Below are 71,829 nucleotides of genomic sequence, written 5' to 3'. Positions count from 1 at the left end.
CCGTCATTCGGATGCTTAATCAGGTATACTTTTGTTTACAGGCCTAAAACAGCATACCAAACAAGATGATAGTGAAAACGAGGACTTTTCGGACGAAACGACAAAGCTGCGAACATTCTGTTAAGAATTCTGACCTGGGCGTTTGGCACGGTCGTGCGATGAGAGGAACGACCGTGCGGTTCCGACAACATAACCAAGCCCGGCAGTGCACGCCAGTGCGATCCGGGGTGCAAGCCTTTCTCGGAGTGGAACGCTCGTGCGACTTGCGGCACTCCCGTGCAAAATCGATGACAAAGCCCAACCCGGGAAGGCACTGCCCGTTCAAGAGTCCGTGCATCCCTAGCCGGAGATGCACGCTCGTGCAACAATTGGCACGACCGTGCGAGATCGAAGACCGGTCAACTCTGCTGACGTCACAAAAGTATGGTGCAACGTAATGAAAAAGTGAACGGTTGTGCACCTTATTGGCACGACCGTGCGATCGCAAAATGTTATAAAAAACAGACATTAGCATTCTGTTCGTTATTCTGGGTTTTTGGGAGCTCATCAGGCGATTTCACAGGCTCCGGAGGCTTTGCTTTTGACCCGGATTCAAGCCACATTGTGCCGATAAGCTCCATTTCTATCCTGATTCTCATTCTTATGCTTGTTTATGGTTTGAATTCTTAGATCTTTCCATATTTTTGTTATGTTTCAACCATCGAGATTGATTATTATGTATTAATGTAAGCCTTTGGGAAAAAACACTATATCCCTTGCTTCATTATAACCATTAGTACGTTGATTATGTTTGTAATGACACCTTGAAGCATTTTCTATGTTAATCTTTGATGATTAGTATTTGGTTAGTTAAGAAAGTTGAAAGATGAAGCTTAATTAATCATGTATTAGTAGACTTTGAACATGCTTAACTTGTTTAAAATGTGTGCACCATGATACTAGAAATGGTTAGTGGTTTAATAAAAGGTAATTATTGTTAATCAAGAAAGCTTTCCTACGCGTAAGGGCCTTAACGGGTTAAATGGTGTTGTTATGAATTCATGCCATGAATTATTAGCTTAGTTAGTAGTTTAGGCCAAAATTGTTATCTTGGTGAATTTATATGCAAGATTTGTAAAATGAACTCGGTTGTGATTTAATCTAGTTTATGCTTGTCTCGGTGGTTGCATTGTGTTTATCGGTGTCACTTTCTTTGATTAAGTGAGGTTAGAAAACTCCTAACGGATGACTAACTTATTTTTAAGAGATTTTCATAGACATTTATTAATTGCACGTTAAAGAACAATTTTAGGTGGTTAAAGTGTGTTTATCGTTTTAGCTTTCCGAATGATTGTCATGTTAGGATTCCCGAAAGGGATATTAATTGTCTTGAAAATGAAGAATTGACCAAATGTTTCTAGTGACAAAACCGACATAGTTGACATGCTTTGGTTGTGTATAAAGCAAGGCTATATACTTATTTTCGTATTTGGAGTCTAATATGTTTTATCAATATTTGTTTATGCTTACTTTAGTTTTTAGAAAATCACACAACATATCTTCCTACCGGTAATTTAATGATAAAGGTCTAGTACTATTTCTCCGTCCACTTCCTTGGATCGATACTTGGTTCTTACCGATGCTTTACTACATATATCACGGGGTACACTTGCCCTTTCGTGTGTGTTTTAATGTTGAAGTATAAATCACTTTTATAAATTTAAAACCGAATCATGTGTTAGATTCATTGCAAAAACATGTATATACGCGCACACGTTAAGTTTTTGGCGTCGTTGCCGGGGAAGGTGGCGAGCTTTAGGAACGACCCGAGTCATTGTTTTATCGGTGTATATACTTGTTAGTATTTGTGCATATTTTCGTGATTATTTATTTGTTGATTTATTTGTTAATATTTCTTGTTTTTAATTCGATTTATTCGTTTTCAAGCTCATTTCATATGCTTGTAAATTTTTTTTATTCCATTTATTTGTTCGAATTCGAACTTATTATTCATTTATTCTTTGAGTTTTCGGCTCCGAAAAATTGTTTTCATCCTAGCCGATTCAATTATTTTCGTTATTATAATTTTTACAAAATTTTGGGCCCATTTTCGAATTTTTATAAAATTTCTAGCCCATGTTTACAAATATTCTGTTTCTTTTCAGCAAAAAAAACAACACTATTATATTAATAAAATATTCATTGTGTCATTTTTCGTTTGCAGGTTGATGTTTTCAACCCCCGCTCCAGAAGTTGTTGAGCCATAAGACGAGCCTGAGCGTGATCTGAGGAGACGTCTTCGCGAAAGATCTTGTGCGGTTGGCCTGCTTCTCGCAGCTGGTGAAACGGAACCGGTGGTACCCGTTGAGGCCGAGGGCCCAGCCGACAAAGGACACATCATCATGGCGGACGACGAGCGACCTTTGAATGAATCAAATCAGCCCGGAGCAGCAGGCCTGGAGCCGAGTATCGTTCAGCCTACTATAGATGCACCTACATTTGAAATTAGATCTAGTATTATTAACATGTTGCAAAATTCAGTACAGTTTGACGGGCGTGAGCATGAGGATCCCGGGAGACATATCGCTGCTTTTCTCGCTATTTGTTCAACATTTAGGATTACAGGTGTTTCGGAGGATGCAACTCGGTTGAGGTTATTTCCTTTCTCGTTGCGTGACAAAGCTAGAGCTTGGCTTATGTCACTTCCAGATGGGTCCATCAGGACCTGGAATGAGTTGGTGGAGCTGTTTATGAAAAAATATTTTCCACCTGAGAAAACAACCAAACTACGAAACCGGATTGTTTCCTTTCGCCAGGACTAGGGAGAGTTGTTGCACGGGGCCTGGGAGAGATTTAAAGATTTGTTGATTGATGTTCCACATCATGGCTTCTCCAAGAGACAGCTGGTCTTGACTTTCTATCAAGGTCTTAGTTACGACACGCAGGAGAGATTAGATATGAATGCAGGAGGTGATCTAGGAACAAAGACGTCGAACGAAGCATATGATATTATAGAAAAAGCTGCGTTGAAGTTTGGCTCGCGTCGAGCAGGAGATAGAGGTCGGACATCATCATCATCATCTCGCCCAGGAGTTCACGTTGTGGATGACTACACAGCCATTACTGCACAAATCTCAGCTCTTTCAGCAAAATTCGACAAGTCCCAGATAGCTGCTCAAGCTAGTTTAGGGTGTGACCAATGCGGAGTGTCACACGAGCCTGGTGCGTGCTTTTAGGGAGTTGTATATGAGAGCCAAGAAGAAGTAGATTTCGTGAGTAATCAGGTGAGGCCGCAGAACAATCCCTACAGCAACACATACAACCCAGGATGGAGAAATCATCCAAATTTTGGATGGCGAGCGAATACGGGTAATCAAAACCCGTTAGGATTTTCACAGCGCGCTCCAGCGCCACAGCAGGCTCAGGGTCAACAATTCCAGCAGTACACCCAACCTTACCAGCCACGTCCATATTCGTACCAAAATCAGGGTGCCGGGAGTAGCTCCCAGCAGCAAGCCCCTCAATCAGGTTCTAAGCTGGCGGAAATGATAGCTCAGCTTCTTTCTAGCTCCACGAGCACAAACCAGTTGGCTGAAAAACGATACCAACAAAGCGAAGATCGTTTTCTAGCTAACGAGGGAGAAATGAGGAGTCAGAAAGCCTCGATTCAGAATATCGAGAATCAGGTTGGTCAGCTGGCGAAGATGATGTCGGAGAGACCCCCAGGTGGTCTTCCGAGCAATACAGAGCCAAATCCGCGCGGGCATGTAAATGCGATTATGACCAGGAGTGACAAGACTATAGGACCTAACATATCGGACCCACCGCCAATCACTGAAAAGGTCCCGACTGACACACCGGACAAGGTGCAAGATAGGCTGCGCCCAGCAAGTACAGCACAAGTCCAGGAGCCAGTCAAAGATTACACTCCTCCAATACCATATCCGGGACGGCTGAAGAAACAGAAGAACGAAGAACAATAAGGTAAGTTCCTTGAAATGTTTAAGCAATTGCATATAAACATACCGTTTGTTGAAGCCTTGGCCCAGATGCCGAACTATGCAAAGTTCTTAAAGGACATCCTCTCTAATATGCAGAAGCTCGAGGATATGTCCTGTGTGGTAATGAACGAAAGCTGCTCTGCCATTCTTCAAAATCGTCTACCCACAAAAATGGGAGATCCTGGCAGTTTCACGCTTCCTTGTTTGATTGGAAATATGTCTGTTAGCAATGCATTGGCTGATTTGGGAGCGAGTATCAACCTTATGCCCTATAAGGTTTTTACAAAGTTGGATCTAGGTGAGCCGTCGCCTACATGTATGAGCATTCGATTAGCAGATCGTTCTATCAAGTATCCACGTGGATTTGTTGAGAATATGCTTGTTAAGATTGACAAGTTTGTGTTTCCAGTGGATTTTGTTATCCTGGATATGGATGAGGACTCTAGGGTGCCTTTGATTCTCGGACGTCCGTTCTTGAATACTGCTCGGACCGTTGTAGATGTAGTTGTAGGGCAGATTACACACCGAGTGAATGATGAGCATGTGTCCTTTGACATCAAGCGGTCAATGCAGCACCCGCAGAGTCAGGATGATGCGCTTTACTATGTCGATATTGTTGACACGTATGTGAGCACACATTTCCAGGGCACGATTGAGAAGATTGATTTGGACACACATCTGTTGTGTGGGGACCTAGATGGCATTACGCAGGAGGGCCACGATTTCGAGCAGCCAGTCTATCAAATTGGTGATGATGGTTCCCAGAGTTCGGATCAGTTTATAGAGATCGATCGTGAGAATGAAGAAAAGTCGAAGCCATCGGTTGAAGATCCACCATCTTTGGAGCTTAAGGAGCTTCCGCCCCATTTGGAGTACGCATTTCTAGACGAGGAGCGTCGTTTGCCGGTTGTTATCTCATCATCCTTGACAGACGAGGAAAGGAGCGTGGAATATTATGGATATCAAAGGCATCAATCCTTTTTTTTTACTCACAAGATTCTGATGGAAGACGAGTACAAGCCATGTGCACAGCCTCAGAGGCGGTTGAATCCAAACATGCAAGATGTGGTGAAGAAAGAAGTGATTAAGTTGTTGGATGTCGGATTGATTTATCCTATATCTGACTCTGTGTGGGTGAGTCCAGTGCAGGTAGTACCCAAGAAAGGTGGTATTACAGTAGTCCCGAATGACAAGAATGAGCTAATTCCTACCCTATCGTCACTGGGTGGCGAGTTTGCATTGACTACCGCAAACTCAATGATGCTACTCGTAAGGATCACTTCCCGCTTCCTTTCATCGACCAGATGTTGGAACGTCTGTCGGGGAAGTCGTATTACTGTTTCTTGGACGGGTTTTCGGGGTACTTTCAAATTCCCATCGCTCCTGAGGATCAGGAGAAGACTACCTTTACTTGCCCTTTTTGGCACATTCGCCTACAGGCGTATGCCTTTTGGGTTATGCAATGCACCAGTGACCTTCCAGAGATGCATGGTTGCGATTTTTCATGATATGATCGAGGATTCTATGGAGGTTTTCATGGATGACTTTTCAGTGTTTGGAGATTCCTTCGATCAGTGTCTTGAAAATTTGAAGAAAATGTTGAAGAGGTGCGAGGAGACGAATCTTGTCCTAAACTGGGAGAAGTGCCACTTCATGGTACTAGAAGGCATAGTGTTGAGACACAAGATTTCGCGCGCTCGGATGGAGGTCGATCCAGCCAAAGTTGATATTATATCACGACTTCCACCGCCCACCTCTGTGAGAGCGATCGGAGCTTTCTTGGTCATGCGGGGTTCTACAGGCGATTCATCAAGGATTTTTCAAAGATCACCAGACCCATGACCCGTTTGTTGGAAAAAGACGCTCTGTTTATCTTTGGAGATGACTACTTGAGGGCTTTTGACCTTCTCAAGCAAAAGTTGATTGAGGCCCCTATTTTAGTCGTGCCTGACTAGAGTCTACCGTTCGAAATTATGTGCGACGCGAGCGATTTCGCTATAGGGGTCGTTCTTGGACAGAAGAAAGATAAGCACTTTCACCCGATCTATTATGCGAGCAAGACTCTTCACGATGCTCAGGAGCATTATACCACGACAGAAAAAGAGCTCTTGGCGGTTGTTTTCGCATTTGACAAATTTAGATCGTATTTGGTGCTTTCAAAGACAATAGTGTATACTGATCACGCACCCATCAGATATCTTTTCAGCAAACAGGACGCTAAACCGCGTCTCATCAGATGGATATTATTGCTGAAAGAGTTTGATATCGAAATTCAAGACAAAAGGGTGTGTTGAATGTAGCGGCTGACCATCTATCTCGGTTGGAGCATGGAGACATCAAGGACACGCGTTGGGATTCCATAAATGACAATTTCCCACACGAGTCGTTGATGAGTGTTGAGATATGCGATGAGTCGCCATGGTTCGCCGACTTTGCGAACTACCTTGCTTGCGGGATTCTGATTAAAGGGTTGACTCACCAGCAAAAGAGGAAATTCTTTTCGGACGTCAAGCACTACATTTGGGATGACCCTTACTTGTTTCGGGTTGGTGCTGATCAGGTGATTAGGAGGTGTGTTTCAGGAAAAGAGGCAACCGACATTCTGCGCCACTGTCACGAGGGACCTACCGGAGGCCACCATGGAGCCAATTTCACCGCCAAGAAAGTGCTGGATTCCGGGTTTTATTGGCCGACTATATTTCGTGCGACTTGCGGCACTCCCGTCAAGAAAGTGCTGGACCTACCGGAGGCCACCATTGATGAGTGTTCCGACAACATAATCAAGCCCGGCAGTGCACGCCAGTGCGATCCGGGGTGCAAGCCTTTCTCGGAGTGGAACGCTCGTGCGACTTGCGGCACTCCCATGCAAAATCGATGACAAAGCCCAACCCGGGAAGGCACTGCCCGTTCAAGAGTCCGTGCATCCCTAGCCGGAGATGCATGCTCGTGCAACAATTGGCACGACCGTGCAAGATCGAAGACCGGTCAACTCTGTTGATGTCACAAAAGTATGGTGCAACGTAATGAAAAAGTGAACGGTCGTGCACTTTATTGGCACGACCGTGCGATCGCAAAATGTTATAAAAAACAGGCAGTAGCATTCTGTTCGTTATTCTGGGTTTTTGGGAGCTCATCAGGCGATTTCACAGGCTCCGGAGGCTTTGCTTTTGACCCGGATTCAAGCCACATTGTGCCGATAAGCTCAATTTCTATCCGGATTCTCATTCTTATGCTTGTTTATGGTTTGAATTCTTAGATCTTTCCATATTTTTGTTATGTTTCAACCATCGAGATTGATTATTATGTATTAATGTAAGCCTTTAGGCAAAAACACTATATCCCTTGCTTCATTATAACCATTAGTACGTTGATTATGTTTGTAATGACACTTTGAAGCATTTTCTATGTTAATCTTTGATGATTAGTTTGCAACCTTGTTTATTGATGTTGATTTCTTGATTATAAGTAATTATGTTGGATGATTAGTATTTTGTTAGTTGAGATAGTTGAAAGATGAAGCATTAATCATGTATTAGTAGACTTTGAACATGCTTAACTTGTTTAACTTTTTTAAAATGCGTGCACCATGATACTAGAAATGGTTAGTGGTTTAATCAAAGGTAATTATCGTTAATCAAGAAAGCTTTCCTATGCGTAAGGGCCTTAACGAGTTAAATGGTGTTGTTATGAATTCTTGCCATGAATTATTAGCTTAGTTAGTAGTTTAGGCCAAAATTGCTATTTGGGGGATTTATATGCAAGATTTGTAAAATGAACTCGGTTGTGATTTAATCTAGTTTATGCTTGTCTCGGTGGTTGCATTGTGTTTATCGGTGTCACTTTCTTTAATTAAGTGAGGTTAGAAAACTCCTAACGGATGACTAACTTATTTTTAAGAGATTTTCATAGACATTTGTCAATTGCACGTTAAAGAACAATTTTAGGTGGTTAAAGTGTGTTTATCATTTTAGCTTTCCGAATGATTGTCATGTTAGGATTCCCGAAAGGGATATTAATTATCATGAAAATGAAGAATTGACCAAATGTTTCTAGTGACAAAACCGACATAGTTGACATGCTTTGGTTGTGTATAAAGCAAGGCTATATACTTATTTTCGTATTTGGAGTCTAATATGTTTTATCGATATTTGTTTATGCTTACTTTAGTTTTTAGAAAATCACACAACTTATCTTCCTACAGGTAATTTAATGATAAAGGTCTAGTACTATTTCTTCGTCCACTTCCTTGGATCGATACTTGGTTCTTACCGATGCTTTACTATATATATGACGGAGTACACTTGCCCTTTCGTGTGTTTTTAATGTTGAAGTATAAATCACTTTTATAAATTTAAAACCGAATCATGTGTTAGATTCATTGCAAAAGCATGTATATACGCGCACACGTCATATGCCCAAAATGAATTTAAAACCAATTTAAGCCCCGTAGGGGTATTTTAGTCATTTTTAAGTCTATAAAAGAGGTTAAATAACAATCTGAGTTTCTGGTCTATAATAATTAGTAAAAATATTTATTTTATCAAGTTATATCAGTAAGATATCATACATAGGTGAAATTTATCTTTTGTGGCCAAACTAAGCACCGTAGGGGCATTTTGGTCATTTCACATATGCTTTAAGGGTTAATTTGGGAAATCTGAGTTCAAAACTTATACCTGCTGTTAAAGTATAAAAATTTGTTTATAACATCAGTAGGTAACAAGTCTTAGGTGCTAAACATGGTTTTAAACCATACTATGCGCCTAAATCGCATAAAAGTCGGTATTTAACGATATTCGGTTGTCTAAGGAAATCTGAGATTTTGATCAGCCTCTACTGTTTAAAATAATTTATTTAATGTATAAAATCAGTAGAAAAAGGTTTAACATGTAAAGGATGTGTAAAACTCATTTTATTAGCAAAAAGGACATTATCGTCAATTACCGAGTCTATGCAAGAACTCTATGTTATGATCAGTTTAAAATTCAACAAAATTTCCAAAAATCCCTAAATATTATATTGTTGGTGCATATGTATGTCGACTTTATCTTGTATCGAGTCTTGTAACTAGAATGATAGATCAAGTCACGTAGAACGAGAAAAATAAGAAACATGTAGGATGGAGCCATTTCGCACGAAATGGTAAGGCCAGTTCGCACGAAATGCCATTTCGTGTGAGGCCATTCCATGCGAAATGGACTGCCTATATATAGTGAGCTTGAGATTTCATTTGTAACGTTTTGGATTCCGGTAGCGAAGCTCTGCTGAAGTATCTCCAGGTTGTAAATTGTCATCAAATCAATACAAGAGATAGTTAAAGTGATTCTAGTGTATATCCAGCTGAAATAACTCCGATACGTCTATTTTCGCCTTTCGTACTGGATGAGATCTCTTCTGAACGACTCGTCAGGGTCTCACAACGATCCTACATATATCTTAACAGTAGGTGGCAAGTTTGGTGTCAAAAATTTAGCTTAACTATGATTTATGCCAAAGATGCCATTAAATTAATAAAAAGCTTTCATTTTACGATATTGAGCATAACTCTTATTTCAGACCATAAACTGACGTCAAATTTTTAGGACATACTTAAATATCAGTAATAAAGGTTTTTGTCCTCTCACATTTTCAAAAATCTTGTTCTATTGATAAAAGGGCATAATGGTCAACAATTAAGCATTTAACGGAAACATGCAAATGATTCAGATTTCTATGGAACCATATAGTATAATCTCAGAGGGTTATACTAACATGTAATGTGGTCCCAAAGGAACCCTAAGGCATAACTAAACTAAGCTAAATCGGGTCAGAACTGAAAGTCAAAGCAAAAGTCTCCTTCTGCGATTTTCGGTTGCGAACCGAGCCTAAACTCAGAATTGTCGGGTTGAACATGCCTAAACATGTTCATATATTATTTACCAAGTTATTTTAGTGTTAAAACATGTCCCATAACTTCTGCATTATCAGTTATGAATTATTTTGTAAAAACTGACTCGTTTGACTTTTTATTAAGAAGTTTGACCTGACAATTGACTGTGATAGTGTGATAATTAGAAGGTGCCCTTTTAAGGGTTTAATACCTACATAATTACCAACACATAGCCATTTTTAAATTGAATAATGGCTGGACCGTTAGTGATTAATCACCAGGTCAAAGTTTAATTACGATATCTTTGACTTTCGGTCATTAAGCTAATAAAACTTTAAGTATGGAAGCTAAGAACACTTACTAGAGTCCTTAGCACGAATTTTGAACTTGGGAAAGCTTCCTTAATCAGGAGGAGGCTTCAGAGAGTTTGCAAGTTGGGAAAGTTCAAGTGTGAGCTCAAAGGAAGCAAAAACAAGGCCCTTATATAGTGTTTTGCAAGTCCTAAGATCAAAGCATGTGTCCTTAGGCTGTTACCAGATGTTCCCAAGTGTCCCTAGGCTGTTAGAACCAGTTGCAAAGTCCCTGGTATCGAAAAACTAGGTTGCAAAGGCGGTGGAATGGCTGTAACCTGCAGCTGTCCATTTTTCTGCCCAGATACAGTCTTTACGGACCATAAGCCTAAGCCCTTACGGTCCGTATCCGTAATTCAAATTTTTATCGCCCAGTTACGCCATCTTACGGACCGTAAGGCGAAAGCTTTGCATTGAACGTGTACTAGTTAGGCATGCGACATACCAATAACGAGCCACAAATTACATTGAACGCGTACTAGTTTCAGAATAAAATCTTGAATTACTAATAAAATACCATCAACAAGTTTAGATGAAAACCCAAGTATTCAGCGGAAGCAAAATTAAATAGTTTCAAAACCAAAATATAGTATCAAGAAATCAATAACATAAATCCATCCAGTCGACCCATGACCACTCCTGCTACTCCAGATAGCAAGTTCTAATGCAAGACAGCTAACGACCTACAAGCATGCAAACAAGTGTGTCAGACGACGCTGGTGAGTTCAAAGTTTTGTTACCGAGTTTAGTTTACCAGATACATGTACAAAACAGTTTATCAATTTGATTTGATGTTGTTATTAACTCGATTACCGAAATGGCTACAAGATGTGTTTGCCCAACCCCAATGTATCTATCAAAACATTGGTCATGCTTTAAGGAAATTAGTTCACGCCCGTCCTCCCCGGTACGGTGTGAGGGTGCCAAACCTAATAGCGCTATCAACTAATAACCTCGTTGCCTCCCCGGCAACTGTCGGTAGATGTAAGGGGTCTTATATGATAGATACTGAGTATGATAACAAACATCACAATAAACAAGCGTTCCTCCCCGGAACGTTACCCAATATCCCTCCCCGGGATGCATGCTTGGAAAAAGAGCAGTGAACTCACCTGAGATTGCTCAGTATGTTATATTACTTGTTCACACTTAGTTAATCAAAGCCTATGGTGTTCAGGTACACGTAATCAGTTTACATTCGCATGACTTGCGTATAAATTGTAATCATATTGTGTTCAAGCAACAATCAGCAAGTAGAACATAAACAGTTATTCAGTTCACCCATGTATTCACATCCTATGCATATCATACAACGACAGTTAAGTACTACATAACAGTTAACTGGGTTACTTCACCAATTCGTTTATCAAAAGTTAACACCCTATTTAACTACCATAATGATGATAGCCACACCTGTTGCACTGTGGGCTCTACAGTCTTTGGCCTCATGGCCCACCTTATTGCACCTACGGCAAGTCCGGACACACTACCCATAATGATGATAGCCACACCTGTTGCACTGTGGCTTCTTTCCAACGTAAGAGCCCTGATTCTGATTGTTGCCCTGGCCTTGATTAACTGAAGAAAACTGACTGAAACTGCGGTTGTGGTTGTTATCAGACCTTTTCTGAGATTGACTTGCACTAGTTGCTTTGTCGGTATCGTTCCACTTGCGTTTATTATCACTGGCTGGTGTGGTAACTGTAGCAGTCAAGGTAGTAGCAAAAACACGTGGCGACAAGTTGCCACGTTCGACCTCTTGGTCAGTAATCTTATGTGCCAAACGGACGATACGGGGTAGATTGTCTAGGTTTGCAGCAGTAACGTACCACTTGACAGCTGGTGCTAATCCCTTGAGATACAACTCGATTCGCCGGTGTGGAGGTCGAGACAGGTTAGGGCACAAAGTTGCTAAATCATTAGACCTTCTCGTAAATGCTTCTATCTGAGATCCCTCCATTTTCAGATTATAGTACTCGTTCTCCAGTTTCTGAACCTCATCACGAGGACAATACTCCTCCCTCCTCAACTCCTTAAAGTCATCCCAAGTGGTGGCATTCGCCATTTCGATACCCAACATCTGAACCTGGGCATTCCACCACGTCAGGGCACCATCCTCGAGCGTGCCCGTAGCATACTTCACTCTGTCCCCAACAGGACAGTTACACTTCGCGAATACCGATTCTGATTTCTCAAACCATCACAGGAGTCCTACAGCCCCTTCAGTCCCACTGAAGGTCTGTGGCTTACAATCCATGAACATCTTGAACGTACAAGCAGGTGGAGCAGGTGGATTGTTTTGATTTGCAGGTTGACCTAAAACGAGAGAACATACAACGCACAGGTAAGATTCGAGTATACGACACAAGGATAGAAAATAATTGGCACATATCGTACCAGCCTGGTAAGCCGCTAGAGCTTCAGCTACACGAGTGTTGATCAAGTTGGTTAGTTCGGCCTGCGTCATAGCAATGTGGCCACGTCCACCACCTCGGCCTCCTCCACGTTCACTCATGGTTCTATATAAGAGAAGGGAACTATCTTAAGGGTCGAAACAAGGAAAAAGTCAAGTATCATGTTAAAATCTACAACTATCAAGTTTACACGCAATAGGGCAGAATCCTTCTCACGTTCGTTAAGCCTCACTAGGGCTTACATGCACCCCACATTATTATTATGTGTGCACCCATAATAATAAGGCAATTTGCATGCTCACCTCCGTGCCTCTTAACTTGCGCTAAAGGTTTCCCCTCGCATTCAAATAGCCAAGCAGTGGGTACTACAGGATTACGATTCACAAAAGCCGAAGAGTAGTGTTACACTCATCAAATTACCATAGTATCTAGTATGTCGTTTTCATGTAGGTTGTGAGTGTGTAACTGCTAAACAAGTAATGCATAAAGTAACAGAAGACGAACCTTGCAATCAGGAGCTAAGTGTCATGGTCGATTTTCGAAGCTGTTCGGATATAGTCTGGTTTTATAAAAACATTTTAAAACCTAGTTCACTATAACCAGTGGCTCTGATACCAAACTGTCACACCCCCAAAATACCACCTAGGGAATGTCCCTGTTAGGCATGCGACATACCAATAACGAGCCACTAATTACATTGAACGCGTACTAGTTTCAGAATAAAATCCTGAATTATTAATAAAATACCATCAACAAGTTTAGATGAAAACCCAAGTATTCAGCGGAAGCAAATTTAAATAGTTTCAAAACCAAAATATAGTATCAAGAAATCAATAACATAAATCCATCCAGTCGACCCATGACCACTCCTGCTACTCCAGACAGCAAGTTCCAATGCAAGACAGCTAACGACCTACAAGCATGCAAACAAGTGTGTCAGACGACGCTGGTGAGTTCAAAGTTTTGTTACCGATTTTAGTTTACCAGATACATGTATAAAACAGTTTATCAATTTGATTTGATGTTGTTATTAACACGATTACCGAAATGGCTACAAGATGTGTTTGCCCAACCCCAATGTCTCTATCAAAACATTGGTCATGCTTTAAGGAAATTAGTTCACGCCCGTCCTCTCTGGTACAGTGTGCGGGTGCCAAACCTAATAGCGCTACCAACTAATAACCTCGTTGCCTCCCCGACAACTGTCGGTAGATGTAAGGGGTCTTATATGATAGATACTGAGTATGATAACAAACATCACAATAAACAAGCGTTCCTCCCCGGAACGTTACCCAATATCCCTCCCCGGGATGCATGCTTGGAAAAAGAGCAGTGAACTCACCTGAGATTGCTCGGTATGTTATATTACTTGTTCACACTTAGTTAATCAAAGCCTATGGTGTTCAGGTACACGTAATCAGTTTACATTCGCATGACTTGCGCATAAATTGTAATCATATTGTGTTCAAGCAACAATCAGCAAGTAGCACATAAACAGTTATTCAGTTCACGCATGTATTCACATCCTATGCATATCATACAACAACAGTTAAGTATTACACAACAGTTAACTGGGTTACTTCACCAATTCGTTTATCAAAAGTTAACACCCTATTTAACTACCACGTCGGATCCAACCATATGCTCATATCATGCGATGCTTACATGTGTTCACAACACTCATTATTTAATCACACATAATCAAGTTTCTATATTATCATAATAACCATTTATCTTGTCAACACATGACCGATTACATGCATAAAATATTGTACTGACATCATTGAATTATTACTCCATGTTGACCCCCATCCCCATGATAATTATGGTACCCATTCACATGAACAGCCCCCTTCTAATGTTTAAATATTATTCAGCCCAATAGAATTCTTTTAGTTGCAACATTGACAGGAACATTTAATTGTTGTCGGCCATATCATTGACTCACAAGTTACTTTATCTTAACTTACATCACATCGGCCACATGCTCACCATCTCAACGAAAAGCCCATGCAAACCCTACTGTTTCGTATCATCATCGTTATGTAACACTAATCATCAACATCACATCGACTAACCCAATTCACAACATCACTAGCTATTATGGCAGGTTTATTAACGATCTACGGAACGTTCATCCGAGTTCATATATATATGCGGCCCCTATCCTAAACATAATCTATTATGTCAACACAAATCAGGATCACCGAGGTTGGATAAATAAATTATAAACGTACATAACTGTTCACCCACATCGTTCACATATACATACAATCGTATAAAGCATATTTGTACACAACAAGATGAAATAGTTGAGAGTTAAACTGATATGAATTCACTAACCAAAATAGGAACGGTGATTCGAATGAGAGGGGATGGATTTCTCCTGTTGCCGTACGTCGCTTTGAGATAGATAGGGTAGGGGTTCTTGGTTTAGAGTTTAATCCCCTCAAGTAATATGATATTACGTATACATATATCTGGGAGTTTAGGGCGGTTCCTACTACAACCGGGATGGGCTCAAACCCACCCCTTTTGGGCCGTCGCACGACTGGACAATTTTTAAGTATAATTCATGTTTAAGTATTATAAGTAATTACATAAATCATGTTTAACTAATATAATCAAGTTGGGCCGAATTAATATGAGCCCAAAACACTTAAAAAGCAAGTTGGGCTCGGGTAGATGGACTCAATAAGTAGCCCACTTCATGTGCGGCCCAAGATTTACGGAGTCGTCTTACGATACTCAACCGAGTCATTCTACGTTAGATTAACGGAGTTATCGCAGAACAAACATTAGAGCGAGATAACGAGAAGTAAATATTGTACGATAGAACGCAACTGACCTTAAAAGTTCGGGTTGTCACATTTTGACTTGAAAAGGTATCGGTAGGAACCATGGCTTACAAGGTTATACAGTTGGCTGAACTCAGACATACCTATGTTTATGCCTTCCTGTTCTATGATGTGCTCTAGTGTGTACAGGATTCTCCACACCATCGGCATAACTTGGATGTAGCAAAGGCCGGTAAGTGTGAAGAATCCCTGTGTGAGAACAAGGAAAGGATAAGTGAACCCTATTTGAAAAGGGGCTGCAGGGAAGGTGATCCAAACGTCTGAAACAGAGTCGCTTTTGGTTGAAGAATCAAAAGGACGAAAAATGGTGCCATCAGGAAAGCATGAGCGAAACTGATCAACTTCAGGATCAGTAAATCGACAAAGCTCCATTGAAGGGTTTTTGGTTAAACCCTGACTCTTTAATGGACTGCTGTGTTCAGGATTCTTGGCTGGGGAAGAACGAGTGCTCATCTTCGCCATGGATTATGAAAAACAGAGGATCGAAAAGAAGAAATTAGAGAGAAGGGAGAAAGAGAATACCTGCTGAGATCTTCGAATATGGATTTAAAGGAGAGGATCTCAAATATAAATGCAGATTTTGATCCTTATCTCTAACCTATTTATAACGATTATGGTTGCAGGTGATGACTATCGATGACATCAGCACTGTAACGGCTATATCCTTTAGCAACGGCTAGTCCGAAAATCATTCAAACATGACTATCTAATTGGATATTAAATAATCATGTTTAGGGGCAATTGTTAGGGATAGAATTTCATAGCATATGGATCACGGATTCTCAAGTGTAGCCTGGATCATGGATCCTCAGTTCAGTTTGAATTAAGGATCCTCAGAAGATGCTGTAAGAATAAGGATCTAGGATCCTCATTATTATCCTAAACTAACAATTGTTTCCATCATTTTTTGAACTTGTTTTGCAGGTGTATTCAAATGAGACTTGGTCCAACCGAGATTCTAGGGGAATATGCTTGATATTTTTGCACTGCAAAGACTCTATGATCGTTATGGTGATCGTGGCGAGCTTGCCCCATTTTCGGATAGTTTGTTAGTCTAGATGATTTCTAATTTTAAAGGGGATACAAGCTTGATTTAGAAATATAGCAACACTCATACACAACACTCGAACTCTCTGCAAGTTATTGGCGATTACACATTTACACACTAGTGATCTTTGTACCAAGCTTGTTATCATCCCAAGTTGTAAACTTTCTTTGTTTAATATAGTTGGTGATCGGTAGTTTCCATCACCTGAGGTTTTTTATGCCGGAGATCACTCATTGATCAAGGACTTTTTCCTCGTACAAATCCTTGTGTTCATCTTTCATTTCATTCATTTGTTGTTTACACATTTGTGCAATTAACACATATCATACCTCACAAAAATCAGATTTGGTTACATTATCCTTGTGTGATTTTTGGCCAAAACACACACCTACTCAAAAAAATGCCATATTTTACTATATACCAATCATCTTAGAAAACGCCAAAACACTCAAACATCAAAGATTCCAAAAAATCGACGTTTCTTTCAGATACACTATTTCCTCAGAAAAACGCCAAAAATGGCAAATATCGTTTCTTGTATATTCAATACTAGTAAGGAACCCGCGCGATGCGGCGGGCGGCGACATTTTACAACGCGATATTTGTTTCTTGTTAGCTTATCAATTTGTTAGTGGGTTCCTTTGCGCTTTGCGGCTAGAAGATCGATTTTTGACAAATTTTAAATACAAAGGTAAATGCAATGGTACCTACAAATAATATTATAAAGGTACCTAGAACTAAAATATTACAGTGGGATTCCCTCGCTCTATGCGGCGGGAATTAGATCAATATCGGTTTGGCTTGTTATGGTACTGTCACTCGTTACTGCAACCAAATAAGAAAACATGAAAAATCAAGTCGTTATATGCCAAAAATGATATCGTCATATATTTTACATCGATTGATAACCGTAAAAACAAATATCAATACCGTTATCGATATCGTTCGGTGTCACTTTATCGGCACTTGTATAGCCTATGCAACCAAAAGAATACAACTCCCTTTTCAACAAATTTTATATGGGAATGAAGACGAAAAAAAACTAAACATAGTTGTATACGAAAATTTTTTTAAGTTAATGAACGTAAATTATTACGGAAAACCAAATTAAATAAAAACTAAGTGGGCCAAAAACACATATTATATATAAAGCTAGGTTATAATACTGGAGGTTGTATAAGATATAAATGATATAACTATAGTTATATAATCAATAAAATAGTTTAATGGAGCATATACTTATAAATTGGTGTATATCAAATAAACCATAGCAAAAATGATTATTCGCTCATGCAAGTTGAATCGGTGAACGGTTTAAATGGCAATCTAATTTTCAAAAACATCCGTATAATCACAAGACTCCAAATTCACGTCCCGTCCTGACCTCTCAAAACTTGTCTATCCTTACATCACGTGTAGGAAGTCCATTGAAATAATGACCACATTTCGCCAATTTTTTATACCAATTGACATGAATTGAACAAGCAGTACAAAATAAATTACATTTTTTAAAACGGAAAAAACTTCTATATATCATATTGAAAACCGGGCCAGCCAGAAAGAAACTGAAAACCTGAGCAAACAAGCAAACCCGCATTAAGTTATTACATCACGAAGGTTGGCATCTAGCCACCTATCCCAATTAACCACATGAAAATTAGTTCTACATTTAACCCAAAGAAACGAGTTCATCGTAATCTCCTCGACAACCTTTGCAACCGGAATGTTGCAACCTTCGAATTCTTTGGCGTTTCTCGCTTTCCAGATTTGCCACAATGTTTCCATGAAGACTACACTGACCACTTTCTTCCAATCTCTTGACCCGTTCAGATTCTGCAAAAGACCCCAGGCCGTGTTGCATGAAAACTCCCCTTGGGGAATGGGGATTTTAAGCCACACTAAAACTTTCCACGGCGACCATCTGTTCATCTTTGTTCCTGACGCGTGAATGTCTCTAACTGAACGAAGTTTAGAAAAATAACGGCAGAATTCATTAACCTATACCATGAGTAGCACCATCATATGAATATACACCAAGCCTTTTGTTCAAATTCGATTTAACTGGAGTTTCTACAGGGATTCAAATAATATGTAAACCCTAAAATTTCTTCCACCATTGATGCTGCCAAAGACATCGCCAGATCTGGTCACCACCAGTGTCGAGGTAACCCTAGATGTACCACCATCACTATTCTCCCACATTCTCTCTCTCCCTTTCTCTCTCTTTGTATACTGGTACGAATGATTTCAGAACAAAACACTTCTCCAGGGAACTGTTGCTGATGCGGTTGTTGCTGGTTGAGCATGTAAGGGAATTGAGAGGGGGAGCTAAGATAATTTTTGAAATTTGAATATGAGAGTGAGAGAGAACGAAGTGTAGAAGAGTAAGTGCACAATGAATCTGCTTTGGCTAAATATTTGAATCTGGGAATTTTGAAATTTGAAAACCGAATCCAAGAATATTGATTAATTGGTTTGGTTTATTTGGTTAAATAGTAGATTTTCGGTTCGTTCAGTTTATTTGGGAATTTTGAAATTTGAAAACTAAATCCAAGAATTTTGGTTAATTTGTTTGCTTTATTTAGGTAAATTATCGGTTTTTAGTTTGTTTCAGTAAATTTTGGTTAATATTCAAAACCAAACTTTAGCTAAATTTCTGCTTAAAAGAACATGAGATAAAGGTATAAAATCTAAAAATATATGAACGGTTTAGTTTCGGTTTGGTTAATTTCAGTTAACTAAAGTTACAAAAAAACTAATAACCGATTTTAAGTTAATTCAGTTTTCTCGATTGATTTTGATTCGGTTTCGCCTGTTGTTTTGTTTGGCTTCGGTCAACGGTTCAGTTATTGCTCACCCCTATATATTGTTAATCACGTAACATGCCAGTTTTTAAAGTTATAAAAATAGCAATACTATATTCAAACTACAGAGAATAAAATGCTCTTTTTATAATGTAATTTTTTTAAAAGGTGTTAATGTATGAAAAGTTATGACCCACTCATTATTAAAAATCCGTCAAAATCAAACAAAAAATGGACCTGTGTAATATTGTTATTTTGTTTTTTATTTTGATGACTTCATCATCATCATTGAACCCGTTATAAATCAACTTCATCAGATTTATAAACGCAACGTTTGAAAACAAAAAGCCACGAATTATTATATTTAACAGAGAGGGTACATTAATTTTGAACTGGGATGGTTTTTCTTCTTGAATGAAACGGTGTGTTCCAATGAAGGTTCATAAAGAGTGTGACTTTGAAATAAATAAGTCATTATTCAAGTTGCTAATTGTATAAGGGTATAATTTATGTTTTGATAACGTGTGGCTATTTCTATTTACACATTATTGTACGAAAATGATTATTAGTTGTTATTTTCTTCTTTAATCACTTGTACATTAAAGCATTATTTACTTGTACCTTTTAATCCATGCGTCGATATTGAACAAGACAACTACCGAAACATCGACAAATATGTGTAGATCGTCATGCTATCTTTAGATTTTTTTTAAACAATATAGTTTATAGGATATGTCAAGAATAAGTAAAAAAAATTATAAGTTTGTTATGGAGGGGTGAATTGTAACTAATTATCTATAAATTTGTTAAAACCTTAGGGATTTAAGTGTAATAAGTTTAGGGGCTAAAAAATAAATAATGTTTAAAAGACTAAATTACCCTCATTTTAGGGGTCTTTCTATAAATAAAGAGGGGGAAAAGTTCTTATTTTTTGGGTATCTTAAAATACCCTTGCCTCATGCATTATAATATAGTATAGAAGTATAGATTATTCTACGCCAAGTTTCGGAGAATGCATTCTTCCTTGTGGTGCTGGGACTCATATAACATTTTATTGCATGAGATGGACAAATCATAAACAAAAATATGCTAGGGTCAGACTTATGTCATTTTTTGTGTTTTGTTATTGATCAATATTATAAAGGCATGAAAAGACGAATGACACTGATGAGTTGTTTGAAGATACATATTCAAAAAAAAACTCATGTCATTTTGTCTTTCCAAACGGCCACAAAAACACAAGCATGACAAAGCCAAACCGCCAGTGAACATGTTTCAAAGAAGAAAGAGACTGATGACAGTGAAAAATTTGGAAGATGAATTGTTTCTATTTTTATTTTTTTAATTTTCTTTTTCTGTTGTTTGTTATGTATTTTTAACTTAGAATAAAAAAAATACATTATATTAATAAAACGCCAAACAGTCATAATGCTCGTGAAACGCCATAATGCAGTAAAACACCAAAAACTCCCAAACTATAATAAAAGTAATTTGCAGAAGTATTATTAAAAGCTAAAAATGGAAAAAAACGCCAAAAACTACTTAAAGCCATTAAAAACGCCAAACTTGGGAGATGGAAAGTCTATGGCCCTAAAAACTAATAAAAAGCTGAACAAAAACAGTAAAAATACACAGTAACTGAAAAGACGGCTACTTTATTAATATTATTTATTATAAATAAAATCCTGCCTAAACTACGCGCCAAAAACATCCTATAAGAGAGACGTCTCTGCACAATCAACTGATCACAAACCAAAAACAACGTCATATTTCCTAGAAACCATTCACTTTAAAAACGCCAAAAAAATAGTTAAAAAAGGCACAAATGCGGAACCTCGTTTCTTCTATATTGAGTATTGTTCTGAATGAAGTTTCACTGAATGCATTCTTTTCTGAGGTGGGTACCTCTATAATCTTTTGCTGAATGAGATGGACAAATATTCAAGAAAAAGAGACTGATGACACTGATATGTCATTATGTCACTTTGTTCTTGATGGATATATTGATGGCATGAATGTCACACCCCAACCAATGGCGGAAACATCGGGATGAGACGAAGTGTGAAGATTGCTAGAGTCATCATAACGCTATTTGTGACAATATTTAATAAACCGATTTCATTTCATAATTCTTTTGTCAACATTACAAAGAAATCAAATAACATCAAGTTCAAAGGAAATACAATACAACATAATCAACATTGATACAATGATTAAACCTAAACGTCTATATGTGTATCTAGGCATCAACGCTACTTCATTTCATAGCATCATCGTCCTCAACCTGTAACATGTTTAAAATAAAGTTCAATGCAAAAGCAAAGGCGAGTATACAAGTTTGATACGTACATAGCAAAAGATAAGTTTGAACAATTCCTCATAGCAAGCATGTGATTCAAGATAAACATTTAAACATGGCATGTGTCTAACATATCAAACCAAGAAAACGCAATATGCTCATGACATAACCGATGATAAAGGGCGGGTCGTTAATCCTATAGCGCTACATATGTCACGGTTTGGCTCGTACGAAGTTAATGATAAATTCAACACATAAGTTTCACCCAAGTTTAAAGTATCAAGCCATCACGTATACAAGCATGTTATAGGAATGTTCATGTGTTTAAGCAAAATGTTCATGTGTAAGTTTGTTGATAGATAAAACATGTTACACCCCAAAAGTGGTAAAAGTAAAAAGGGGGAAATACGAGTATACTCACAAAGTTTGCATATGTTTTCCGATTATCCAATGTGACAAAGTTGCCGAGGTTGGAAGGTTGAATGCGTAAGGGTTTAAGTTCAAGCATGTTTAGAGTCGAGATTTGGAATGAAAGTGACATGAAAATATTATATCAAAATATTCATCTTCACACATAACACTTGTATGACACTTGGTAACCTCATGGGTTATAATGATTTTATGAGTTGAACACCCATAAGAATCATAACAAGGTTTAGGTCCTTAGATGATAACCTACTACTTTGACAAATGAATATGATTTCAACATCAAAGATTCGAGTGTACATAGATGGTATGTAGGTCGTATATTATACACATATTATTAAGTCCAAATGTTCAAGTATTCAAGTAAGAGGTAAAAGATTACATCTTCATTTAGGTACCTCAAGTTGAGTCATGGGTGTCATGGATGGGGTAGGAAGACAAGGCTTCCATTTAGGTACCCCTTTGATGTTCACCACTACACTTGATGTAAAAACAACCAAGGAGGGTCATGAACTAAGGTCTTTACATGTATTTAAAGTAAACTAACTAATAGAAATCATCAAATCATGTGAGGATTGTATGTTTGGACAACCCAAGTTGTTCCATAATCACTCATGTATCAAAGACTATGTTTGACATGATTTGTGGGTTGAAACCCTAGACAAAACACCAAGTTTATGAGGTTTAATCCTCTGATTTCAAATGTCTCAACCTTGTTTTTAAGCTTAACCAACCATGGGATAAGTTGTAAGCATTAGGACATAGGCATGAGATGTGTTAGACACAAGTTGCATAGGTCTAAACAAGTTTTGAAGAACATAAAAATCAAACAGAAAGTTTATGGACTATTTCGGGGCATTTCCAGGTCTGATTTCTCCAAGGAGAAGTCTAGGAATCGAACCCCATGATTATCCAAGCAAGTAGGAAAAAGAATCAAGTGAATCGGATAAGAATTGAGTGAGTTATGCTCATTTTCGTGAAGGGGTGTCAATCTGCTCGAACCGTTGCTTTCAGCTACGGTTTGGAGGATGTTTTGAGAGTTTTTAGTGTTGCAAAAGTGGTAAGGAGGCTGGTTATAAGTGGTATTTATAGGGGGAAGGATTAGGGTTTCAATGGGTTGGGCTTTGGAAGTGTTTAGAAGGGGTTACACCTTGAAACTAGCCCACAAAACCCAACTATATGGGGCTGAATTTTGCTGAATTGGGGCTGCCATATTTCTTTATTTTTTTTTTAAAAACATTATAATGAGTAATTTTGTTAATTAAGTTGTGTAATAATATGCAACAATGTTTCCCCTAACTTGTAACAAGGTGAAATATGAAATAAAACATGATTTAACTAGGTAAAAAGTGTAATGTACAAGTATGTAACATGTTTGTAAGTGACAAGTATATGTCACATATTAGATGATTAACCGTTGTATAAATAAGCATATTATTAGGGGTTTTTAGGTATCAACAATATAAGGACAAGCATGGACATGCATCGTGAATAAGTATAAGTATGAGTTACAAATAAGGATTCGATGTACAATGAATTCGAACGTATGAACATGTATGAATATGTAGATGGTGAATTTAAAGAAATACGAATTTTATTTATGATCCAAGTCTCGGATTTTACAACGAAAAGACGACTACAATAATACAAGATTTCCAAAAATAGCATTACAAGGCGAGCTTTCTAATTATGGAAAGTATGAAAAAGCAGGGCGTTACAATGAAGGGATCAATACATTAGAGCAGGCGTTGATCTTCAACATGTCATAAAACAAGTATATATCAAACCATAATAGAGGATGCCACAAAAAATAAGCATCTTCTAAAGATGGGCGTTATGTAGGAAAATAAGGATCTACATAAGGTATTCAAAAACAGGTTCAAAATGCCAAAAAGGTTAAAGTAGAAGAGGCTGATGACAGTGAAGATTTGGATGAGAAAGTAGATTTTAATTTTTAATTTTTTTTTTCATTTTCTATTGTTTGTTATCTAATTCTCTGTTGTTTATTATCTAATTCTCTACTAATAAAAAAAATTGAGTATAAAACGCCAAAAACTACAAACACCAAAACGCCTAATAGTGTGAAAACTGTGAGAACAGATGCTAGCAAAGCACGATGTTGCTATATAAAACGCCAAAAACGCCAAACAAAGTATTGCTGGAAAAATCAACACTAATTGACAGATGAAATTGAACGAAACAGTAATTGCTAAACAGTAAAATGAAGAGACGGTAACATTATTGCCAAACATTTATTATATTAAAAGCCACTACATGGAAAATTGAATTTATTTATCTTTTCAAAATCCCATAATTGCCTGTCACATTATAGACCTGTATCCTACTTGATATAATAAACATCAAGAAAATTACTGATTTTTTTACATTATGGGCCTGCATCCGGATCTAAAAACAATAAAAACGCCAAAACATACTTAAAACGCCAAAATATTTACTATGATCCTGATCTAAAAACAATAAAAACGCCGCGTACTTATTAAACGCCAAAAAATGGAAATGTGATGTGACACGCGTTTAAAAAAAGAAATATGAAAGGATAAAAAAGCCTCTTCGCCCTTCTCTATGTCGCGTGACACGTGTTGGGCCAGGATGCGTTCTCACCGTTCTCACACTTTTGAGCGTTTTCTCCTGATCCCGTTTATATATATATATAGGTAAAGAGTATGGGACAAATCTTCTTATCGTACATTATGTACGCGCTACCCACAGCCATACACGTGTCCTGATTCAATTTAAGTAAATAAGGGTATATCAGACATTCTATTCCAACGTCTCCAGTGCTAATCATGGAATTCCGTCAACTATAAGCAGATGTTCGTTTCGTAACCGTCCCATTTAATTATTCTTCGTATCAATTCGCTTTCTAGGGTTTTTGATTGATTCCTCACAGAACGGCCATTTTCCGAAAATGCTTGATTCGTCATTTAGGATTCGTCAATAGTTTTATTAGGTTGAGTTCTGGGTTTTATTTGTTTTAAAGCTTTGTTTTTTATTTTATTAGATTTGTAATCAGGTTTGAAGATAAGTGTTTCTGGGTTTACTTGTTGTGTTACTATATCGCATGTGTTGTTTTGATATATCGCATGTGATGTTTTAACATAATCCAACTAGTTAAGAATGGATCTGTTGTATAATTTCGCATGTTAAAAATAGTCATTTCGCAAACAATGAAGTTTAATATATAATTTCGCATGTTTAATTCGAGACTTCGCAAACCTTAAAGTATTTATTAATTGTAGCTATTTATTTCGCAATCTTTATTAGTAATTATTTTTATTTTCGTACAGTGTGTTTCAATAATTGAAATCAAATAATTCAGTTCAATAATTGATTTCAATAATTCATATCAATAATTTTTCTTTTATTATATAATTTATGTTTTCATCACTATTGCAAACATCCAATTAAAAAATGGCAGATCTACCAACATCCTCTTCTTCTGAACCAAGTATCAAGCAGGTTTTGAGGAAAAGGATTCAGCAACAAATTCAAGAGGATCAATCATGTCAAGAGATGTTGGAGGCCAACATTTCTCGTGTAACAGAAAACATGAAGAGAAGACAAGAAATTCTGAACTTGCTATCCCAGATGCAAGTGAGTAGTCTTAAAGAAATTGTTGTTATGTTTATGGTGGATTTGGGTGAGAGGGATGAGAAACAGTTGAAAGAGTTGGCTGGTGCAATAACTGTATTAAGATGCTCGATGAAGATGAAAATAGAGTTTCTTTCATCTTTTGCATGAACTTTTTGTTTATTTTTTGGTGCATGTTCCAATAAATTTGCATGTTTTGTTATGTAATGGACTTGTATTTCGCAAATTTAATAATTCAATGTCAAACATGCGATTTCAAACATAACACATGCGAAATAAAAACACAAATGCCATTTTAGAAACACCAATATATGCGAAATTAATAACACTAACAAGTTTAAATATGTAACATAAATCCATCATCAATGTCAAACATGCGATTTCAAACATAACACATGCGAAATAAAAACACAAATGCCATTTTAGAAACACCAATATATGCGAAATTAATAACACTAACAAGTTTAAATATGTAACATAAATCCATCATCAAATGAAGTTTACTTTCCCTTTCCAAAATATATACTCATCCTATCTGGGATTATCTTATCCAGATCTTTCATATACCTCTCTTTGTCTGGCCTTTTGTCGAAAGCATTGGCCATTTTAATTATTTTTTGACGATGCATATTGTGTTCTGATAGAATGATTTTACTGAGATATCTGTGCCTTAGGAGATGAAGTTGTGAATTCTTTCTGTTGTTTACTTCATCTTCTTTCACAAATCCAGTCACCCATGGTTTTTGGTCTCCTTTGTACATTTCCATGTGACGCATCGTAAACACTCCACAATCTACGTCGTTATTCTTCGTCCTCCAATCCATTTCTTTTCTTTCTATAACTGAGCTTCCAAGTTCTTTTATAGCCGGTGTTGGTTTTAAAGCCTCTTCTAGGTATAAAACCAATACCCTTCTTTGTAACATAGCAACATTGTGTTAGTAGCTTTTTTACATAAAACATAACATGTATATGAATAATTTTTTCTATTACCAGTGTGTCTGGAAGCCCTTTGTATCTATCCTTGAAGTCTTGTTCAGCTGCTGGCTCAATTTTCTCGGATTTCAAGTTGAAGCACAAGACATAGAAGTGGTCACCTTGAAGTACCGGAATAAACACCAGGTCAATCGAATCAAGTTTTTTTACCTCATATCTCAGTAACATGTCTTCAAAATTTGAGGCAAATATTTTTAGTCGTTGGTTGTCTATGTATTTCTCCTCGTCGTAAAAGATATCCGGCTGTATGTTATGTAACCAGAGTCAAAGCCATGCAAACAATGGTTTTTTTTTCCACATGCGAAGAGTGTATATACCAAATGCGAAATTACAACAGTATGAGAAATGCAAACAATGGATTTTTTTTCACATGCGAATAGTATATATAAAACATGCGAAATTACAACAGTATGAAAATGTTTCAAAAGGAAAAATTCTGCCATAATACATGCGATTTTAGATATAACTAATGTGCGAAATCATTTAATATGCATTTACTTTTAGAATTTCGAATGACAAAATGTATATGAAAACATACCATCATTGTGGAAGACAAGAAGAGTCTGTATGGTGATGATTTTCTATCCCTTTTCTTCTCTTCAAGGTTTAGAATATCTACAAATGCATCTATTCCGTTCGATGCTATGTATTGTTCCCTGTAGAAGCTTTCAAATACAGCTTTGAAAGTTGCAACCTCAGTTTTTGATCGGTAAAATTCTTCTCTGCCAGTCATAAAATAAATAATTAGTATTTGTTGTGTGTATATTTTTTAGATGTTTGTTAGTTGATATATGTTTTTTTACTTACTGCAAGCCTGCAAATATAGCAAATGTATAGCGGATCACATTCAATTCTTGGTTCAAGAGTGCTTCGTGCATGTTTACCACTCTGTTGCAGTAAGGGGAACAAAATTTGTCTCCAAGCTCTGCACATCTTGTCTCAGCTCTTATTTTTGCTTGTTCTATTGTCTTATAAAGCAGTTCATTTAACCCTTTTGGCATAACTTGTTTTGGAACTTGCTTTGGCTTTGAGGTTTTTCTCCCCTTAGTTTGTTTTTTTTCTTTATCTTCTTCCAAGCTGGGTCCTAGGCTCAAAACCAACTCAACTGAATGCAATTCTTCAGCCGTTACCTGAGGGCATTCAACTTCCTTTTCCTTCTCAACTTCAACTTCCGTATCGGGTTGTTGAGGGTCTTTTTCTGGCACTTTTTCCTGAACTTTTTGTTGAATGTTTTGTGTAGATTCTGCCAAGTTCACTGTTTCTTCGATAACAGTTTCATTTTCACCAGTTTCTGCATGCCAGAGTAATTTAAGAAATACAATAATTTGTGATGTTTAATTTTTCTCCTAAAATAAAGTGTTTTCTTACCCTTGGCAGTTGTTTGGTAAGCGTATACACCCGGTTCCACAGTTTGAATGTTTGCAATAAGGGTATCTGTGACTCCTCCATCATCTGGTTGCAGTATACCTATAGATACAAATTATTTAACTTAATACAGTAGAATCAAAATCGCAGGGTTATACATGACATCTTGTGCGAAATCAAATTTGAAGTGTTTTTGACAGAATCGCATGTGTTTTTTTGTAGGTTTCGCATGTGCATAAATGTAGTGATTTTTTTACATGATTTCGCACGTGTTAATATTGAGTTCGCATGTTTTACCTTCTGATGCCATTTGTACCAAAACTGTTGATATTACTTTTTGAGCTTCTTCATCCTCTCTACCTTCTTCGTTTGTAGTAACTTCATGATGAACTTCAGAAGCTGGATTTTCAGGTTCTTGATGAACAGGAGAGGCTGCAGTTTCATGTTTTTGAACCGAATCAGGTGGCACACAAATGGGATTATTCTGAAGCGTCTGATCCCACTCCTTACAAGCCTCCATAACCTCCGGATCCCAAAAACACTTAGTTTTTGCTTCTGAAACTAAGTTGTTCATCACTTGAACATCTTGAACCATTTTAAGGTATTTTTTGAAATTTGCTTTCATTTTTTTCAATAGATTCTGTAATAATTTTCGAGTTAAGAAACTATCAATCTAGAAGTTAAATATAATTGATTAAGTTAAATAAGTTAAATTAATATTTTTTTACGCTTACCTTTTTGTCTGCTCTGGAAGCCTCTAGTTGTTGTTCGTGGGCTGTGTCGTAGAATACCGATGGTGAAAGTTGAGCAGGAGTGTTGCAATAATCCGTCATTTTCTGTGTCTGCGTTCCAACTTCAAACTCAAGGTTCAACTGAGACTTTCATGGATTTCAAAACTGAAATCCATGAAATCATCAATGTTCTCGTTATCTTTTGCCCCTTCCCCGGTTTCTTTGTTTTGTATTGCACGCGCAGTCCTTCTTTTGTAGCTTATCGTGGTGTCAACCGGTGGTCGTGGTGTATAATCATCCGTCGAAGGACCCTCTTCTTCATTTTTTTTCTTCATTTTCTTCTTCTTCTTCTTCACTCTCACTTGATATCCATAGAGGTCCGTTATCCGAAATATGATCTTCGACTTTATCAATCTCCGAAGATGTGATATAACGAATAACCGGTATCTCCACGGCTTTCTCAAACAGGTTAAGCCTTTTGTTGTACTCATGCGTGTATAGAAGCTGTATAAATCGCAAGATCATTTAATTATATAAAAAAAACAAACTAGTATTTCAAATATGTTATTAAATGTAGTAATGTATACCGTAAGAAAGGCAACAGGTCCCACGAAGTGTATCTTATAGTTCTTCCAGCCCGCTCGTGTACGACGCAAGGTGTCGAGTAGATATGAGCACCAATCTAGATTTTTTATTTCCTCAACATCTTCTACACCAAGCAAACATCTATCATTTGCAAGTGTTGCCTTTGTAATTTCTGCAAAGAAGGTCATCCAGTATACAAGGAAAATTTAATTTAAACAGACTCCCCCCGTCTCTTTGATTTTCCATTGTATTTGCAATTAAGCCATGGGTAATTCTCGCGTTTTGCCCCCACTGGCGGATGAATGTATCCCGGACAACATTTCCCGGTTCTTGACTTTTTTCAATTTTCTCTTGCTTTTTGACTTTTCTCTTATCGGCTATTATTTCAACCTTCTTTGGACCCTTTGGTATTCCAAATACCTCGTAAACTGTGTCCGATGTTATTTTTATTTGGTGTTTTCCTACGTTCAGCTTATCGAACTTCTCATCAAAGTTTCTCGCTAGCCAATATGCCAATCGTGTCGAAATATGGTTGATATTGATATCCAGAATAGCTCCAAATCCCATATCCCTCACATCATCAATCTGTTTTTTTTTTTTTTTTTTTTTTTTTTGAAAATCTTCTAACAGTATCCATATATGAGTTAGGTTGGCATTTCAGCAGTATTGCTTCATTGCTGTATTTGAAGAACTCCCTATGTTCTGTTTTATGTGCTTTAACTTTGTCTGAATGTTTTTTTTCTGTATCTTTGATTTCCTCTCATCTTTTTTCTTTTTTGTGGGTGGCTTAACAAACCCATCCTCTTCAGAACTTTCAACTATCCTTCTCTTTCTATTCTTGTTAATTTTTATCAGAGTTGATATTGGTCCTTCAAAGTCATCATCAGATTCTATTTCTACAAAATCGCATGCTATAGTTAAAAACACTTACAAAATCGCATTTATCAGTTAATCATGTACAACAAGTCATCAATTCGCATGTGTTAGGTATCAATTCGCATGTGTTAGTTATCAATTCGCATATATGAGTTATGAATTCGCATTTGTTATTTAAGCATTACCTAAACTAGTCAATCATTATAAATCATAAACACTAAAACTAACTTATCATATGAAATCGCATGTGCCTTTATATCAATTCGCAAGTTCAATCTAACCTAAAACAAAAAACCTTAAACATACAATTTTTTTATCATATGAAATCGCAAATGTCATACAAAACCCTCACAAAACCTTATATGATATCGCACATCTATCAGGTATCATTAAGAAAACTGCATAATAATGCAAAACCTAATAAATAACAAATACCAGTCATAAACCCTAGGAAAATTTGTAGTTGTGAACAATATGTAATTTTATAAAACTACATGTTTCAGTTAAAAGGTTAATAAACAAACAAAATCGCATTTGACTATAAACCCCTGTGTATTCCACTATAAATTCGCAAATGTCAATCGATACCTGGATTCATCTTCTTTGCTTGTGGTCTGTCGTTGTTTGCTTTGCTTCGTTTCTCAATATTCATGAATCCTAGTTGAAATGCTATGCTTGATTTTTGGTTTACGATATGATTTTGAGTTATTGTGTGCTGATTATCAGGGTTTTGATCTCGGCAATGGACGATTTTAACCTTGGCGGTTTCTTTAATTAATTTTAATTTGATTTATTTAATAGTTAAACACGCGCTTTAAATTAGATGATCGGACGGTTGTTGTTGTAGCGTACATAATGTACGATAAGTGTATTTGTATGTTAATCGGCCTCTATATATATATATATATAGGGTAAGGATAGTGTAAAAAAGGCATAAAGTGTGAGAAGTGTATTATAACACTATATATAATACTATATAACACCATATAAACACCGTATAACAATATGTAACATCATATAATACCATATAACATAATATAATGATATATAGTGTTACATAGTGTTATATGGTATTATATGGTGTTACATATTGTTATACGGTGTTTATATGGTGTTATATAGTATTATATATAGTGTTATAATACACTTCTCACACTTTAAGCACTTTTTACAGGATCATCTACTTATATATATATATATATATATATATATATAATTTAGGCCCCCAAATAATTTGTGCCTCGACCAAGGTGCGCTCATCCATACTTTAGATTGGCATTACACATATATACAACAAAATCTGTGAATGCAACTTTTAACCGAATAACTTAGTGTTGTGGACTGTGGTGGACTACAGAAAAGGTAGTGACTTTTGGGGTCCAAATAATTATCAACTCGATTTTCAGATATCTCAAGCTGGAAAGTTTAAAATTCTTCTCTAGTAGTGTGCAAATTCTATTACTAAATTAAATCTTAGTTATTTTACCTGATACCAGTAGAGTAATACATGTTTTTTTAGAAAACAATTGAATTTTTTTACCTGATACCAGTAGAGTAATACATGTTTTTTTAGAAAACAATTGAATTTACAAATTAATGTTACGTACTCCTGGGGATACCATCGTACCCTACTTATCCTCTTTTCTTTGTCACCATAGTCTTTATATTTAATGTTTATTGTTTTTATTATATATTTAAGTTTTTGTTTTTTGTCTCCAAGCTATAATTGAAAAAGTTTTGTATTCTTGAGGACCATGTGGTGATGATTGAATTATTATGTGACCCTAAAGGTCAAGATCTATTCCTATTTTATGTAATAAAATAATTACATTCACATGCAAGTTTGTAGAAGCTTGTTGGAGATAGATATGTAGAACACCTTCGGACATATGGTTCTCTCAATTATTGACATTATGATTATTTATAGTAGATACCATTTTTCTTACACGACAAAGACTCAAGTGTTCTTGAAAGAGATCTTTTCATTTATTATACATATTTATTTATTGGTTAGAGTAAATTACGATTTTGGCCCTGTGGTTATATCTCTTTTACCCTTTTAACCTAAATCTTTTTTTAACATCTGAGCCCCAACGTCTTTTTTTCTAACACTTTTAGCCCCTAACACTAACATCATCCATTAAATGTTAGGGGCCAAAATGGTTAGAAAAAAGATGTTAGAAGCCAAAAAGGTTAGAAAAAAAAGACATTTGGGGGCTCAGATGTTAAAAAAAATTGGGCTAAAATGGTAAAAGTAATATAACCACAGGGAGTCAAAATTATAATTTACTCTATTGGTTAAAATATCAAATTTTATGTGACTTAAAGCTACATATGGTGGTTTTTTAGAATAAGTTAGAACTTAAAACTATAGAATAAGTAATACAAAACCTTTTCGATAATCAAGAAAGGCTACAGGGGCGGACCTGAAGGGTTAAGGGGCGGAGCCCGGGCTACGGCTCAACTTTTTACTAGAAGTGTAAAAAAAAAAAAAAATTCCGATTTTTATATATAGGACACCCCTGAACAAAAACGAGGACACCCCTCAAAAAATTTAACAACCCAAAAATTTAACAACCCAATTGCCCAAATAACAGCAACCGAATGACTGAATGAGCCCAATTATGAATAATAGCAACCTAAATACCTAATGACTAATGAGCCCAATAAAGTATTAAAAGCCCAACTGCAATTCTCATCAGATCAAGAACGTCGACTCCAATTCCTTAATGATTTTGGGCGGCATATCAAACGTCGACTACATTCTCATCATACGAACGACTGAACGAACATAGAGGCAAGATTGAAGGAAAAAATCGAACATAACTGGAACTTCGGGCAGGCCGGGCGATCATTGAACGAAGACGAAGTGACGATTGACGAACACGGAAGTACGGGCGATAACTGGAACTTCGGACCTGTTCAGCAGGTTTGTTTCGATTTCAATTTTTCCAACATATTGTTTGATAATTGTTACTTGTTATTTGATTGTTTGATAATTTTTCCAACATATTGTTTGACAATTTTTCCAACATATTGTTTTGATAATTGTTACTTGTTATTTGATGATTGATATTTGATAATGTTTCAATTTTTCCAACATATTGTTTGATAATTGTTACTTGAACTTTGATTGTTATTTGAACTTTTATTGTTATTTGAACTTTTATTGTTATTTGAACTTTGAAGCGATGACGAAAACAAAATCCAAAAAACAAGCTTTAATTGGGAACTTTTTCAAAAGAAAATACGAAGAAATTAACGATAATGACTCAAGTCCAAATGTTGGTAATGATATCCAAGCAAATGATGACGTTGATGCAAGTCCGAATGTTGATAATGAGAATATCCAAGCAAATGATGACGTTGATGCAAGTCCGAATGTTGATAATGATAATCCTACAACTTCAATTCCAACAACACGAGGTATTATTGATTTGAATGATCTTCCTTCGGATCCACATGATAGGCCACCTATTACTAGTTATCACCCAAATCAAATAGATGACATAAGAAGGTCATATCTTGTTAAAGGGGCTTTTCAACCTCGTAGTCATAAGTTTCCCGTTAAAGACTGTTATGGAAAAAAAAAAGACGTTTTGTTGTTAGTTGGTTTAATGATTGTAGTTGGTTAGAGTATAGTATCAAAGCAGACAAAGTATATTGTTTATATTGTTACTTGTTTAAAGAAGATGTTGGTAATCAAGGCGGAAGAGATACATGGTCTTCTAGTTCTAAAGGCTTTTGTGATTGGAGTAAAAAGGGGTCATTAAAGGAACATGTCGGGAATGTTGATAGTCATCATTTAAAGGCGGCACAAAAATGTCATAATCTCATGAATCAAAAGAAACATATGGATGAGAATATGAAGAAGTTGACTAAAGAAGAAATGATTGCAAACTATTATCGATTACTTGGTTCCGTTATGAGTGCTAGATTTTGTTTAGAAAACTTTTTACCCTTCCGTGGCCATGATGAGTCGGAAGAATCTAATTCTCAAGGTATGTTTCTTTCGGTGTTAAACTTGATTAGTACTAACCACCCGGAAATTGGAAAGTACACATTAGGGAACGCAAAAAAGAACAATAAACTGACATCGCCAAAGTTTCAAAAGGAGATTATTGAATGCTTTTCAAAAGAAGTAACAAAAAGCATTTGTGCAGAAATTAAAGATGATGTGTTTGGGTTGTTGGTAGATGAATCTAGTGATGTTTCTTTAAAGGAGCAAATGGCTGTAGTTGTTAGATTTGTTGATAAACTTGGGGCTGTTAGAGAGAGTTTAATCGGAATTGTTCATGTGAAAGACACGACTTCTATAACTCTTAAAGAAGCCATTGATGATTTATTAGCAAGCAACCAGTTAAGCGTAAAGCAAGTTCCGCCACTGAAAGGCTACATAAGATTTTTTTTATACTTATTATTTTTTTAGGCAAAACCTCACTTGCAAACCCTGAAACTTCCAAGAACACGTGTAAATTAATTTTATTGAAAAAGCTTGAATTGATTTTTTAAATTAAATGGAAGGATCGAAATTTCGGGCAAAATAAGGAGAGAATGGAAGATTATATGTTTTTCTTAGCTTCTTTAGTCCTATGTACAAAACATAGGGAGATTTAAACTTTAAATAAATAAATACTAAAGAAACTTTTTTCCCTGTATAAAATACTAGGTTATAACCCCGTGTATTACACGGGTCGATTAAATGAATTTTATATACTAAACAATAAAACAATATATTTTTAAAAACCTCATTTATTGCACGGGTTGAATAGATATAATTTTATATATTAAATAATATTTAAAACTTATAAATGTAGAAATGATAAATAATATTAGTTAATTTTATTTTAAGTTTCGTAAAATCTATTTAATACCAAACTAAACAAAACGTTCAAATATATTGTTAATATCAAGAATAAATTACGATTTTGGCCTCCATTTACTTTTAGGGCCCAAAAGGGTTAGAAAAAAAGACGTTGGGGTCCAAAAGGGTTATAAAAAAAGATGTTGAGGGCTCAGATGTTAAAAAGTTCATTTTTTTGGGCTAAAAGGGTAAAAGTGATTTATCCACAGGGGCCAAAATCGTAATTTACTCTAATATCAAATTAGATAACTAAGTTTGAATTTGAAGTAAATAGATAAATATAAAAGTAGAAAAAGTATATCGTACATTACGGCTTAACGTACTTCACGTATGACAACGTGCATGATTTGTTCTATAACATGCATGATTAATGTTTTCAATATGCGTGATTATTGTGTTTCAACATGCGTGATTATGGATTTTTGAGTTATAACGTGCGTGATTTTAAAATGAACGTGCGTAATTACCTGTTGTACGTCATGTACGTTAAGTCGTAATGTACGTTAACCTTCCTCTATAAAAGTAATAATTAAACTAAATATTATTTAATAGAAAGATTATTTATAATTAATTAGAATAGACTAAACTAAAATAATAATTATCCATAGGACATGGCCTAATATGATGACAAGTGTTCCAAAAATGGTTTCTTTTGATATATAGTATAGAAGATTAAGTAAAAGAGGTATAATAATTCGGATTTATCATGATAAGGACTAAACGCGTTATGGTTCATCTTGTAGTAGGGTTTATTTGATAGTGGAAATCAAATCAGTAACTTTTGAAAAAATAAAAACCAAATCCATAAAATGTATTAACGTGGTTATCACAACATAATCATATGGATTTATAACACATTTTAAAAAACTTGCAATAATAAAAATTTAAATAAATTTAGATTAAATATTATTATTATTAGTATTATTAATAATTTTAATCAATTAAATGAGAGAATGACAAGTGTCTCAAAACAGGTTTCTTTTATTATATAGTATAGATAGATGTCACCAAAGTATTTAAATTATGTTTAATAAATATATGCATCAATCCTTTTCACTTAACTAAATTGATTTAATAAATTATTAAATTAAAATAATATTAATAATATTGGCATTTATATTACCTATCATATACATGTCAGTTATATCAATAATTTCTAATAGAGTAAATTACGATTTTGGCCCCTGTAGTTATATCACTTTTACTATATTAGTCTAAAATAAGATTTTTTAACATATATGCTCCCATGGTCTCTATAACTAACTATTTTAGCGCCTAAAACTAACCCCATCTATTTAGTTGGTTAAAAACTTGTCATGTGCCCCTCACATGAGGAGCATTTATGGCAAAATGACAAAAATACACTTCTATTAAAAAAACTATATATTTTATTATAAATAACAAAAAAGAAATATCTCTCTCATCCCTTCTCCCTTTACCTCCTCTCAACACCCACCACCAGCCACCGTAATCAACACCCCCAACGATTGAGACCCACCACGCCTTTACAGTTTCACATCCCTGTTTCGAAATCAGCAATACCCAGTTGACAATTTTGTTCTTATTTGCTGTAAAAAGGCCTGATTTTCGTCATTTGTTACCAAGATTTCACAGTAGACGAAAACCCCAAAACACAAAGCTTCTTCATTATCTTGGAGAAAGCCAACTAATTCAGGAACCTGGTTTCATCAAAAGCAAGATAAAATTCAGTTATATTTTGGAATCAAATGTCTAGTTAAAAACATGACAGCAATTTACACGATCCCATTTGCTGGTTTCATCAAAAGCAAGATAAAATTTAGTTATACCTAATCGAGTTCCCGCTTCATTCCCGGCGGTTCTACACCACCATGGCTTCGACGACGAAGTTCGCATCTGACGGTGACAAAGGATGAGACTCGAATCTGACGGTGACAAGGATGAAACCTGAGAAGAACGACCGGTGGATATCGACTTCGTTCAAACATCCGGCGACGATTGACACAACGATGATCATTGGAGATTCTAGAAATTAACCAGGGTTGTGTTTGTTGATTAACTATTGTTTTGTTGATGGTTGAAGGGGGGAAATTACCAATTTACCCATCATGTGCATGTCATGTGACTAATAATTAACCAGGGTTTGGGGTTGAGTTAGACTCAGGGGTCAAAATAGTTAGTTATAGAGACCATGGGGGCACATATGTTAAAAAATCTTATTTTGGGCTAATATAGTAAAACTGATATAACCACAGAGGCCAGAAACGTAATTTACTCTTTCTAATATTACTAATACTAGGTCATAACCCCGTGTATTACACGGAGTTGAATAAATAAATTTTATATACTAAATAATAAAATAATATATCTTTAAAACCTCATTTATTGTACGGGTTAAATAAATATAATTTTATATATTAAATAATAATAAAATATATCTATAAGAACCATATTGTACAGGTTGAATAAATGTAATTTTATATAAAAATAAAAAAAAATTATATCTTTAAAACCACGTGTATTACACGGGTTAAATAAATGTAATATTGTTTATCAAAGAATAAAATAATACATCTTTAAAAAACCTCATTTATTACACGGGTTGAATCAATGTAATTTTATATACCAAACAATAAAAAAATTACATCTTTAAAAATATGCGCATTACACGGTTTGAATCAATGTAATTTTCTATACTAAATAATAAAAAATATATATCCTTAAAAAAACCCGTGTATTGTACGAAGTGAGTAAATCTAATTTTATATATCAAATAATAAAAAGTTATATCTTAAAAAACCTCATGTATTACATGGGTCGAGTAAATGTAATTTTATATAGTGAAAATAAAAATATTTAATATATTAATACAAAGTTTGGTTTTCGTGATAAAAATAGATTACTCTATTGTTGCAAAATTTGTTAACGAAGTCTCAATAAATTTAACCCTTTATTTAAAACTCCCTAAATGTATAGATGATAAATAATATTAGTTAATTTTATTTTTAGTTTCGTAAAATTTATTTTATACCAAACTAAACAAAACGTTCAAATATAATTAATTCAAATAAAGAATATTATAAATGAGAAGGAGATTAAACTAAATAATAATTATTCATAAGATATTAAACTAATAATATTTAGTAGGAGAGTTATCTATAATATAAGATATTAAATTAAATAATATTTTGTAGGAGGATTATCTATAATTAATTAGAAGAGATTAAATTAAAATAATAATTATCTATAAGAGATGACCTAATATGATGACAAGTGTCGCTAAAGTGATTTCTTTTATTATAGTAGTTAGATTAGATAATGTCTTTATTATACAAATAGATATCCTTGCGATTGTTTTATCTGATAAATCACCAAAGACTAAATTCACCATCACATACCACAAGATATTTATATGATATGTCCATGTCGACTTCAATGTTTTATAGCATTGATATTTGATAATGATGTCATTCCTTTTGTTTTGTCCCCATATTCTAACAAACACTTCTATTTGTGCAAGTCTGTAAGACATCAATGTTATGAGTAACAAACTCTTTTATTCTGATAAGAACTTCTTAGGTGAAAGGACCCTAAGGTACCCGGATCTCATTTTATCCTGCAGTTTCACGTCATTTTTATCCGTAACTATCCTAAAACAATTTAATAGGTGGCGATACTACTCTAGCCCATGGGCCAACCATTTTTACACTACTTACTCTCTATCCTAAACCATGGGCCATCAACACACACAACTAATTGGTAAATATTTGAGGATTGGGTAAATTACACTTTTCGTCCTATATGTTTTTATCGAATTGCAGTGGATAGCCTTTAACTTAAATAATTACAATCACAATTCTTTATATGGAAAACTCGTTACACTTTTCGTCCTTTAATACTAACCAGGTTAAATGTTTCAGTTAAGTCAGAACACGTGCATTGCACATGAGGGTAGATTAGTAATTTCACTCATTTTTTATTGAAAATCCTATCTGTTCTCTAAGCCATCTTTCTCTTTTTCTCTTCAACCAACCTCCACCACTACCACCATCAACAAGCCACCACCAACCACCCACCATCACCAACCACCACCCACCACCACCTCCCCGCCTGAAAACATAAAATCTGATACGCAAACACTGTTACGTCGTCATTTTTTCATCCTCAATCTCCGGCATCTTCCCTAAATTATCCTTTCAATTTTCAAAAACCTAAATTCCTTCTCAGATTAAGCAAAATTTTGAAACCCTAGACCCTAAAACATTTATAACTATTTTGTCCTGGGTTTACAAATATATTATTGCACAAATGCTTACTTTGATAAATCATACGCTTAGTTATCCTGTACCAACAAGATTTCATAAATTAAAAAAAAAGAAAGAAAACGAGTACATGGACCAAGTCAAATTCATCAATAGTCTTTTCCTCCTTGTAGTGCCATTTCTTATCCTACTCCACTCAAACTCAGAGCTTGATAATAAGCATTAATGGCGGAAGTGTTTGTCAAAATTCTCATAAACAGAGCAATTTCAGTTCTGATACAACACGTTAAAGACGAGTTCAGTCAGGTTATGACCGTTCAATCTCACATGAATGAACTTGTCACGACACTCATAGCTCGGAGGACCACCACAGAACCCCACCGCCACAGATCCGACGACCCACCACAGATCTGAGGACCACCACAGAACCCCATCGCCACAGATCCGACGACCCGCCACAGATCCGACGACCCACCACAGATCTCCGTCGCCACTGATATAACTCTTACGCTTTACGCTATCGGTTCTCGGATTGTGCGTTCAATTATTCGACCCGTTTACATCTAAGCACCTGAGCTCATATTAATCACATCTTTTCGCAAGAAATAATCTTTTAAAGACTTTACCCCATTACCCGGGTTATTAACCTTGCGTCTCACGCTCTCATTACCTGGTTTGCGTTTACGCTTATTCAACACGTTCAACCTTCTAATGGTTGAAGTCAATTAATCCGAATTCATTTCAAGAATTCGAAATCTTCCGATTATGACCCATTACCTGGGTTCATTGATTCATAGTTCACGTTCCCGTTACCCGGTTTACGCTTGCCTTCGCAATTTAACCCTTTATCCGGGTTTGTGTCGAAGTAATTACCCACGCTCCTGTTTCCGGTTTGTGTTATAACTTTATTTCACCCAATCTTCTAGGCTTTTACAAAAAAAGACATCATTTTTACGCTCCCGTTACCCGGTTTGTGTTTTACTTTATTTTGACCTATTTGGTTGTTCGTGTGAAATCCAACACTTATGAACAAACCCACTTATCACTATTCTTATTTATCTATTCGGTTCATTCGTGTGAAATCCATCACTTATGAATGAAACGAACTTCATGAGTATCATTTCCTCGTTCAGCATATATCAATAACAAAAATATTTAACGAATACTACGAAGCATAAAGCCACGTACCTTATAACTTTTCTTTCAATCGCGCGTCTAGTCAAGCTTGACGTCCCGATGCTTCACTTGTGTTTCCTAAAGAGTACAAGCCAAATGTCTTTAGAACCTCTCAGCCCATAACTAAGGCATGTAAATTTACCAAGCACACTACTTCATGTTCCCATCAACATTTTCCGTTCATTAATTAAAATCGGCAATTCATTTAGGCATTTTGTCAGCACCTTATGTGCATACATTTTAGCTAGCCATTTTAGTTCAATTAAACCTTGGCTAACCAAGAATCTCGACTTAACAAGTTCAATTACTCATCATAATTCATATTAACATGCAATTTCAAGAGACCATGTCATTAAATTTATTATCTACACAAGAACATAGGGCTTTTCATACTAGAATCAAAACCCACTTGGTTAATTACTTGAGTAAACACCTATGTATCACATATATCCTTAATTTCATGAAATCAACAACCATAATACTCAAGAACACCTCTACAATCATCAAAACATCTAAACTGACACATTTAAATCACTAGTTCATCTTTACATGAGTTCCCTCACAACTAGAAAACTTAACCAAAGATGAAACTTCAACATACCTTGTGTTTATTAGGTTTAGATAATCAGAATTTCAAGTTCATGCATATGATTTGGACTCAATCCATCCTCCAATTTGATCAATTTAGTGAATGAGGGTTTTTGGTGTTTTCCCCCGTTCTTTTCTTTCTCTGGTAGCTCACACACACATATGTGTGTGCTGTGTTTTATTTTTTTGTTTCAATAAAACTAGTTTCCCATTTACCCAACTCAGCCCCTTTTGGTTTTGTTGGATTTTTGTAATTAGACATCTCTTTTATGTTCTTAAAACACAAGGCTAAATAAATAATTAACTATGTTATATTATTCAACTTATATACTAATTTCGCAATAATAATATATTTTTGGGGTGTTACATTATGACATTTTATAATTTGTAAACTGATTGTGACGATGAATAATCATCATCATCATACTCAGTAAATCTCACCAATAGCAAAACTAAGGTAGGGTTTGAGGAGGGTAAGATGTAAACAGCCTTACCTCTACCCCGTAGGAATAAAGAGGTTGCTTTCAGTGAGACCCCCGGCTCGATAGTAGTTTTGCACCAAGCCTTGGACATAAGGCACATAACACTCAACAATTGAGACAAATACCGATTAGTGCATGTACCCCCTTATCTTTCGGCTATCAATGGCACCACATGATGCATGATTAACCGCCCCCTCTTTTAACGTTATTTTCACGAAATTAGTAAAATAACGTTTAAATTAGTGCACTTACACTTTTGCCCCCCAAGCGCCCACACCTATATACATTATATGCGCATACCGCAATCGGGGCGACACAGACATAAGTAGTTAAATATAACCATCAAATGACAAATCAAAACACAAAAAGTCTACTGCAATCACTTAACGATGAATCAAGTAATTATTTATTATTTTTAATATAATCGAACAAACGTAACCGAATATATTACGAAACGTTCACGAACGCAGTCGAACAAACGAGACATTTGTTCGTGTTCGTTCGCTAACCCAACCGAATAAATAACCGGTTTTCTTTCTTTCTATATACTCATACATACCAATAGTTCTTGGGCTTTTAACTGGGCTATCAATATCAATCCACTCCGGAACAGTAGACTTCCGACCCCGTTTCACCTTTTCTCGTTGATATACTCATACCGACGATGTATGTACCTTCCCTTGTTTTTTCACCTTCGTCTCTTTTCTTTTGTCACTCTCCGATCACGTCACCGTCGATCCTCCACCCCACCGCTGCCTCCACACGCCACCGTTCCTCTGCATTGGCCAACTGTCTATCAAAAATCAGGTTTCAATCCCTTCACTCTCACCCGCTTGTTAGGGCTATAAGCCACCTGATTATTATTCAACTTATTCATTTTTTAGGGTTTCCTTAACCGATTTTATAAAATTACACATGTTTTTGGACAATTGGCCACACATTCCTTTGTATGATCACAGATTTACTGGATTTGATTGGTTAATAATGGTAGATTTGAAATATAAATGTCTAATGTTGGTTTTGTTTGTGTTTAGCTGCTACTTGTTTTTGAACCAATTGAAATTATAAGTGTAATGTTGGATGTTGTTTGTAGGGCTGTAAACGAACCAAACATTCGGTAAACAGTTCGTGAACTGTTCGGCGGGAAATTCGTTTGTGTTCGTTCGTTTATTAAACAAACGAACACGAGCAAGAAATTTCGTTCGTTTAGTTAAAGGAACGAACATGAACAAAGGTTGCGTTCGTTCATTTATGTTTGTGAACGTTTGGTAACGTGTTCGTTTGTGTTCGATAGTTTATTAGTGTTTTTAATTTTTATGTTTTATTTACATACTTCAAAATTCCAATAAATAAAATATTTAATAAGTGTTAGTGTATTATATATTCTGTTCATTTACGTTTGTTTGTGTTCGTTTGTTTCCATTTGCGTTCATGAACATTAGTTTGTGCCCATTTGTATTCATCAACGTTCGTTGCCTAAAATTAACAAACAAACACAAACGAACACGAACAAGTTCATTTCCTTAACAAACGAACACGGACATAAAATCTCGTTCGGTAAGCATTCATGAACAGTTCGTGAACCCATATATGTCTTGTTCGTGTTCGTTCGGTTCGTTTGCAGCCCTAGTTGTTTGTTTATTGATGGCATGTTTGTGTTTTCACAAGCCCTAAATTCATATATGTCATCACACAGATCTTAAAAAGAAGGGGAATTCATGGCTCAAATTCCCAATTTACAGAATGGACCTATCAATTTCACTTCTATAAGGTTAGGGAACAACATTTATTTGTTTCGTTTTATGTGAAAATGTGTTTTTCTTCGCATTACATTTTAATTTAATGTTGGATTGGTTTGAGTTACAGAGATCAGTCTCAGAAGGAGCTTTTGACAATCCTAAAAAACGTAAGCTTGACTTTACGCTTTTAAATATAGCATTATAAATTTATAATGCAAATTTGGTGTAATGTGAATCATTAAATTATATAAGTAACTGTTGAAATATGTACAGATTCGAGGGAAAAAGTGTTTAGTCATCGATCCGAAGCTGGGTGGTTCACTGTCATTAGTCGTCCAGACTTCACTTCTCAAGGCATGTCATTTAATTTTTTGTTTTATTTTATTCAACTTTTTGTTATGTTTTATGTGTAGTAAAATGACTCCTTAGGGTTGAGAGAATAGAAGAGGCATATAGTTCTTTAACGATTGATTAAAGTTTAATAATCACCTAATATTTAGGCTTAAAGGTGGCGTAACCTGAGTTATCTATGTGCTAACTGCCAAGGCTACATAATATATATACCAACAAATAGTAACTTAGGGTGCCTCACAATCACATCACTTCAATCAAAGGCACTGAATCAGACACGTCGCTTTGACTTCCTGCTGAACCAATTCGTTTAAAAAAACCACCTCAAATTGATGGTTGTGTTAATGAAAATAAGTAACGAACCGACATGATTTAATACATATACGGCGTATCCGAATCACACCGCCCCTTCTCCTAATTTAATAGTGTTATTTTCTAAAACACATGAATTAAATTTGCAATCCAATTTAACCGACGTACAGGGCCGTTTCTTTTCAAAGGAACACCTATAACACCTTTACAACGATTTTGTGAACAATGCAACGCTTCGGCTTGTGGCCTGTGGGCACCAATGCCCTATATATAACATATTGTAATATAATTCAAGTTTACACACATGATCAAAGCTTATACGAAATAAACAACGCCAACCAGCGCGAACTGCACGGCAACCTGAGAGAAAGAGGACGGCGGGAAAGATAGAGAGAAGAGAACGTCATAACCGTCTCCAACAAATAGGAAACTTTGATTCGCGCCTTTAATTTTCAAACTGTCGTAGTGAATTATCGTATAGATTACGGTCGTGTTTCCAGATCTTCTACGTGTTTGACAGAGTGAAGTTTAAAGCGGAGATTACCACCGCGTTCTGTATGAAGCAAGATCTCCACATAGAAATCTCGCATACGTGGAGAAGAGCGAGAAGTCGAGGAAGACAACGGCACTTCTTCGGCCAGGCGACACACCGCCTACTCTTAACACGTCATTGGTAAAGTTTCATGATGAGATGTAACGCGGTTCCTCTCCTCGGATTTTCAAGGTGGTTAAGTATGGCGACGATTTGGTCGGAAAGTTTTACTTGATTTAACCAATCTGATTCTGAGTTGATCGTCTTCGTTTGGGCTAACCGTGGTAAAGTGGATGCGTGAGAGTTGTGGTATCACCTACCGCAACAGCGTAGCGAACTGGACTGTGCCGGAAATCGACACGATAAGCTTAATTTTTTTGACAATGTTCTTTTAATCTGTTAGACATTTTGATGTTTATCGGATTTTATTTATATTTTGTTGGGCTAAAGATTATGTTTTATTAGACATTCTGATGTTGGCAAAAATGTTCTATGCTGGAGGAATGGCCACCGTCGGGGATGGTGAGTTCAAATCATGAAGTTACTGGTTTTTTTTGCTTTTACTGACAATGGATGGTGAAGATTAATGAGAAAATTGATGCGTACTGTTGTGCAAATGGGATTTCTAGATGGCTTTTTCCTTTTTTTTTTTTTTCCTATTTGGTTGTTTTTTTATTTATTATTATACGTGTATTTTTAACGATATTCAATTCGTTGTTAATATATAAACTAACATAATAATAATAATAATATAATAATAATAATAATAATAAAGTTAAATAATAATTATCTAATCACCAATCAAACCTTCAATCAGGCCCCTTTTATTACACTTTTTTGGGCGGCGGTGAGAAAAGAAGTACGCCTATGATTGCCTACACGACGATATTTTTCCATAATGCAAAACCCCATACCACATAGCCAAGAAATTATCCATGCCATTTTTTATTTATACTTCATTCCTATAGATCTTTTATTTATACTTCATTCCTATAGTTTTAATCAATTCATTCATTTAAATAGGATGTATACATATCAGCGTACACTTACCAATTTCCTTAATTATTTGATATATTTTGTATAATTGTCTTTACCCACTGAATAGATTATTAACAATTGCGTGTTTACGTGCTAAACTGATTATCAACAATCGCGTATTTTCAACACGTGAATAGTGATTCGGTTTCCGCAATATACCGATTTCGTTCCTTGAACCTCTTATCTTTAGCATAGCTGTTATTGTATGATCATTACTTTACAAACTATGGTGTTTTGTATGGTATTTGAGTTAATCAAAGGTGAGTCTCATATTAAGCATTTCAATTCCAACTTAGACTAGAGGCTAATTGGTGTCAGCAAATGAGAAATTATAATCAACATCCCGCCGCAACGCGCGGGTTAACGTCTACTTGTTATGCACAAACAGGAACACGGGGCTGAGCTACATCATCTTAATTCAGATCCGATCGAGACTAACTGTACAAAAGTTGTCTACCTTGTACAAACTCAGCTTCATTTAATGAAATTTATCTCATCTCATATTCATAACGACACATCCAAAGGGCTTCAAAGAGAGTATTTTCTCTATTTTGTTCCTCGCCGTGCTGTTGCCTGTGAAAAAGTAAGCTATTTTAGCATCTTAAAATATTTGTTGGTAAATGACCGTATTATTAAATTTTCATATACGTTATTAACTTTGCAGCTTCTCGAGGAGGAAAAAGTTCACAATTTACTAACTATTGGGGAGTTCCCGTTGTATTCTGTTCCACTGGACGAAGATATATTATCGTTTGAACTCGATTTCTCTTATAAAGTATGTGTCTTTACATTATTTTAGGAAAAAAATATTATTAATATTTTAGGAAAGTGTAGCTCTAGTTTTGTGTCTCCATATTTGTTAATCTTGTGTTTATTATAATATTTAAACAGGAATGCGTTACGGATGGTGATACAACATCTCTTTGGCATATTGCCAAAGCCATCCACAAGCTTGAGGTTTAATATACTTGTTTACTCTTTTTTTTTTTTTTAATGAACGGAACAGAGAATAAATTTATTAAATACGAAACGCTACTAGCAAGGGGCTAATTATTTTCTTTTTCTATATAAATATTATATAGTTGTCGTGATCATGTATTTTTCAGTTCTCGTTTGGTCTGATACCAAATGTTAGGGCAAAAGGGAAAGCATCTGTACGTGTTGCTGACATGCTTGACCGTATGCAAGCTGAAGAACCTGTCAATTCTACTGATGTAATTCTTCATTTTTAAATGAGAAATTTTTATTTCTTTTTTTTTTTAATTTTAGTAGTAATCACTATTGATGTTTTATTTGTCACAGATGGGTGTCCCTGAGATAAATACACTTATTATTCTGGACCGAGAGGTAGTTCATCTGATTACTGGTATTACGGTTTACAACTAATTAATTAATTAGATGTTTCTTTGTTGAAAAGTGCGTTATTGTTGTTGCATTGCAGTTGGATATGGTTACTCCTATGTGTACTCAGTTGACATATGAAGGGCTTCTGGACGAGGTAATATACATGTATGTATATCTTTGTGTATGTGTGACATCAGACGTATCAAATGACCCTTCAATAATGGTGCCATTTTTTTAACATCATCTCTAATTGTGCAGCTTTTACACATCAATAACGGTGCTGTCGAAATAGATGCATCAATCATGGGTGCTAACCAACAAGACGGGAAGAAAATGAAGGTTCCTCTTAATTCAACGTATGTGTTTTTCTATACGTATGTTGTTACACACTTGTTGTTGTACATAGTTGTTAAATGTTTCCATTTGATTTCATTTTAGTGACAAGCTGTTCAGGGAGACCCGGGATCTTAACTTTGAAGTCGTTGTCCAGGTTGATCTATGATAACCATTTCTTTTTTATTTTTCGAATGCAAAAAACGTTTTATATAGTTATATTTGCTTGTCTATAAGTTTTTAGAGATCCTCTCTTAGTTGCCATTTGCAGTATGTTTGCAGGTTCTTCGACAAAAAGCAACATCCATGAAACAGGACTACACAGAGATGACAACTACCGTAAGTCCGTTTTTTTCTTTTTTTTTCTTTTTGTATAGAAATGGCTAAAATGTCATCTATGATCTCAGAACCAGACAGTCTCTGAGTTGAAGGATTTTGTCAAAAAGCTAAACTCACTGCCGGAAATGACTGTATGTGCCTTTTCCGACTTTCTTTTTACTCTTAATTATTTATTTATTTATTTTTTAATTTAATTAAATTTTATAATATTTTATTTTTAGAGGCACATAAATCTTGCTCAACACTTGTCCACACTTACTTCAAAACCTTCGTTTCTTGGGCGACTTGACATAGAACACACTATTGTGGAGGCTGAAAGCTACGATATGTAAGCATAAATAACATCTTATATACATTTCCAGTCATAATCTATATATGTGTGGGCCCTCGGGGGCAAAAGTGAAAGTGCAAGAATTTTAACGTTATTTTACGAATTTCGTGAACATAACGTTAAAAGCGAAGGATGGTTAATCATGCATCATGTGGTGGCGTTGATAGCCGAAAGACAAGCGGGTACATGCGCTAATCGGCCTTTGTCCCTATTGCCGAGTGTTATGTGCCTTATGTCCGAGGCTTGATGCAAAACTACTATCGAGCCGGGGGTCTCACTGGAAGCAGCCTCTCTATTCCTACGGGTAGAGGTAAGGCTGTCTACATCTTACCCTCCTCAGACCCTACCTTAGCTTTGCTATTAGTGGGATTTACTGAGTATGATGATGATGCTGATGATGATCCGTTTCTAGTCATATAAAAATTACATTTTTTAATAGTGTAAATTACGATTTTGGCCCCTGTGGTCTATGCTATCAATATCGGCGATATATCGGTGCTATATCACTGGTATATCGGTTATCGGACCTAGCCCCAAATTTCGGTTTTGTATCTCGGGTCAAATATCGGTCAACGATAATATCGGTGGTTAACACCGAAATATCGCCGATATTTTGTAAAAATCATATCGGTTGTCTCGCCGATATCTCGTCTGGGCCCAATTCCGACCGTATAGCGACCTCCGGCGGCTGAAAACAGAAGAAGAAACATACCTGTTGGCACTTATCGACCACATATCGACCGTATAGCGACCTCCGGCGGCCAATTCCGACGCCTCTGCTGGAATTTCTGCTGTAAACCAGTAGCGGCTGAGGGAACAGCGAGAGACAGGAAGAAGGAGAAGAAAGTAGCGGCTGATGATGACGAAGAAGATGCGTGTGTTACTTTTAGGGTTAAATAAGTTTTAAGGTAGTGTTTGTTATGCAGGAATGAGAGGAGGAATGGAATAGGTCATTAAATGGGAATGAAGAAAAGGGTGTTTGGTTGATCAAGGGAATGGAATCACCCATTCCATAAGGCATTCCATTCCCTCAAAATCATTCCATCCACCCCCCCCCCCCCCATGTTTTTTTTTCATTCCATCCCCTCTTGCACCATTCATTAACAGCACCACAATCCGACACCTTCGCCACCACTCACTACCACTACCACCACCACCACCACCACCCACGCTTATCGCCACCGCCGCCACCCATCTGCCACCGCCGCCACCAACCACCGCCGCCAACAACCACCACCGCCATCACCAACCACCGCCGCCAACAACCACCACCGACGTCACCAACCACCGCCGCCAACAACCACCGTCATCGCCAACGTCGCTCACCGCCACCAACTACCACCACCACCGCTACCACCACCAACCACTACCACTACCAACCACCATTGACGGCTGTCGCCGCCACCCCTGTCAGCGCCACCCATCATCATCGCCGCCACCACCGATCGCCGCCACCTACAATCACTACCACCGACCACCACCACTCACCGCTGATTTTATTCCTTAATTTTCTGCCTACCAAATAATACACTACCAAATAATATACACGATAATAATTCATTCCATTCCCACATGGTAACCAAACAAGACATGGAATGGTAATGATCCATCCATTGCATTCCCTTGTCCATTCCATTACCTCGTCCATTCCATTACCTCGTCTATTCCATTACCCCATACCAAACAGACCCTAAGTATTTCAATATTTACCCCTCTATCTTTCACTAGTTTATACTTAGTCCTTTAAACTTGTATTTTTTTTACATAAAAGCACATTATTAGTTTGTGTATATAAATATTTAACCCCTCTATCTGCACTAGTTTATATTTAGTCCTTAAACTTACAAATCTATGCATAAAAAGTATAAACTTAACATTATATATATAAATTTATATAGGTTCTATATGTATATATATATTTATGCACTATATTAGAAATTACCGATATCTCACCGATATATCACCGCGATAAACGATATCTCAGATATCGGTCCTTGACCGATAACCGATATTTTTCCGCATTAACTGCTTAGCCTGTGGTTATATCACTTTTACCCTATTAGCCCAAAATAGAATTTTTTAACATCTGTACCCCCAACCTCTGTAACTAACTATTTTGGCCCCTGCGTCTAACTCAACCCATAACCTAGGTTAATTAAATGTCACATGCTCCTCACATGATGGGCAAATAAGTAAAACCACAGGGTAAAATGTACGACCCACTACTACCAATCCACCCACCCTTTTGTTACTCTTTCTCAGATCTAAAATATCACACGCCCCATCCACCAGCATTCACCCTCCACCACCGATTGAACACCGTTGTTTCAAATCATCTGAACTCAAAACGTGGCCTCGCCGGGTAAACGAGTGAAGCAGCCTCGCCTTAGTCATATAATCAGTGATTTGGGTTTGGAGGGTCACGTGTAAGGCAGCCTCGCCGGGAAAAACGAGCCAACAACGTCCGGCTAGACCATCGAGAAAGAGGGAGAGAGAGAGATGGTTATGTCTTGTGCTCTGATGCGAATGATCCGTTTTCAGGTTCTATAGTTCAACTCTATTATTTCGAATACTTGATTGATGACGGGGGAATCAATTTTAATTGATTCAAAATTTTGACCTAACTGATATTAATTTGATGTTTAAGGTCATTTTTTGTGAAAGTTAAATGAAGCTGTACGTAAGCTTGTTATGCACTTGGATGGAAAGGATTAAAGGAATTATTAATGGAAAGTTTGGTGATGGCCTGCAACTTGTGAATGTACTGCTCTTTATTGGTTTAGAAAAAGGATTAGAATCTAGTTTAAGTTTATTAAAATTGATTTGAATTTTGTATTTGTTAGAACATCAATGGAAATGATGATGGCCGGAGAAGTGTGGCGTGCTGGAAAATTTTGGCCGTAGATGAAAGAGGGTGGGGGATGTACACCGCAGATTTTAGCTTAGCCTGGGAGAGGGTGGATGGGGTGTTTTATGATTAAAATAGTAGGGTCTAGTTGAAATTACTTATTTGCCCATCATGTGACATTTAATTAACCTGGGTTATGGGTTGAGTTAGACGCAAGGTCCAAAATAGTTAGTTACAGAGACGTTGGGGGTACAGATGTTAAAAAATTCTGTTTCGGGCTAATAGGGTAAAAGTGATATAACTACAGGGGCCAAAATCGTAATTTACTCTTTTTAATATTTTATGTTTTACAGATGCTTTGAACACATTGAAGAGATGATTTATAAACAGGAACCACTTGTTAGTGTTCTACGGCTTCTTATCTTACTTTCAGTTACCAATGCTGGCTTACCGAAAAGGCAGTTTGACTATCTAAGGTCAAAATAACACAACTTATTATATGTATTATTTTTTACTTTCCATGTGTCAAGACATAATTAATTAGTTGTTGGTATCTTGATTTAGGAGAGAGATTCTTCACAGCTATGGATTTGAACACATGTCCACTCTTAACAATTTGGAAAAAGCTGGGTTGGTCAAGAAGCAGGTTCTTCTATTTTTTCTTTGCTCCTGCTGGTTTAAATGAGCACGCTAAATATTGCGAGAACCATAAGAACGAATGAAAAAACTACGAGAACTTAGTCAAAAACAATTCAAATTCAATTTTTTTACACTTATTATTATGATTCGAATACAATGTTAGAAATTAAATTTACACATTTAAATTTACGTGAATTTGTAAATAAAGAAAATTTACACATGTCTAAGTTTGCCATTTACACATGTGTAAAAAAAATCTAATAAGAGTGATTTTGAGTGGGGAAATGAACTATTTGATGTTGTAAATTCTTTTTTTTTTTGATGTTGTATTTTAACTACAATGAGGTTTGTATTAAAAAATTTGGTTTTGATTGGTTTTTTCATTCGTTCTCACGGTTCTCGCAATATTTAAGATAACCCTCCCATATACAGGGAAGGGTTATCTTGAGAACGCTAAATATTGCGAGAACCGTGAGAACGAATGAAAAAACCAATCAAAATCAATGTTTTTAATACAAACCCCATTATAATTAAAATACAACATCAAAAAAAGAATTTACAACATCAAATAATTCATTTCTTCTCTCAAAATCACTCTTATTAGATTTTTTACATATGTGTAAATATAACAAATTTATACATGTGTAAATGGCAAACTTACACACGTGTAAGTTTTCTTTATTTACAAATTCACGTAAATTTAAACGTGTAAATTAAGTTTCTAACATTGTATTCGAATAATAGTGTAAATTTTTTTTTGAATTTGGATTGTTTTTGACCAAGTTCTCACTGTTTTTTCATTCATTCTCACGGTTCTCACAATATTTAGCGTTCTCATTTAATATATTTGAACAAAGTATACACTGTTACCTATGTGCAGGAAGGAAAAAGCAATTGGTTGACTGTTAAGCGTGCCCTTAATCTTGTGGTTGAGGATACTGATACAACAAAGTAATGTATTTATTAACACGGATAATTTCATATATCCTCCTTAGAATGTGGTATGCTATCATATTTACCCGTAAAAAATCATAGCATCAAATATGATCTTTTTTTTTTTAAATTCTATACTATTACAATATCAATTGTGAACAGTAGTTCAATAAAGTTATTTTTTTTTTCTATTAGTTAAGTTCTTTTTGTTTTATTTATTATTTATTTACTTTATTTTTATTAGTTTAGTTTTTATTTATTCACTTTATTATAATTAAACTTAACTTTTAACTTTATACATGTTTACTTAATCGGGTTGCTTACTTATTTTTACCACTGTTTAGATTAAAGCCTGCATGATCTAACCCTTCAATATACTAGGTAACAAATTTAATTATTTTTTTATTTACCTTATTATAGTTAAAGCTAACTTTTAACTCCAGACATGTTTCCTTAACAGTGTTAATTGCTTATTTTATTGTCATTTATATTAAAGTCTGCATGGTCTATAATAACCCATCGATATATCATGTAACAAATACATCATCCTCAGCACCCCGTCGCGAAGCGCGGGCTCCCATACTAGTTTATGACATTTATACCCTTTAAAATATGCATTAGGATACAGAGTATAGAGTGTATGGAGACATAGAATGGTATAATGGTCACATCTTTGGTTAAATACGGACTTTTAGTATTCTGAATGGATATATTTGATATTAATTTTTTTGATCGGGTAAACATGGTATTATGCAAGTTTTCACAGGTATATATGAAATTGTCCCTTGTAAATTTATGGAAGTAAAGATTGATTAACTTTTATGATATAGTTTCTGATATTTCATTTTTTTTGGTGGCAGTCCCAAAGACGTTTCGTATGTGTTTTCTGGATATGCTCCTTTGAGTATCCGCTTGATTCAGCATGCAATACGATCTGGATGGTGAGCTTTCTTTTTATTTTTATTTTTTTGCTTTTTAAAAAAATCGCAATATATCATAATGTATTGCACGGTCCTACAGGCGTCCCCTTGAAGAAATATTGAAGCTGTTACCGGGCACTCATACGGAGTCAAAGAGGGTTAGTAATCATTTAACATATCTGTCTTTTCTCATTTTCTTGATATTACTTTTAAATATATTTTTTTTCTCAATAAAAAAGTAATTACTTAACTTATTTGACCAATTGCTACAGAGTGTATTTGCAAACAGTCCATCGTTTGATATACTACCAGGGGGTTTACACATGGAAAAGTATGTTTTTGTTTATTTATTTTTTTAAACACATCATCCTTGATAATGAAATATGTCTACATGGTATTAATTAGTATTTTTTTTTTTTTTTTTTTTTTTGTATTACACAATTATTTCAGACCTCAAGATGGGAGGCGTTCAATCGTTCTCGTTGTTTTTGTTGGCGGAGTAACGTTTGCAGAGATTTCTGCTCTCCGCTTTCTCAGTTCTCAGGTACTTTATTCATATGTGAAATCGACCCGTTTCTTACAAACGGGTTGATTGGACTGTTTTACTTAAAAAGATTTAATCTTAATGTTTCTTGTTACTTGCAGGAAGGGATGGCATACGACATTATCATAGGGACGACAAAGATTATAAATGGTAATACTTTGACCGAAACCTTCATGGATAACTAGGGCTGACTCGCGTGTTTTGTTATCTGACTTCGGTACTCATACCATGAGCATTTGGGTTTGTAACTCGCATCAAGTGGCACTATCAGATCGTGACGGCTGTCCCATATGACCGTCATCTATGATCCATGTCATAGGGTTACATCTGGCTTTATATTTTCTGCTCTTTATTTATGCGTTTTTGAGTTTAAACTTGTTTTGTTTTCTGCTCTACAAGTTTGTAAATTTTCTGTTATGTGACAATGTGATGAGTTTCTTGCATTGGTTTTTTTGTACTTAAAATTGGTATATGATTTTACATTTGATACAGCAGTTTTTCTTGTTAACCCTTGAACTATAGAACAACTAACATCCAATCCCTCAAGTTTCGAGTTTCCAACACAGCTGCTTTCAAAATTACAACTGTCCAGAACTGACCCTTGAAAGACTGCTTGAGTACTCGGTTTTCCTTGACAGTAGCCTGCTACCAAATTGAACCACAAAAAAAATATGAAAATAAAAAACCTCAAAATACAAAAGCCAGGGCCATTTGAATATTTATAAACACAAACAAGATTAGTTATTATTTATTTAAAAGAAAGGTTGAACTTTGTGAATATTTGATAATTTATTCTTAGTTTTAGTTCAGTTATTTTCATGACAAAATAGTCAAACTGAATAAAAAAACCTTACCAAAGTTAATTCCGTAATGCATGGACTAAGACATGAAAATTTGTTCATTCTCTTTTGTTTTTTTCCAATTGGCTACAAATATACGAACATGACTTCCGCTTTTTTTTTTTTTTTTTTTGAATGACAATGCTTACTCACTCCTAATTTACACCAAATTTAATTCTAAATTACTCCTTGCTTGAGATTGAACCCAAGACCCCCCTTAAGAGACAAGAGTCTCTACCAAGTGGCCTAGCCCCACACTGATACTTTCGCTCATTTACAAATAAAAAAAAAACTTATTGTATGCATTTGACCCACACACCAAGCGACACAACTAATAACAATAACAAGTTGAAACAAAGCTATATAATTATTTGATTGCTCCTCCGCCTCTCGTTCATTCAACTGGCTCTTTAATTCCTGCATACATATATCATACCCACATTTATGTATGTATAGGGTGTTGGCATGCCTGAGAGTATTTTAACAGAAAACTGAGTTGTGCAAAGCACTATATGTGATACATTTGAGTGAGGATCCAAAATATCATATCTCTAGAATTAAAACCATAATGATAATATATGCTATCGGCTATCCGTACAACTTTTTCCTCCGAATATTGTAGCATGATTTAGTTGGCAACTCACTAACACCTTTTTTTTTTGTTTTTTGAACGGCCAACAAATCTATCCCGAGTACTCATGGGGCATCCACTGCACCTGAGTTGTCCACCACCAATTTCAGGGAAAACCCGGTAACTCACCCACCCGTAGGGGCACGACGTGTAAAATTACCGGTAAAACTCGTTTGGCTCAAGGATCGAACCTAGTTTTCCCTGGGTCTCGTATCACTGCCCACCAGTGCCTCATTTCTTTTTCACACTAAATGAGAATTGAATTTGAGTGTTAAAAAAAAAAAATAAAACCAAAATACTCCTACCACTTGAGCACTTGAGGTAGAGGTTATTTGCAACTAACCAACACCTAAATGTGAAGATTTACCTTAAATATATATATAAAAAAAAAATCTCATTTGAGTAACCGCTAGTACTGATGAAGATCCAGCCACGTGGAGTATACTAAAGGTACACGGTACACCTCCCACGCCACAAAGCACGACGCATCGAAACGCCGTCGTATTCAACCACCACCACACTACTCGCTACTCCCTACATATCCCCAAAAGCTGGAATCTTCTTCTCCTCAAAATGGATCGCTTCTCACTCCTCCTCCTACTCCTCTCTCTCCTTTATCTCTCTCCGGCCACCAGTTTCCGGTTTCCGGAAACCAGATCACCGGCAACACAAGCTCAAAAGCTCATCCGAGACCTCAACTTGTTCCCCAAACACTCCGTCAACATCCTCGCTCGCCATGCTACAAACGCTTCCTTCCGTGCTACTAAGATCGTCGAGAAGCCGTTTAGGTTTCCTAATTTCGTTGATGCGGATGGCGTTTCTGTTGAGGACTTAGGTCATCATGCCGGTTATTACCAGATTCAACACTCCAACGATGCTCAGTAAACCCTAACTTATTGTTTGATCATTTTATCATCTCCTTGTTCAAGTTTCATATTACTTTTGCTGCTTGTTTCTGAATTTATTTAGATTATGAATCCTTTTGGAGTTATTAGTTAGGCTGAAGAGCTTTAGGAAATTGTAGATCGGCTTGTTAACCGAATCTGTAAATGCTACTGTTTTATTCAGGTGAACTCTGTCAACTCACATGTAATTTTCATGTCAATTTTGTGACTTCTTTGTACGTATTTGCTACTTTTAGGAAGGAAGGATTAATAGATAATAGATATACAAATTCCTATTTATGTATATCTATTAAGGATTAACCGTTCAAATGATGTTCAGTATACTCATAAAAGTTATAATATTATTATTGTTTCCATAATTTGAAGATCTTGTGGTCAAACTTTACTATTGACTATGATTCTGGATGCTATCTTTTCGAATGTATGCCGATTGATGATTTCCATCATATTTAGTTACTTTCCGTGTTTGGAATGTTTTTTTTTTTGGAACGATGACTTTCTTGTATTAGGCTACCGCACTCCCCAAATTGGAGAGCCCCGTTGCCCCGCTCCGGGCAGACTATGTTGTCTTAACCAGGCCCATGTTGGCTTCAGAGTTTGGCTTGGGCGGTCCCCCGGGAAACCATACTGCCACTTGTCAGACGTTGTGCGTGCCACCACAAGAGCTGAAAACAGGATAGAACCTGGCACCTTTGCAAGGAGGCTAGGCTCTATCCACCATTGCCTAATCCACCAAAGTGACACAAGTGGGGATTGAACTTGGGTCTCCATTGGAGAACCCAAGCCCCCGTACCACTAGGCCACAAGTGATGGATTGGAATGTTGTTTGTTACTTCTTTGTAAATCTAATTTATGAAGGCTAATGTTTCACTGACTTGCATATGATAGTGACTTGTTATTGTCCTGTCATTTTTTGTGGTTTCTATATATGTTATTTTGCTACCTTTAGGAATGATTGAACAGTGTCATGATGCTCAGTGTTTTGGTTGTGTAGGATGTTTTACTTTTTCTTCGAGTCACGGAACAACAAAAATGACCCTGTTGTTATCTGGCTGACTGGGGGACCAGGTTGTAGCAGTGAGCTTGCCCTTTTCTATGAAAATGGTCCATTCAAATTTGGAGAGAACTTAACTCTTGTCTGGAATGAGTACGGGTGGGACAGGGTAAGTCTTTCTTGGTTAAATATTGGTCATCATGATTCTCTCTTTATAACCTACCCAATTTGTTCAAATGATTTACTTCATATATATATATATAGGTAAAGTGTACTGTACAATATTCCTTATCGTACATTACGTACGCTTCAATCTCAGCCGTCAGATCATCTTCCCGCATTTTAAAATCGCATGTTGTTTTTTTATAACAATTTCGCATGTGATAATTTTTGATGAATTCGCATGTTGTTTTTTTGTACCAATTTCGCATGTGATTTTTTTGATGAAATAGCATGTTTTTTTTATAACAATTTCGCATGTGATAATTGTTTATGAATTCGCATGTTGTTTTTTTGTACCAATTTCGCATGTGATAATTTTGATGAAATAGCATGTTTTTTTTGTAACAATTTCGCATCTGGTAATTTTGATGAAATCGCATGTTAAAAAACCAACATGCGAAATTGTTACAAAAAAACAACATGCGAATTCAATGCGGGAAGATGATCGGACGGCTGAGATTGTAGCGTACGTAATGTACGATAAGGGCATTTGTACGTCAACCTAACCCTATATATATATATATATATATATTTCTATAGTTGTATGGCTTACAAGACGTTTATATATCTGTGCAAACTCAGGCATCACATCTACTGTATGTTGACCAACCTACTGGGACCGGTTTTAGTTACAGCTCTGATAAAAGTGACATTCGCCATGATGAGCAGGGTGTGAGTGATGACCTATATGACTTCTTACAGGTCTGTTGCTTCCCCCTTTTGCTCGTGTTTGTGATCATGTAAATGCTAAGTATTATATAATTTGTTTACTCGTTCATAGAAATTATAGATCAGACCAGACTTCTTACCATTGTTACATTTCAGGCATTCTTTGCAGAGCATCCTGAACTTGTAGACAATGATTTCTATATTACCGGAGAGTCATATGCTGGCCATTACATTCCTGCTTTTGCTGCTCGGGTCCACCAAGGAAACAAAGCGAAAGAAGGAATACACATAAACCTAAAGGTTCTCTTTGTGTTCCAAGTTTTTTTAGGTTCTTAATTCTCAATCGAGTTGGCGTGCTTATGAACGGGTTGTTATACAGGGTTTTGCCATCGGAAATGGGCTCACGGATCCAGCAATTCAGTACAAGGCTTATACAGATTATGCATTGGATATGGGGCTTATTAAGGAGTCCCAGTATAAACGCATCAACTTGATCGTTCCAGTGTGCGAAGCTGCAATAAAACTGTGTGGTACTGATGGAACAGTCTCTTGTATGGCTGCATACTTGGTATGCAACGCAATTTTCAGTTCAATCATTTCTATTACCGGCAATATCAATGTAAGGGAATCTTGGTTTTTTTTCCTAGTATTTGACAATTAATACAATAATATCAATTCACGTTTTATTCGGTTTTCAGTATTATGACATTAGAAAGGAGTGTATTGGGAGCCTGTGCTATGATTTTTCAGACATGGAAACATTTCTTAACAAGAAATCGGTCCGAGAAGCTCTTGGAGTAGGAGATATAGAGTTTGTTTCCTGTAGTACAAGCGTGTATCAGGCTTTGCTTATGGATTGGATGAGAAATCTCGAGGTCGGTATTCCCGGTCTTCTTGAAGATGGAATTAAGCTGCTTGTATATGCTGGAGAATATGACCTCATCTGCAACTGGCTCGGTTAGTGTTCATTCATTAGACACTAATAAAATGAATACTTTTTGTTTACTTTGTTTTGATCATGGTGTAGGTAACTCGAGATGGGTTCATTCTATGGAATGGAAAGGAAAGGAACCGTTTAACGCCTCTTCTGAAATACCTTTTGAAGTTGATGGAAGAGAAGCAGGCTTACTTAAAAACTATGGGCCACTTAGCTTCCTCAAGGTTCATGATGCGGGTCATATGGTTCCTATGGATCAGCCCAAGGCTGCACTGGAGATGTTAAAGAGGTGGACCGAGGGTTCGCTTAAAGGAACTGCAAGTGAGACTGAATCTCTGGTTTCTTCCATATAATAGTTGTTTGTAAATAATGCTGGACAGCCTGCCCTGCCCACGGAACATATCGCGCTTTAGGTTTAACCTAGCTGCACCATAAAGAGTAGGACCCACTATAAGCATCTTTTAGTTGCTTTTTCTTATTCTGTGGATTGCAAATGTTGTAGTGAACCTTGGATCAATGTGTCTGTCATGGTAATGTTCACAGACAACATGATCTCTTGAAATGCTTTGCTTTTAGGTCCATTGCTGGTGGCTGAATACCCTTCCAAGTTCCAAGTGAATAGAACATTCATGGGAATGGGTATTAACAAATTTTGCAAGTAAAGTTTAGCAAGCAATAATAAAATACTAGGATTTTCCCATCGCCGGGAAATCAGCTTATGAACCAAATGGTAAACACCAATTTCTTCAAAGCTATTAGGTAGTGTTTGGTATGCAGGAATGAGAGGTGGAATGGAATGGATGATTACGAGGGAATGAAGAAAAGCGTGTTTGGTTGGTCAATGGAATGGAATCACCCATTCCAAAATGCATTCCATTCCCTCAAAATCATTCCTTCCACCCCCCATGTTTTTTTTCCATTCCATCCTCTCTTGCATCATTCATCAACAACACCACAACCCACCACCTTCGCCACAATCCATCACCACCACCACCCACCACCGACGCCATCGCCGCCACCCGCCACCACCTCACCCGACAGCCACCGCCGCCGCCGCCACCCACTCTCCACCGTTATCACCCACAACTGCGACCAACCGCTAACGACACTCGCCGCCGCCGCCCACCACCATCGTCGACGCCACCACCAACCGCCGTCGCTGCCACCAACTGCCACCTCTGCTGCCACCCACCACCAACGACCACCTTGCCACCCCCACCACTCGTCGTCGCCGCCGCACCGCCACTCGCCGCCACCACCTCCACCCATCGCCGCCGCCGACACCCACCACCGCCACCTATAACCACCCACAATCACTACCACCGACCACCACCACCACCACCACCACCACTCACCGTTGATTTTATTACTCCGTTTTTCTTGCCTACCGAACAATACACAATAATAACTCATTCCATTCACACATGGTAACCAAACAAGACATGGAATGGTAATGATCCATTGCATTCCCTCGTCCATTCCATTACCTCGTCCATTTCATTCCTTCGTCCATTCCATTACCCCATACCAAACAGACCCTTATAGTATATACTAAATACCAATTTGTTCTAGTTAACCATGGTAAACACCAATTTAGCCGTCGTGGCTATCTCGAACTGAAAACGCACGTATTTTGGTTGTCTAAAGTAAATTAATATTGCTCTAGTTATATCTGTTTATTGGTACATTTTATTTTGAGTGTTCGTTTAAATAATTTGACAATCAATTACAGGATTCCTTGTTTTCCAATCTATTTTAGGAAAAATCAAGGGTAACAAATGTCACATAAGTTCTTTGTTTTTCTAATGTCCAACAAAACGACATTAACTGCCATTATGCCAAACCCACTATTTAGGTGTTTTGCATATTTTATAATGACCAACCCGTGGATGGTGTTCTCCTGAAATAATTAAAAGTGAAGAGACCACCATCAATATTCAATCGGACCGAGACTAAAATCCAAGGCAAAAGACATTACATCTTGGTCTCGATCGATCTTGGTTAGTGTCTAAGGATTCCAATTTCGTTTCTTTAGGTTCTAATCATCTGAAATCAGATTAAGTTTCGTGCTCTAGGGTTTTGTTTTTCATTCGTTTCTGATTGTTCTTGGGATAACCGGCAGCATCATTTCATTCAGTTCGTTTAGGGTTAACTTTTGTGGCGGCTACGACAATCCAACTACATTCTTTGCTGATTATTGATCATTAATACCATCGTAATCGTGGTTTTGGGGTTACATCAGATTGATTAGGGTTTGTTTTGCGGCGGCTGTTATTCTATCAAACTTTGTTTCGGATTCAATCTTTGGTTCGAATTAGGGTTTGTCACGGCTGCTAGGGTTTTGTCAGATTTCCTTTGTGTTCAGCCGTCATACCCATTCTGTTTGATCAGATTAGTTGAATGGATGAACGAACTGAGGATAATTCAAACGTCTTTGCGAGAAAGATCCGAAGTATCGATGGGAAACCTTTTGAGCCAAGACAGAATTCACAAATCCCTACGGTTTCAGAAGTGGGGAATAAGAAGGTTCGATTCATGGTACCGCTGAATGATACTGACTATGTTCTTGGCTGTTCGGATTCACCAGATGAGGATTATGCAATGGTTTTTGATAAGAGAAAGGTATCATTTGTGCTCCCGCTAAATGATGTCAGCCCTGCTCGTGTCCGAAAGCAGGAACAGGGTGAAAATGCTCGAGTACAACAACATTTGTATGCTGATGTGGTTCTAAACAAACAGGTTGAGCAGAGTGGTCCTAAACGGGTTGGTAATCCAAATCAGGCTCAAAGTGAAGAGGAAAGTGCTAGGAAGACCAATGATGTGGCTAACCAAGTACCGAAAGTCAATTTTCGAAAGCTAATCTCAGATGCCTCATTGGAGGGTGTGGATGTAGTGCTGCCTATTGACTCTGTTCGTCAAGTTAACAACAGGTTAGCTAACACTCTTTATGGTTACATCCTGGGGGATAGAATTGCATATCCGGTTGTTGATTACTTTGTGAGAACAAATTGGAAGAAACATGGTCTTCAGAAAACGATGATGAATTCAAATGGGTTCTTTTTCTTCAAGTTTGAAGATAGAAAGGGAATGGACGCTGTTCTTGAAGGGGGTCCTTGGATGATCCGTAACAAACCCTTGTTTCTCAACATTTGGTCCCCTACAAACACCCTTAAAAAAGAAGAGTTGAAAAAGGTTGCAGTTTGGGTGAAGTTGCATGACGTCCCTCTAGTGGTTTATTCTGATGATGGTTTAAGCATGCTGGCTTCAAAAATTGGATCTCCTGTGCGGCTGGATTCGTATACTGTTGATATGTGTAATGAGGCTTGGGGACGGAGCAACTATGCTAGGGCTCTCATTGAAATATCAGCTGATCAGGATTTGAAAGGCACTGTAACCATGGCTATTCCTGAATTGGATGAAAACAAATATGTTACCGAGACTATTCGGGTGGAGTATGAATGGGAACCTCCGAGATGTGCTCACTGCTGTGTGTTTGGGCATGACTCTGAGGAGTGTCCTACACGTATTGGCTCAACATTCAAAACTCCTATTAACAGGCCAATAGTAGACGAGGATGGTTTTACTGAAGTTCCGGTTAAGAAGAGTGCAAAGAAGAATGGCTTTCAAGTTAATAACCAGAAGCCTAAATTTGAATACAGACCGGTGGATAGGAAGAAAAAGGCCGCTACTTCTCAGCAGGTTGCTACTTCCCATAAAATCCAGACTCATAATCCGTTTTCTGCTCTCGAGTGTGTTGGGAGACGGGGTGTTTCAACTCAAGAGAGAAATAAAGGGGGTAGACAGGTTCATGTGGATTTAGATGAGGACGGGGTTGAAGTTGTCTATGATGAAACCAAAGATTCGAGTACATATCCTTCGACTTCTAGTTCAGGGGCAAGCACCTCTTCCACAAAGATCTCCAATGGTTAGGTTGTCATTGGTTCGTCTAAAGGGGCTGCCGGTTCGTGGCAACTTCATATTCGATGATGGAGGTTGAAGATTTTGGTTATGTATTGGTTTGTCTGCTAGATATCTTTGCATGATGTGTAGTAGGCTAGGTTTGATGTGATGTCATAGGTTTTTTTTTTATGATTGTTGGCTTACATATATGGGGCATGTCCTGTATATGAACTAGTGTGGAATTCATCCTCACTACTTGTACTTATTTGCGGTTTATAATAGATTCACCGGGGTAACCCTTTACCCAAAAAAAAGACATTAAGGTTCTCCCTCAGTCTGGAACATCAACCAACACCCAAAATGGCCGGTTCAAGAAACTGCTACGATTGGCCGGTTCAAGAAACTGCTACAATTTTATAAAGCTCCTGCGACGTCGCATTGTTCCGGATGTCAAACTCACTGAATTCGAACATCAAATTCGTCGTTGTATGCCTTCTCTTTTGCTGGAGAAGTAGAGGTACATTTACACATATCTTCGTTGTTGTTAGAATACAACTACCTCTAGGATGTGGAATTTGTTCGTTGTATGCCTTCCCTTCCCTTCCCTTTCGTCGTTGAATTTGAACATCAAATTCGTCGTGGTCAATACCGAGTCTCTCTCTCTCCTTCCCACCACCGCCGCAGTCGCTCTCTCGTCCCTTGCTTTGTCTTCGTCAGAAGTGAAGACCACAATTGCCACAACAGCCTTATTTACAGTCTTTAAGAAGCACCACCGTGTGAGCAATGGGCCAATGGTTTAACAGACAGTAGTTACATTCCAAAGTTAGATCAATAGTATGTTTTTGCATTTCTTCCTCTTAGAGCATATAGGGGCGGACCTACCCACTTGGGTGGGTGGGCGGTCGCACCCCTTGAAAAACAAGGTTTCAGGGTAAAATTTCGAGCAAAATCTCGACCGCACCCCTTGAAAATTTTCAACCGCACCTCTTGGAAATTTTCAACCGCTCCCTTTAAAAAAAATCTTATGAATTTAAAAAAATTGTAAACATTGATTTTTATTAAAATATAACCTAGTGTATTTAATTATTCTTTAACCGCTTTACTTAACAATTTAACCCAATAACTTTTACTTAACAATTTAGCCTTTACTTAACAATTTAACCCAATAACTTTCACTTAACAATTTAGCCATTAGCCCACTAAACATTCCACTGTAACCCAAGCCCAGAGTTAACGCAACACAATTAAATTTGAAGTTAAATAAAATAAAATAAAATAACATAACATAACCCAACCACCCCTTCCAATTCTTTCTACCGCTCTCCCTCTTCTGATCGCACGAAAGCAGTCAACAGGCACGACGACAGCGACTGCATTCTTACCGGAAAAGCTTGATTCCGGCCACCCCACCACCTTTCCGGCCACCCCACCACCTGGAATACAAAATTTAACGAGGTACCTTCGTTTTTTTTTTTTTTTTTGTTATTTTATGTGGTTTTTAGGAGAAATGGAGTTATAGAGTTAAAAGGTTTTGAAATTTTATATGTTTTGATGATTTTTTTTTTTTTTTTGCTATTCTAGACTTTAATAGCATGTTTTTGTTGTTTTGATGTTTTTTTTGTTGTTCTAGACTTTACTAGGGCTTGAAAATAAAATTGAAAATATTTATATGTGATAGGGTAGTTTTGACGAGATTTCTCATGAGGAACCATTAGAAAAGTAACTCTAGATGATGTTTTGCATAGATTTCAAAAAATGGAACCCTGTGTGGCACAATTTTAAACATGTTTATAATGACGTTTGATGTGTTTTTTATGGTTATATAAATTTTAGTTTGACGTTCTTTTTTTTACATGACTCGACCCGATATGAACCGATTTTTTATGTATACCAAGGAGCCTAAAATCATTAAAAATCCTTCGCACCCCATAGAAAAATTGTTGGGTCCGTCATGAAAGCATAGAGTTTAAAGTTTTTAATCCAAAGTGATTTTATTCTTCCTGGGGTGTGAAAGCACGCCACATAATAAGAATGCGTGGACCATTGAATGTAGCAAGGACCAACCAAATAAACAAAGAAAAGATTAGGGTCAAAACATAAAAAGCAAGTACATGGAGGGAACAAAATGGAAATAGCACCGACTTTTCTGACTAAGATAGATATAATGTAGATAACATCTAAAAGAAATACAAAATGCAAAGAGTGCATGAAACTATTTAAATATAACCAAGTAACATCATTAGCCAAATCTGATGAAGATGATAACTCAACACGTCACTTTGCTTTAAGATGACCCGGTTGTTTAAATAATTTTAGTAGTATTCTATTATTCTAATTTAATAATTTATTGAGTGAAGTACAAGTTTTGCCCTTTATCTTTATACCTTTTTTCAGGTGGTGTTCTTTTTGTTTACAATTGACGAATTTATACTATTTTTTAAAATTCTAAATGTTACAAACCTAACCCAGATTATTTTTCAGTTAAATGTGACTACGTGCAGATTACATGAAGGTAGATATGTCATTTATTACTCCCCTGACTATGTGCGGATCATTCAATCTAAATTCAATCTTTTACAGTAAGCCCTAATTTCAGGTCTTCTTCACCCCTGTTAGAAACTGAGTTTCTTTGTTTGCAAACAAGTATTGATTATCACAATAATATTCATAAGTTAGGAGTTATCATCAACGATTGTTTGCAATCATCAACGATTGTTTTCAATGAATATTAGTGATTCAAAAGTTTGTACAACTCGATTGACTCTACAAACTCCCCCTCAGCTGATTACATAAACAAATTAGTTCGTACAAGAGAAAATGTGATGGTGTGTGATAAATAGATCACTAACAGGTGTGATCTATTTATACAAGTACGAAAGCTCTGTTATGAGATCAGCTGACGTCGTCCTGATAGTGACATCTAATATTCCTAACAGAAAAGATTTCTCAGATAGCAAATCCTATCATCTGATCTAGGCTATACTAAAACACTGATGATATAAGTACTGTTACATTGAAAAAACACTTTCTAAATTATCCTCTGTTGCAGTTGTCCAAACATCTGTTTGGCCCAACTGAAGTTTGGTCTTCTTCAACAGACCTTGGCTTGATCAGGGCTTTGGTCTTCAACAGATGCTTGTACTCTTGAACAACGTTTCCAAGTCTTCATCAAATGTTAGCCATGCTCTTGAACATGTGTTCTAAATAGGTGTTCAAGATTCATTATCTTTGAGGAGAGTTTGGTTCAATCTTTTGCTTATTTCTTGATTAGTAGATCATGCTTTGGCTTTTAGATATCATCTGTTATTTTGTAGGTTCAACAATCTCCCCCTAGAATAGATGATGCCAAAATAGATGTTTATTGGATCAATCTTTATTCTCTTCTTCAACATACCTTTGCCTTAAGCTTTGAAGTTTTTCTCAAATCTTTTAGATAGTGAGTCATCAACATCCCTTTCGAGTGGAAGATCAAGTAGATCTTGCAGATCTTCAATTTTAAAGCTCATATTGTTGTTCATTAAAGTCTTTTGCACTTCCCATTTGCTCTGACCATAGTCAATTCATGGCTAGCTTTGTCAGCAGACCACTTTTGAATTTTTGAAGCAATGAGCTTTCTAGGAGTGATGTTATTTGAAGAGCTCACCGCGTTCGCGATCCCCAAAGGCGCAGGTGTCACGCATTTACGACCCGTTGCACCGATACCTACATCGGTGTATCGCCGTGATGATTGCGGGTCGACACGATAGGAGGGAGTGGGTCACCCAAAATGACCTCTTCTTCTTGCACGACTAACTTACCGGCGCGGGGGGGGGGGGGGGGTTGGCATACAAGTTGGCCACATACTTCTCCGAGTACGCTTTTAAGCGTACCTCTAGCCACATTAGCTATGGCAGCTTCGTCACCCGTCTGGCGAAGCACTGGCCGCGCCGCTTGTCCCCGCAGGTGGTCTGAATATGACCATCACACACCAGGTTGATTTGGTAGGCAGGGCCACAACAGTCTCAATGAAGATTGCTCACGAGGTGTTACCGGACAAGGTCCGGGTTATTTGGTCACTTGATGAGGGTCGTATCGAGTGGTACCCAGGGTAGCCACTGCAGAAGGAGGCAGGCCAGGGGGCGAGGGTGATGGTGAGGGTGACGGGGGCGAGGGAGGCGGGGTACAAGGGGGAGTTGATGCTGTGGTCGACAGATCGCAGATGGGTGTGGAAGTTGTACAGGTTGATCGCCCGTACGAGCGACAGAGCGTGAGACCACGTGTGATGCCTCCACCAGGGGTGGAGTAGAGACTGGCTCAGGTCGAGTCGGATGTAGCTGCTGTACTGGTGGACATATCCCTTATACATAGCGATGTACAGTGGATGGTAGAGACGATTATTGCTATGCATTCTGGCACGCCCCTACCTCCACGAGTTGGCGCTGCACCACCACCACCGCCGCCGTAGCTACTTATTGTATTTTGGTTTTGTTGTTTTACATTTGAAACATTGTAAATATTTATCTTTTGTTGTTTTAGATGTAAAACATTGTAAATATTAATCTTATGTTTACATTTTATCTTGTTTGTTTAATAAATGTTATCGTATTGTTTATCATATGCACATAATTTGCTTATCCGATATATATAAAAAATAATACGACAAATACTATTGTAACATACTCATATAATAAAGTGGGAAATTATTCAACGTTATTAGTACGTTTAATTACAAACTCGTAAAAAAATAATTATATACGGATTGTATAACATTATACGCCCCGCATACAAGTGTTAAAAACACAAAAACCTGATAAAATCTCACAAAAAAACATATCAGGTCGTATAACATTATATTGCTCGTATACCATTGTATACGGCTCGTATAATGTTATACGGCCTGTATACATGTAAAACAAAAAAAAATACATTCCACTGTATGTATTTTTGTGCAATAACATTCTATACGTGCCGTATAACGTTATACAACCCGTATACAATAAGAGATTGAAAATAAGAAAATAGTGATGTGAAAATACCATTAAAAAAACACTATGCCATAAATACCATAAATAAGATGAGCTAGAAGTTCTAGAAAAAAAAAAAAAAAAAAAAAAAGAATAGTTTGTCAAAATTGACACTCTTAAAAATCACATATATTCACTTGAAACTTAAAACTCACCTTGTTTGAGTCGCTACCGCAAACCGGTACAAACGGTTGAATAAAATGGCGGTCTACCACACCTACTCCACTTTCCTCACCCTATGCCGTCGTCACCACCACCGTTACCACTCATTCATTTCATCTCACTTTCAAACGCACCACAACATCAACAATTTCCTACATCATTTCACTCCTAATAAACCGCTAAGCACTAGCACCGAGTCAGTTGAGCCACCGGAATTGTCCGGTAAAAACGCCTACGATCTCCTAGGGCTTCCGGAATCCTGCTCGTTTTCAGAAATCAAAGCTTCGTTTCGGAAATTAGCCAAGGAAACTCATCCAGATCTATCTCAATCGCATTCCAATCGGTTTGTTCAGATTCTCGCAGCTTATCAGGTATTCTAATGCGTTGAGTGTAATTAGTTGTGCTGATTGTTTGTTTGTGATAAATTTGAACGGTTATGTGATTGTTCTGTGTATGTTTTTTTATAGGAGTTTATGATCTTATGTGTGAATTAGGTTAAAATTGAATTATAAACTGTTATGTAATGCTAGGTTTGTAGTTAAAGGAATTAGGAGGAGTGTTTGATATGCAAAACATGATTGAAGTATCAATATCAACTGTTGATATTCGACATGTGTGATAACGGATGAGGAGAGAGGACTGATTGGCTTACAGTGTAGATAATAAGAACAATGATATTCATGTTGGAGTGTATGAAAGAAGAACAAGGATTTGTAGATTCTATGTAAGTGAGAATGTGGATGAATAAGAAGTTTAGATGAATATTGAGTACATTGATATATATCCATTTGATTACAATCGGCACTTTATATAGGCTGCCAAACGACGCCTTTGAAGATTATAGTGTTATATGTTTGTAGATCTTGACAAGTGTCGAGGATGAAAATGTAGTTTGATTGTTTCCAGTAAACAAATGCAGATATTGTCAGATACTGAAAAGAGAGCACACTATGACAAATATCTATTTTCACAAAAAGTAGTTATCCATAAACAATCAAGACAAGGTTCCCAAATGTACACATACGAATCCTACGAAACAACAGAAAAGCCGATGGAAGTTGTTGAATGGTTAAAATGGTATAGATACGCCATAAACGATATCGTATCAGAGAAGAGAATAATGGACGGAACAGGCTACTTCGACGTGCTACAAAACGATTTTTACTCAGCCATAAACGCAGCTTATTACGGTCCTCTAATTCAATCAATGGACTTTCTTCCCGACTGTTTCGAAGCTGACGTTAGATCTGTTCCCGGAACTTCCGAGGTCCTGCATTTGGTTTCTGGACGGGACCTATTCGGTAAAGTCTGCATTGCTAAAACGGTTCTTGAATTATCACATGCCTGTTATCGAGATTCAGGCACTCAAATTAGAACTTATGATAACCACAGTGATGCATACAAAGACCTGGAGTTGCATGTATCAGGAAAGATTGTTGCTGTGGCGAAGAGGGTCCCGCCAAAGAGTTATACTGCTGACGTGTCAAATGAAGATTGCGAAGATCGTATACATGTTTATCTGAATCTACATGAAGAGGGTCCCACCAAAGATGATTTTGAGGAAGATACAATAAGTAAGATGTTTTTGGGAAGCATAATAGGATTAGGGACTAGTGGGGAAGAAGGGTCTTGCTTTGTTTATAATAACTGTGACATGAAGACGCATGTGGTTATGATTCACCGGACACTACTGGTGCGTATCCTTCTTTTTGCCTTTGATCAAATTCAACTGAAATTCATTGGATTAGAGTTAACTGCCATTTTCATTCCTTTGGTTTCTCCAATTATGTCAGTCTAGACCAAATTTCAAATTTGTACCATTTCCGTTCCGGACATTCTTGAAACGTGATACTTCAGTCCAAAAAGTTAATGTCCGTTACTTCAGTCCTGGACTGGGACTCTGGCATAATTGGACAAACCACAGGAACGAAAATGGCAGTAAACTCAAATAAAAATGTAGAATGACCTTTTTACCCCTCATTAAACAGACAAAATTAACAGAAGTTAATTTTTTGAACTGAAGTAGCACGTTTCAAGAATGTCAGCGACGAAAATGGCACAAATTTGAAATTTGGCCTGGACTTGCATAATTGGACAAACTACAGGGACGAAAATGGCAGTTAACTCTAGCTTTTAATTCCGTGTCAGGTGAAACATATGCACTGGTATCAACTCGGAGACGAGGTATCTGTTTGTGAATGTAGATGCACCAGAGCGCGTTTACCACCAAGCAAGTAAGACTCATATTTTGATCTTTCCCTGAATACTTATTATAACAGGTCTGCTTTATTTATTTACTTTATATAAGTTAATAGATCTGGGATTTATAGGATGTACTCAATACTCTTTTTTTGGTCCAACTTTTTTAACGATCAGGTATTGGTTGTTTGAACCTCGTTGTGGTTTGCATGACGTTGGCGGTTGGTATGTTGAGACATACGGGAAGGATAATAAAGGAAAAACCGTACCATCGCAGAGGTATTGGGATGGCGTTGACTTTAGTCAACCTTCTGAAAGGTATGTTTTTAAGCACATTAATAGAGGGCATAAGATTATATTCATTTAATAATATAAGTGACATGCAGGAGGGTTCATCCAGCCATGTACTTGCTAGCTCTTGCGTACAGAACTTTAGATATAGAAGAAACCAAGAGGAAAAAACAATCGATTAGAGACGTAGTTGAAGGGAAAATGTCGGAAGTATACAATTGGTGCAAAAAACTTATGTAGGAAGAGCATATATGTGATGAATGGCCTGGCAGATGCATACCCTACACCGTAATTGTATATCAGATGGCTAAATCTTGTCCGTCGGATCAAGTTTTCTGCAAATTATTGGTCATCACATTGGAGAACTTGAGTGTTCCTCAAAAATATGAATCAAGTATGTACAGTGGAGGTAAGGAAGAGCCATTTAAATAACCGTATGTTATGGCTTAATTTATGAAGGAAGTACCTCTAAATCATAGGTTTGAATATAAAGAATCATGTCATCCCAATATCTTGTAATGCAAGAAAGATCTTGGGAGATGGAAAGCGATTCCTGTAAAATTGGTTTTTCCAAAAGATGTATTTAGTCTCATATTCATTCTTTTTTAGTACACACTACATCTAAAAAAATAAATATTCTGTTTATGTTGTAGCTCATATTGGCACTACTGATCTTAGGGGCTGTTTGGCAACATCTGAATGGTTAAGTGCTGAACCAGTAAGAGGAAGTGCTGAACCAGTAAGATAAGATGTCTGAACCATTAAGAGCCTATATAATGCTTAACCGTTCAGAGGCAAATGTATGACCAATTCAGATTAGAGGTCTTAACCATTCAGAGGCAGATGTCTGAACCATTAAGTGTTGAACCGGTAAGAGGTTTGAACCATTAAAAGCCTCATTAGGAGGTAAACAAACAGCCCCTTAGTTGCTACAATATTTTCTTCACTTGCTAAAGTCTTTTGATGAAATCTTCTACCGGCGTGGCCATCATATCAACCGATTTCTTCATAAGGTATCACTGCTAATAACAGTCTTTTGATTACATGGGGTAGCACGGGCTACCCCTCAACCCCGTCTTCGTACCGTTTTCATAGTGTAAAAAAAAAATCCGGTTTTATACAAATGGTCTCCATCAAACACCACTATATATTAATTTAATCATAAGTAGTCAGTTGAGGAGTTTGAGTTCTGGATATCCTTGTCACACATTACCAGCACATTTGCTCAATTCTCTTTGTATGCCTCTTATGATCCAAAACTAGTCCAACTGCTAACACACCCCACACCCATATCAACACAGCTGACCCCCCCC

At 36.7% G+C, this 71,829-nt stretch overlaps 5 protein-coding genes and 1 long non-coding RNA gene across 9 annotated transcripts; 4 read left to right on the top strand and 2 right to left on the bottom strand.

Annotated features, from left to right (window-relative positions):
• Positions 1-26,461: 26,461 nt before the first annotated feature.
• On the bottom strand, positions 26,462-28,851 carry LOC110893207. Its single transcript, XM_035981338.1, has 7 exons — positions 28,753-28,851; positions 28,316-28,691; positions 28,022-28,120; positions 27,461-27,944; positions 27,192-27,375; positions 26,651-26,896; positions 26,462-26,602 (listed from the first exon to the last, which is right to left on the bottom strand). The coding sequence occupies exons 1-7, from the start codon at positions 28,849-28,851 to the stop codon at positions 26,462-26,464; spliced, it is 1,629 nt and encodes a 542-aa protein (XP_035837231.1).
• A 4,550-nt stretch (positions 28,852-33,401) lies between these two features.
• LOC110893209 lies at positions 33,402-34,690 on the top strand. The gene is made up of 3 exons (XM_022140324.1): positions 33,402-33,727; positions 33,838-34,576; positions 34,640-34,690. The coding sequence occupies exons 1-3, from the start codon at positions 33,402-33,404 to the stop codon at positions 34,688-34,690; spliced, it is 1,116 nt and encodes a 371-aa protein (XP_021996016.1).
• Positions 34,691-36,439: 1,749 nt separating this feature from the next.
• Positions 36,440-41,260, bottom strand: LOC110895477. 3 transcript variants are annotated; one of them, XR_002567160.1, is made up of 4 exons: positions 41,093-41,260; positions 40,504-40,569; positions 36,883-37,078; positions 36,440-36,753 (listed from the first exon to the last, which is right to left on the bottom strand). It is a non-coding gene; the product is annotated as an uncharacterized LOC110895477 (long non-coding RNA). The 3 variants fall into 3 exon arrangements; XR_002567162.1 differs by having other exon boundaries at positions 36,883-37,000; XR_002567161.1 differs by lacking the exons at positions 36,440-36,753; positions 36,883-37,078 and adding an exon at positions 39,391-39,886.
• A 900-nt stretch (positions 41,261-42,160) lies between these two features.
• Positions 42,161-54,207, top strand: LOC110895478 (vacuolar protein-sorting-associated protein 33 homolog). 2 transcript variants are annotated; one of them, XM_022142797.2, is made up of 23 exons: positions 42,161-42,368; positions 43,258-43,332; positions 43,428-43,467; positions 43,574-43,654; positions 45,922-46,116; positions 46,198-46,308; positions 46,425-46,490; positions 46,640-46,747; positions 46,836-46,880; positions 46,975-47,031; positions 47,136-47,233; positions 47,316-47,367; positions 47,493-47,549; positions 47,618-47,680; positions 47,771-47,877; positions 51,082-51,204; positions 51,293-51,374; positions 52,248-52,318; positions 53,161-53,241; positions 53,321-53,378; positions 53,493-53,551; positions 53,671-53,764; positions 53,866-54,207. In XM_022142797.2, exons 2-23 carry the CDS (start codon positions 43,280-43,282, stop codon positions 53,947-53,949), a joined length of 1,785 nt encoding a protein of 594 aa, XP_021998489.1. In that variant the 5' UTR covers positions 42,161-42,368; positions 43,258-43,279; the 3' UTR covers positions 53,950-54,207. The 2 variants fall into 2 exon arrangements, with proteins under 2 accessions (XP_021998489.1, XP_021998491.1); XM_022142799.2 differs by lacking the exon at positions 51,082-51,204.
• Positions 54,208-55,557: 1,350 nt separating this feature from the next.
• LOC110895479 (serine carboxypeptidase-like) lies at positions 55,558-59,542 on the top strand. Its single transcript, XM_022142800.2, has 7 exons — positions 55,558-56,115; positions 57,134-57,302; positions 57,938-58,057; positions 58,181-58,324; positions 58,404-58,643; positions 58,723-58,981; positions 59,052-59,542. The coding sequence occupies exons 1-7, from the start codon at positions 55,808-55,810 to the stop codon at positions 59,312-59,314; spliced, it is 1,503 nt and encodes a 500-aa protein (XP_021998492.1). The 5' UTR covers positions 55,558-55,807; the 3' UTR covers positions 59,315-59,542.
• Positions 59,543-68,007: 8,465 nt separating this feature from the next.
• LOC110895480 lies at positions 68,008-71,168 on the top strand. The gene is made up of 5 exons (XM_022142801.2): positions 68,008-68,397; positions 68,946-69,719; positions 70,175-70,260; positions 70,403-70,543; positions 70,612-71,168. Exons 1-5 carry the CDS (start codon positions 68,065-68,067, stop codon positions 70,754-70,756), a joined length of 1,479 nt encoding a protein of 492 aa, XP_021998493.1. The 5' UTR covers positions 68,008-68,064; the 3' UTR covers positions 70,757-71,168.
• Positions 71,169-71,829: the final 661 nt, after the last annotated feature.

The sequence above is a fragment of the Helianthus annuus genome, chromosome 12 (genome assembly GCF_002127325.2).
Source record: "Helianthus annuus cultivar XRQ/B chromosome 12, HanXRQr2.0-SUNRISE, whole genome shotgun sequence".
In the NCBI taxonomy this organism is placed as follows: domain Eukaryota; kingdom Viridiplantae; phylum Streptophyta; class Magnoliopsida; order Asterales; family Asteraceae; genus Helianthus; species Helianthus annuus.
Note: the sequence above shows the minus strand (reverse complement) of the source record. Positions and strands in the feature narration are given on the sequence as shown.

What these genes read in the sequence shown, in the direction of transcription:
- LOC110893209 (XM_022140324.1), top strand. Translation starts at nt 33,402, where the DNA reads ATGACGAAAACAAAATCCAAAAAACAAGCTTTAATTGGGAACTTTTTC. An exon ending in CAAATAGATGACATAAGAAG is followed by an intron (nt 33,728 to 33,837) that starts GTCATATCTTGT and finishes TAATGATTGTAG; the next exon opens with TTGGTTAGAGTATAGTATCA. An exon ending in TAGCAAGCAACCAGTTAAGC is followed by an intron (nt 34,577 to 34,639) that starts GTAAAGCAAGTT and finishes TTATTTTTTTAG; the next exon opens with GCAAAACCTCACTTGCAAAC.
- LOC110895480 (XM_022142801.2), top strand. Translation starts at nt 68,065, where the DNA reads ATGGCGGTCTACCACACCTACTCCACTTTCCTCACCCTATGCCGTCGT. An exon ending in TGATTCACCGGACACTACTG is followed by an intron (nt 69,720 to 70,174) that starts GTGCGTATCCTT and finishes ATTCCGTGTCAG; the next exon opens with GTGAAACATATGCACTGGTA. An exon ending in GCGCGTTTACCACCAAGCAA is followed by an intron (nt 70,261 to 70,402) that starts GTAAGACTCATA and finishes TTTAACGATCAG; the next exon opens with GTATTGGTTGTTTGAACCTC.
- LOC110893207 (XM_035981338.1), bottom strand. Translation starts at nt 28,851, where the DNA reads ATGACGGATTATTGCAACACTCCTGCTCAACTTTCACCATCGGTATTC. An exon ending in GCTATATTTGCAGGCTTGCA is followed by an intron (nt 27,376 to 27,460) that starts GTAAGTAAAAAA and finishes TATGACTGGCAG; the next exon opens with AGAAGAATTTTACCGATCAA. An exon ending in TCTTGTCTTCCACAATGATG is followed by an intron (nt 26,897 to 27,191) that starts GTATGTTTTCAT and finishes CATAACATACAG; the next exon opens with CCGGATATCTTTTACGACGA.
- LOC110895479 (XM_022142800.2), top strand. Translation starts at nt 55,808, where the DNA reads ATGGATCGCTTCTCACTCCTCCTCCTACTCCTCTCTCTCCTTTATCTC. An exon ending in ATGAGTACGGGTGGGACAGG is followed by an intron (nt 57,303 to 57,937) that starts GTAAGTCTTTCT and finishes GTGCAAACTCAG; the next exon opens with GCATCACATCTACTGTATGT. An exon ending in CTATTACCGGCAATATCAAT is followed by an intron (nt 58,644 to 58,722) that starts GTAAGGGAATCT and finishes TTCGGTTTTCAG; the next exon opens with TATTATGACATTAGAAAGGA.
- LOC110895478 (XM_022142797.2), top strand. Translation starts at nt 43,280, where the DNA reads ATGGCTCAAATTCCCAATTTACAGAATGGACCTATCAATTTCACTTCT. An exon ending in AACTCGATTTCTCTTATAAA is followed by an intron (nt 46,309 to 46,424) that starts GTATGTGTCTTT and finishes ATATTTAAACAG; the next exon opens with GAATGCGTTACGGATGGTGA. An exon ending in GAGGCTGAAAGCTACGATAT is followed by an intron (nt 47,878 to 51,081) that starts GTAAGCATAAAT and finishes TATGTTTTACAG; the next exon opens with ATGCTTTGAACACATTGAAG.